Source organism: Vulpes lagopus, chromosome 9 (genome assembly GCF_018345385.1).
Source record: "Vulpes lagopus strain Blue_001 chromosome 9, ASM1834538v1, whole genome shotgun sequence".
NCBI lineage: Eukaryota > Metazoa > Chordata > Mammalia > Carnivora > Canidae > Vulpes > Vulpes lagopus.
Genome location: NC_054832.1, coordinates 29,449,107 through 29,521,195, shown reverse-complemented (window position 1 = coordinate 29,521,195; position 72,089 = coordinate 29,449,107). Strand labels below are relative to the sequence as shown.

At 34.8% G+C, this 72,089-nt stretch overlaps 1 protein-coding gene across 1 annotated transcript; it reads right to left on the bottom strand.

The window, feature by feature from the left end:
• Positions 1-15,892: 15,892 nt before the first annotated feature.
• Positions 15,893-69,223, bottom strand: EIF3E (eukaryotic translation initiation factor 3 subunit E). Its single transcript, XM_041769214.1, has 13 exons — positions 69,067-69,223; positions 63,651-63,765; positions 62,102-62,219; positions 60,023-60,065; positions 58,814-58,918; positions 54,201-54,326; positions 53,150-53,274; positions 35,088-35,214; positions 34,181-34,282; positions 32,516-32,625; positions 17,800-17,902; positions 17,361-17,495; positions 15,893-16,081 (listed from the first exon to the last, which is right to left on the bottom strand). The coding sequence occupies exons 1-13, from the start codon at positions 69,154-69,156 to the stop codon at positions 16,043-16,045; spliced, it is 1,338 nt and encodes a 445-aa protein (XP_041625148.1). The 5' UTR covers positions 69,157-69,223; the 3' UTR covers positions 15,893-16,042.
• Positions 69,224-72,089: the final 2,866 nt, after the last annotated feature.

The following is a 72,089-nucleotide window of genomic DNA, read 5'->3' as shown; positions in this document are numbered from 1 at the left end:
ATATCTGGAAGTGTGAAATTCTCCAAATATGAGAAAGGTGTTAGAAATTGCTAGTGACTGAATTGTGTTCTCCACAAAATTCATATGTTGAAGTCTGAACTCCCAGGACCTCAGAATGTGACTGTATGAAGAGATACAGTTTTTAAAGAGTTAATCAAGTTAAAATCAAGCCCTTAGTGTGGCCTTGAACCAATGTGATTCGTGTCCCTATAAGAAGAAATTTGGACACACAAAAGAGACACCAGGGGTGTGTCCCCATGGAAGTAAGGTCATGTTAAGACACAGAAGGCAGCCACCACAAGCCAAGGAGAGAAGGCTCTGAAGAAACTGAACCCATGCCTTGATTCCAGCCTCCAAAATGGTGAGAAAATAAATTTCTGTTGCTTAAGCCATCCATCTTTGGTATTTTGTTATGGCAGCCTTAGCAAACTAATACAATGGCCGAAAAGAACAAGTGTTTGCTGAGACTACTCCCAAGAGAAAGAAAGAGAAAAATTATTTTCAAGTCAAAATAGTGGTTGTTTTGGAGGGGTTTTCACTAGGATGTTGGAAATATTTATATTTTGATTTGGGTAGTAGATACAGAGCTGTGTATACGTGTGTCTTTATATGCATAAAATTTCACTGGGCCATACATTTTAGGTTTGTGTAGTTTACCATATGTATAATTTACTTCAAATAAAATATTACTTTTTTAAAAACTACCACAAAAATGCTTGGCACTGGTTTTACTGGTAAGGTCTTTCATAGTTTTTAAAACTATATATTTCTCAGGCTATATAAACTGAGAAATTTTTAAGTAAATTTGTCACAGAGTTTATGACAGAATTTGTGAGTAAAGCTATTGAATTAGTTTTGTGAAATTAGCATAATTGTAATGGAGGCCAACTAAAAACTGGACCAATTTTACTTAGAAATGGAGATTTTTAAAATAATAAATTATTAGCAGTACATTTCATCAGTACATTAAAAAGTAAATCTTTTACCAGGACAATGCAGAATGTATTCCAGGATTGAAGATGAGAAATCTTGAGAAATTTATTTATGAATTCTACCACATGTCAGTAAATGTCAAATTGCATTCAATGTAGATTCCGGATTTTAGAATGAATAAGCTACTAAAAATAAAAATAGTCATTTAAGATTAAAAATATATATGGTAAAATAAAAAAAATAATAAAAGGATACCTACCATCATTACTGTTGGTCAACATTGCATCAATAAGGGATTCCAGAACAATAAGAGAGCAAATAAAAATTGAGTTAGCAGGAGTCAATGCTATTGTTTGTAGATAATACAACTGTATGCTTAGAAAACTAGTGAAAATCAACTTTACAAAGTTCTAAAATGAGTAGGTTTTCAGCAAAGCAACAGCAAAGAAGATAAATATGCTAAAGTAGCTTCTTTTCCAATCAGCTAAAAAAAAAATAACTGAAAAGAATGATTCCATTTGCTAGAAACAAGAAACATAAAATAATTCTAATAGAAATTATGTAGGGCTCACATGACAAAACTATAGCACTTTCCTTATACAAAATCAGACTTAAATGTAGATTTAAATGTATGATCCTGAATAGACAGGCTAATTTTGCAAAGGTATCATTTCTTCCCAAGTCAACTTAAACTAGAAAAAATATTGGCATATGGTTGTTTCATAATGTGTCAACATTCCTTTCTATTTCTCACAGGAATGGGTAAGAGAGATTCTTTTGGGAGATTTGGAGAGTAGAAGTGAGGCAGCAGTCATTTTGTAGCTTGTACACATTTTCACTGATCACAGCTTCATCTCTGGGTGTGATACAGTGGCAGCAGGCAGTGTTCCATCTTCCCCTGTATCCTCCTTTCCGCCCCCCCCCCCCCCCCCCCGTATCCTCCTTCACCTGCTTCTGACTCCTGGGACAGATGTGTGTTTGGCCCCATGATCAAAGGCAGTCACCTACACCATACCACCAAGGGCAGAGGCAATATGAACAGGCACTGGTATCACTCTGTCCCCAAGAGGCTCAGCTTGTGATTATGGCCTCACCTTGTCCTTGATCTTCCCAATGTTTCCCCATATTGCCTTCCCAGGATCAGATGCAAAGGCAACAGCCTTGCAGACACTGCTTATCAGCGCCTACAATTGCATAAGATCTTAGCTATATGTGTGAACCTCCTAGTGTTTTTGCTTCATAAAAACTGAAAAGTATGATTACATACAAATTAAAACTTCTGAATATTAAAAACACATAAAAACATTTAAAGGCAAAACAAAAAACATGACAAAGTTTTAATGCCTTTAATACATGAAAAGTTCCCTCTGAATAAATTCTTAAAATACTATACAGCCAGAAAAGAGGAGAAAATAGGAATAGCTATGTTAAAGAAATACTGTAATTGGCCATTAGACATATAAAATCAATATAGAATATCAATTGTATTTAAAGAAATACAAATTAAAATAAAAATTGTTATAATCTACCAACTATAATTCACTAAACTGTTAAAAATGTAAGTCTAATCTCACTAATAATGAGAAAGTAAATTGATATAAGATTTTCAGAGATCAGTTTGGCCAGATCTATCTAGAAATTTGGGGAGATATTAATTCTCTTCTAGATCTCTAACTTAAGAACACAATTAGCATTTGAATAATAATACACAAAGATGTTCATTGCAGTGTTATTATACTAACAAACTACTACATACAAAGTTATTAGAAAATAATAGGAAATTGGTTAAATATATCGTGGGACATTCATAAGATTTTGTCATAAGTCTTCCTCAAAAACTATGTACTTGAATTATTAAAAAAATAATGTCCAAATACAGTGCAGTGCTATGTGAAAAGAATAGCCTATAAAACTTTGTTAAGTATAAGTTTTGTTACAAATCATAAATTAAATTAGATGTAAAAATAAAGGACTAGAAGAAAAATACACCAAAAATGAAAGTGATTATGTAGAAACTTATGGAATTTTTTAAACTTTTGTCCTTTGCTTTTCTTATATTTTTCTCTTTATACTTTGCTGTATTTAAAGCTTTTATAATCATAAAAGATAGATGCTGCTATTACATCAAATTATTGTCCCTAGATGATGGGATAAGGAGCAGCTTTCTGGTTTTATGGAATCCCATATTTTTATGTGTTAAGTTTATAATCTTTTTATAAAAATTATCCTTTTCACAATAACTCAGAGCCAAGTGAGCACAATTAAATAAAGGTCTCAGATACCAGTTTTTTTTTTTTGTTTTTTTTTTTTTCAGATACCAGTTTTTACAAAAAATGAGATACCTTTCTTTTCCTCGCGAGTATGAGATCTGAGCTAGAAGATGAATACAAATAGTTAAACTATGTTTGGTAAAGGTCTTGCCATTATTTTTCAGAATGTGATTTTTCATGGCACGACAGTTCTAATTGTTAGAAAGCACTCATCTCATAGAGTTCAACAAATGGTTCTAATTCTATCCTCTTGAGCCACACAGAGTATATCTAATCCTTCCTTCACATGCAAGCCCTTCAAATATTTGAAAAGTTTTCATTCCCCCTGGGTTTTCTCAAGGCTAAATATCTCCAGATTCTTCAACTATTTTTCGTAGGTCATGATTTTGTCTCTTCAACTCAGATGTCATCCTTCAGACACATTTCTTTTTCAGACAATTAACAAATGAGAAAACCTTACTGACTAGCCACACACACACACACAAAAAGACAAAAAGTCAATGGTAAGAATTTTTTCAGATTATTTTATTACTATTTATTAGAAAATAATTTCTTTTTCCTTTTAAAAGTTGAATTTCCAGAAACCGTTCTTCATTTTAACTCAGGTAGTCAAAGGATGCCTGGGTGGCTCAGCAGTTTAGTGCCTGCTTTAGCCAGGGCATGTTCCTGGAGTCCTGGGATCAAGTCCCACATCAGGTTCTCTGCGTGGAGCGTGCTTCTCCCTAGGCTGATGTCTCTGCTTCTCTCTGTGTCTCTATGAGTAAATAAATAAAATCTTAAAAAAAAAAGTCAGAAAATTCCAAGTTAAGAACACACTTCACTAAATTATTTAAATACTCCTCAAAGCAGGGGGGCTGACTAGACTAGTGTTTAGGAGCATAGGCTTTGGAATCAAACCATCTACGTTCAAATCCTTCTCTACTATTGATAGCTGTAAGACCTTGAGCATAATTCTCTGTCCTTGTCCTTGATGTTTATAATGGTAAACATCTCCTAGGTTACCGAGAATTAAATAGGATATTGTATGAAAGCACTTAAGTCAGTGTCTAGCACATAGTAAAGTCTTTTTAAGTAAAACAGTTTATAAATGTTCTCAAAGTAATTTTAAAATCTTCTAAATAAGTCTATATGAAGATAGCGCCTATAGGAAATATATATACGAAGAGAGAATATAAAAGCATAAGAGTTATTAACAGTGGTTTTTGCAAAATTTCTAATCCTAAATGCATAATTTCATTTAAAAACTATAGTTTTAAATGGGGTGATGGACATTAAGGAGGCACATGATGTAACAAGCACTGGGTGCTATATAAGACTGATGAATCACTGACCTCTGCCTGAAGCCAATAATACCTTATATATCAATTAATTGAATTTAAATTTTAAAAAAATTTTAAAAAGAACAATTGGTACATACATATCTTTTTATGCCAATAAATATTGGCATAAAATAAATAAATATTTTTAAAAATTTGTACTTTCACAAATCAAATCAAATCAAGGATACAGACCTTTACTGTGAAGGAGGTAGATAAATAGAGATAGATAAATAGTTAACTAAATTGAACTAAATTAACTAAATTCAGTTTTCCAGGGGAGAAATGATGAGTGCTTGATTCATAGACACAACAACAATGAAGACTATCATTTTGTTGAGTGCTTACCCTGTGCTAAGCACTCTACTCAAAGAGGAGGAAGAAAGACAGAGGGAGGTAAGGGAGCAGAAGAAAGGAAGATGGGGAGAGGGGGCAAGGGGAGGGTAAGAAAAGGAAGGGCCAAGAGTGAGTGGTAGCTAACATGCAATGAGTGCAGGCACTGCATTGTTTCACAGGAACTGTTTCATTTAATACCATAAACCTACAACACTGCTACTAGAAACCATCTTTAGAGAGGTTAAGTACCTGCCTGAGGCCGAACAAATTCATTAACTGGCAAAGGATTCAGACCTAGTTCTAACCACTAAATTAGTATCAAGGAGGGAACTAGATTAGGGCAGCAAAAGGACAAGGAAGAAAATACAAAAGTCTGGTGTCTAAATGACAGAATCGGTAGCAATAGGAAGTATGGATTTGAGTGAGGATGGGAGGTGGAATAAAAAGAGTAGACAGTAATTCTTTGGTTTTTGCATTTCTGAGGCAATATCCAAGACACTCAAAGCAAAGAAAATTGAAATAGTTCAATTATGCTAAATCAATTTTACATTGTGAAGGAATTGAACACTAAAGGTCAATAACATTTAAAAGACTAAGGAACATTCCTTTTACTTAAATCTGATTCAGGGAAAGTAAAAATAAAACATGGAAGATAAAAAATACTTTCCTTTTTTTTTCCCTCATCAAGGTGATTTTTTTTAAGTTTGGTAACTTTTAGAAAGGTCCATATTTGCCTCAGTTTGATAAAATAAAGTTTAGCAATGGGGAATGGCTATAACCAATATTTTCTTAAATTCATACACCAAAGGAAACCTTTCAGGACCAGCAGCGTGTTTTAATCATGCCATGTTCACTTTCAGAGGGATGTGGAGTCTGGCTGGTGATATTCCAATGCCGATGTTTTCTTCTTCTAGACACACACCTGATTAAAGGCTACAGGATCAAAGAGCAAACCACTTACAGCAAAGTGCTACAGATCCCAAAGCTCATCTGTGAATGGAATCATTTAAAACTATTTTAAAGGGTCATCACAAAGAGGGTGCTTATTTTTAGAAATAAGTTTTCTTTTGATACAAAGAAAAATGTTGGCCATTTCCCTTATGTTTATAACAACATTCCAATTTAATCTTCAGTTTAAAAATTCTTTAATTATTGCACAACAGTGTTTTGTTGATTGCATAACATTCACATCTCTATTTGATACTAAAATCTAGACTTTTCTACGTTTGTGTGTGTGCATGCGCATGCACATTCTTTTCCTTTATGGTAATGATATATGTTAAAGCTTTGGTTTATAAATTTGATTCTGCTCTCAGGGGAAAGCTATAAACATGAGTGATGGGAAAAAATATGTTATAAAAACATCATATTTTAAGTTACTTCATTATGACTTACCCAAATCTTTTTCTGGTAACAGCAGTGGAGCTGAAAAAGAGGATGGTATTGGAAAGCCTGGGTGGTTCAGTATTTGAGCATCTGCCTTCTTTTGGCTCAGGGCACGATCCAGGAATTCCGAGTCCCCTGTATGGAGTCTCAAATCGGGCTCTGCACAGGGAGCCTGCTTCTCTCTCCGCCTCTCTCTGTGTCTCTCATGAATGAATAAATAAAATCTTAAAAAAAAAAAAAAAGAGGATGGTATTGTGTAGGTATCTATTCCAAAAGTTTATTCCTCTGAATTCCACATTCCTATCTTCTACCACTTAAAGTCATTGACATATATATAGACATAAGGTCTTCAAGTAAAAGTAACCAATAGATTTGGAATTGTTTCTGGAGTGATGATTAGAATCTTGCACTGAAAAGGAACTTCTAATCTAAATTTCTTTTGTTAGTTATCATGACTATCACTGAAAAAGCTGGAAGAATATATGCCAAAACACACAACCACATGTTTTTTGTCCAGTCATACATAAGAAAGAATCCAGCATAATTATTCTTGAATTAAAATCAAAAGCAAGTTTGTAAGATCTATGTCGTTAGAAATACTGAGATTTCATCTAGTATACAGTTGATAACGATCATTATATTTACTCCACTTTTGTTTATAGTGAAATTAAAAGTTGAAAGACAGAAAAAGTCCCAGCAATTTAAATAAATTATATGAAAGAAAACACTGCATGCCACTGTATACCTTTATGAGCCTTTGGCATTTCTGTTCTGAGTAAATATATTGTTCTAATATAGTATAATTTTTTAATTTTCCTTGTCTTAAACTATTTTATAAAATTGGAGTGACCTTTTAAAAACAAACAAGCAAACAAACAAAAAACAAAAGAAGTTTGTCTGCTCCTAGAAGACAGAACCAAAAAAACATTGGGCAAATTTAAAAACACATACACACATTAGCTTTGCTTCTCTACAATTTAGTCATTATAGTAGAATATAAGTTTCAAACACACAAAACCTCGAGTCTCCTGGTGCATCTTGTGTTACCATCTCTTATTCCACTGGAATTCCTACGTTGGAGCAGAGTGTTCTTAGGATAATTTAGCTTAAAAAAAAAAAAAAAAAGCTACAGTTCTTCCTTGTTGTCTATTCAAATTATCCAGAGATGCTGTAGAGAGTTCTTTCCCTTGTTTTTCTCCTTAATTGTTCTAGAAGAGAGCAAACTAATTCAGTATTTTTTTTAACTTTGATGAGTGATGTTTCACCTAAATGTTCATTCTATTTTCTTGTAAGAGAATGCAGCATGTTATAAAAGTGGTAATTTTGTCAGTATGTGGTTATACTTTTTTTGCTGTTTCTATAATCAATCATTTTCCAGAGTTCCATAGGTCATTCATGTCAGATAAGTTTACCAGGTGATCAAATGGTAAACCTGAAAAATAATGTTTAACTCTCAAGGTTCTTTTGAAACTCACTTGAAATAATGTGCATGATTGTTAAGTAAAAGTGAAAACATGAAGCAATAAAAGAGGCATTTTTGATTGTTGGTGAAACCTCATTTCAATCCTACAAGTCTTCAAAAACAAGTTCCAACTCCCTCAACAAGGTTTATTACTAGATAACTAAGAATGTTGTCTATTCATGTCATCTATTAAAACAAGGCATAATGGTCATGTAGAGCTCTGGACGGTTTCTGAATCAATGAGACCACATTCTGCCCAATATTTACTATGACTAGTTATATTAACTTGTTAGCAGAAATTTAATTTTTAAAATTTTAATTTTTTTAAATTGATATAAAAAGTTGTAATACTTGTTTGTCACAGCTTCTTAAGTTTTGTCTCTATCATGCAGTGTTTATGCTAATAGCAGCACATATGGCAGCAATGTACTGACCTTTGAATATGCTGAGATAAAACTTGTGATCTACCATTATGGGATTCATGCTTTATGCTTTGTTTGTTTTGTTTTTAAAAGCTGTGATGATTTTAAGCTGATCTATCCGACTCTTTTCAGGTCTCCCTCACATCCAATGGCATGCACTTAGGAAACAGCTGGCAAAAGTTCAAGGTGCAATCTGTGGCTAAGAATGGAGAAACACTAACTGGCTTATGGACAGATGGACCAATAGCTCTGGCCTGATTAGCTAACTGAACGAAGATACAAAGCTAATCATGTGCTTCCTCTCTAGGCAGATCATTTGTTTTTAAAACCAAGTGAAAAGCTGCATATTCCCTGAGGATAGCAACCAATCAGAGACTCACAGCAATGCCCTCTCTACTTTAGTATTTCCAGACATCACCTGTGTACCTGAATGAATGAATGAGTAGTGAAAGAGTAAATCTCTGTGGTATCCATTATCATGCCTACTGTTTGGGGAGTACAAAGATGAACATATATCATGGTTATTGTGCTTAAAGGGCAATATAGAAGGCAGGAAAAAATGGCCACAAATAAATGTAATCTGATAGTATTTTATTCCCCTAGAAGAGCTGCCAGGTTTCAAGTCCTGATTAAATAGGAGTGTCTGTGATCTGATTTTTTCTCCATGCCACCACTCTGATTAAGCTCTGCCTCTGATTCCCCAATAGCTGGGGTCTACACTGATCAACATGGAATCTTAGATGTACACCTTTAAGCAATCAGACTTACTTGTATACACACTTAGCTTATCCATAGGGAGCTGTGCCTAAGTGCCCACACTGTTTCCCAGTTCAAAAAAGCAACTTCTCCTTACCCCTCAATTGTCCTCACAACACTTAAAAACAAATGAATCAATCTGGCATTGTTCTCCCAATCCCATCACACTAAATGGAAGTCAGCACAAAAGTCAGAGTTTCAGAACCAAAATAGGAGATGCCTTAGATTAATGTTATTTCTTGCAGATTCTAAGAGTCAAACAGTTTATTAAATACATGAGATGAAAAATTAACAAAGCCTAACAGTGTTTGTGCAACCTATCCACAAAGTTAACACTTTTCCAGAGGATGGCTTGATCTCTAAGAGAATTTAAAAGGCATGGGAGTAAATTATGCATGGAAAACACACAAAACAGTTTAAAAGCAGGCTGTTTTCTAAGAATCTAATTAAAGCCTCATTGAAAATTTTAAACATTTCACTCTAGCAGATAGTTTGCTCTGGCCTTGATTACTTTCCTACTGATGATCTTTACTGCTCAGTATTTTACTTCTGACCTTTTTACTACGGAGGTAAATCTGATTTGGGTTTTCAATTGCTCCTGTGTTAGCAATAATTGTACTAGAATCAGAAGGATTTACTTTCCAACTGAAGATACTTCAGGATACTTGAGGGTATTTGATGATACCTGTATCCCTGTATCCACACATCCACCATCTAGAAAACAGCAGTCATATGTGCCAATCAACAGTAGGGTGCAAACTTGAGTTCACAATATTATGAATTTGAAAGTCAGCAGTTTTGTATGCTGTCCAGCTATTTTCCTGACCACTGGGAAGTAGACAGGGAGGAAAACATCTGAGATTATTAGTATATCTGTCTCTCTTTTTACTTCCATCACTACCAAGAAAGAGCCAAGACCAAGAGAAAAAAAAGTTTTGAAACATTTTATAAATTATAGCTAATGACTGGGGATCCCTGGGTGGCTCAGCGGTTTGGTGCCAGCCTTTGGCCCAGGGTGTGATCCTGGAGTCCTGGGATCGAGTCCCACGTCAGGCTCCCTGCATGGAGACTGTTTCTCCCTCTGCCTGTGTCTCTGCCTTTCTTTCTCTCTCTGTCTCTCATGAATAAATAAATACAATCTTTAAAAAGTATATAGCTAATTATGATTTTTGCAAGTCTTCAATTGACCTTAACCATTAAAAAATATCTTAGAGCAATACTTCATAAGTCTTAAGTGTTTTCACATACAATATCACTTACCATATAATATTGTGTGGCTGTCTCAGACATCAATTGTATATTCATGAAAAAAAAGGGGGGGCGGAATATGGCAGTCCTTTTGTTTGTTTCTTATCTCCAGTAAGTAGGCATATAAAACAGCTAATATTGCCATTAGATTAGGAAACCAGAGAGTAAGAAGTACATGATTTTGTTCAATATCACCTGATAATAACAGAATGAAATTAGGGTTTTTGGATAGGTACATTTATATATTTTTCTTCAAGTCCGCTTTTTCCCCCATTATGCCATTCTTCTTTTAAAAAAGATTTTTTTAATCTCAAAATCTAGATCTTACTGTTTAGTAAGATGAAGTTCTCTAGATTGATTCAGTTCATCTAGATGTGAAAAATCTTAGACCTATACAAGAAAATATACAAGTTGTCTGACCCCTTATCCCCAAACACAAGGATAGGGCATTACAACATAGATAAGGATAACATTATAGACACTCTCCCCCCACTCCCCCCAAAAAGGGAGGGGGAATGGCGGTAGAGGGATGGGAATCACTGCTACCCAGAGAACTTGAGATCCAATAGAGAATGGGCTGGTAGTATGTTGATCAGGATTCAAGGCTTGGGAAAGCCTTGAATTCATTCAATAATTTATCATGGGCCTCATATGAGCCAGGCATTAGGGATTCAGTAATGAATGAGACATCATCCATAAATAAATGAAAATGACAGTCTAAGATATTAATCAACTAATTATAAAATTAATAATGTAGTAACAGTGAAATTACACACAGTAAATAAAACAAATAAGAGTATATATCTAGACTAGTATAGGGGGAAGAAAAATTTTCCCATAGGAGGAAATGTCAAGTTGTCCTTGATATTTGAGTTGCATTCTGGAGCATAAATAAAATACAAACTAGAAGCATAAGTATGCGTGTGCATGGGAAGTAGGGGGTTGGAGGGAGAGAAAATTCATTCCTGGGCAGAGGGAACAACATTGCAAAAATCAAAGCCTAGGAAGGATTATTGCTTTTTAGAGTATTTTGCAAATGTGGATACCAACTGGTGGATTACAAAATCAATTTATGGGACATAATAACTATTACATGGAATAATAAAAAATTAGAGATCATCACATTAACTAAGAGTAGGTATTGTTTTATAAAACTTCAATCAGTCAAATATGTATATTTTTTTTAGCAGTGGGTCATGATGTAAAGTATTTTTCTTACTCTGCAGCAGTCCAAATAGCTTGAAGCTACTGTTTTAAGGGATTGAGAAACGTCAGTGGGGCTTGAGGATATCTTAAAATGAAGCTGATACAGCAAGAAGATAGCAAATAATGATAGCCAAGTTAAGGTTTCAGTCTTTAGGCTAAGAACAATAGGTAGTCACTGAAGAATTTTAGCTGGGAGAGAAAAATGATCAGATTTAAACTTGAAAATATTACTCTGGCTCTATAATACAGAAAACAGGTAGGTATGGGGGTCAAGAATAGCTATAGAGAGAATAATTCAGAAAATATTGTATTCATTAAGTGATGGATGCTAGCCTGGGTAAGAATGGTGGCACAGAAGTAGGTGGATTCAAAACACAGAATATTAGTTTAAAGAATATAAGTTGGCATTGAAAAATGGTAAATGAATAATAAACTATCAAAGATGAAAAAATTGTTGAAATAAGAAATTCAATGGAGGCTTCAGAGCAAATTAGACACAGTTGGTAAGATCATTAACAAACAGGAAGAAAGAGCTGAAGAAATTATGCAAAATGCAATGCAGTGCAGGTGGCAGAGATAAAAAGTACGAAATGGAGGAAGGTTTTTTGGGGAACTCAAAAACACACCTGATGAACCAGGAAGAATTATCCAAAGAGATAACTTTCCAGAACTAATGCAAGACAAAAGCCATTTTCAGAATCAGAGGACCAATGAATCCCAACCTGTATAAATAAAATTCACACTTTAGGCATATCATAGTGAAACTTCACAACACTAATGAAAAGATCCTAAAAACAACCTGGGGAAAGTCTCATTACAAAAGGAATGCACAAGAAAAAAACGCATTATTGTATAAAATATCTAAACTTATGAAATTACAATAAAAAAACAAAATGGACGTAAGTAAGTAGGGAGGAAGATCACTGTAGTAAACACTTTCCTTGTATCATTAGGGAGAGTCAGAGATACTAATTTTAGGACATTGTTAAAAAAAACACGTATTAAAATTTCTAGAATGATCATTAAATAGAAATAAAACATTTAGTTGCCCAACTAGAAGGAAAAAAAATCTTAAGGTAAGAAATATGGAGTGGGGTAATAAAAGCCAAAGTGAGACAAGTAGAAAGCTTGTAATGAGATGGTAGAAATAAACCCATATAGGTTAGTAATCATAATGAAAGGAAATGGATTTAACTCAGCAGTTAATAGAAACAATTGTCAGACTGGTTCCAAAAACTCTAGATAAACGAGAATGTGAAAACATCGTGTTCATCAATACTTAGTTGAATTAAATATGGTATATCTCAACAATGGAATACCACAAAGCAGTGAAAAAGGATCAAATACAGCTGAATACACCAACATGAATATATTAACATGGATGAATCTCAGTGTTGAGTAAAGTAAGCAATAAGTTACTAAGCATGATTTTGATTAAATTCACGTCAAAAACATGCAAAAACATGTTAGGTATATGTGTGTGTCTGTAAAACCATACAGAAAAGCAAAGGAATTATTAACACAAAAGTCATGGTAATGGTTGCTTTTTAGGGGCAAAGAGGAAAATTAATGAGAGGCCCACAAGCTTGTCAAAGTTACTAGGACCATTCTATTCCTTAAGTTGAGTAGCAAGTAGGAGTATTGGGTAAATGAACACTGGTTTTTAACTTTTATGTATTTCATATTTTAAAAAGCATAAACGTATGCTTGTGAATGCATGGAAACTTTTAAAAAGTATACAAGAAACCGTTTACTGAATGTAAGCCTCATGGACTCTTGCTCTTTCATGTGTTTTCAGTGCCTGTAAAATTTGCTGGGATAGAAGAGGGCCTATTTATTGAGTGGAAACAAGAACACAAAAAAGAAAATTAATCACTACATAATTTGTGCCCAATGCCTTACTGGGATAGTTTACATATAATCAAAAGTTACAGTTAAATCCAGAACCAGGTAATTTGTTTTTATGCAAATGAACAAATTGTAGGTAATATGTAAAAATAGCCATTAGTTATAGTTGTTTTTTTTTTTCCCCTCTCTGATGGATACTAGTAATCTATAGTGGCATCATCTCTCAAGTTCAAAGGGCAATATGTGACAAGCAAAAAGTGGTAGGAAAAGTGAACATCAATTATTCATATAATGGATAACCTTGAAGGAGCAAACCATAAACAGAAGAAAAATCAAAGAGATGTTCATCAAAGTTTTGTCTGTTCCAAATAGATTTTTTTGGTGGGGTCACTGTATCCAATGATTATGCTGGTAGAAGAAAAATGAGAATCTTTTACGCACTTGAAAATAATGGTGCACAGAGACTTAAACTGTTTCGTGGATCAAGAGCCTCCTTTACAACCTACTAAATGTATACCACTTAACCCTTTGTAAATTTAAAGCAGTAACGATGTAAGAAGGGACAACGTGTTGTAACTGAAAAAGCCTGGGTTTCAATTCATTGCTTTAACATTTACTCGGTAGGATCTTGAGTAAACATGTTTCCCCATCAATAATATACAAATATTAATGCCAAAATCTCAGTGTTTCCAGGCAAAAGTGTGGCACTCAAATGTTAGCTTTCCTTCTTAAAATTCTCTAAATATATAAATGTGAAAATGCCTGACACATAATAATAAATGTTTAATATTAGCTTCCTCTTTCCTCCTTGGGTTTTCTTTCTGGTCCAGCAAAGCACATAGAGTTAACTGCTGGATTTGCTTTCAACTGCCATGGAATCACCTAGAAATCCTTGCCATTAATGTGGTTTGGTTGAACCATCATCTTAGATAAAAAGTCGTTCATTAGTGATGCCTCTAAGAACTTTTTGCCCTTGGGTCACTAGTGGAAAGGGAAACAGGCAGCTTAACATCCTTCCCATTTCTGTATAGCTGGAGTAACATATGTAATTCTATGTAGTTTTGTGTAACTATTTCTCATAGGTCTGTACTTCTGATTCATGGAATTAGCCCTTGCACACAAAGTAAAATGGGCCTGTATTGATCTAGTTACTGATATACCCCTTTTGGATACCTCTCTATGAACTTGACCATTTTGTACTACTGATGATCCTTTAAAATTGGCATTTTCACAACATGGGCTATAGAGAAATAAAAAATTAGCATTTGGCTTACCCTAGCCAGCAGCAATCCTCCTCTACTGTAGCACCTTTGGGCTACAGTTTGGAAGAACCAATACCACAAACCAGGGGCCTGAAATCATAGCACATGGGCCAAATCTGGCCCATAATCTCTAAACTTAACTGCAGGTTGAGGGTGATCTGACCAGATGCCAAATAAAAACCCTCTTTTATCCTTGTACCACTGAGTGCAGAAACAGAAATGTCTGTTGTCCAACTAGCTTTTTTAGTTCAACAACCAAAGTGAAAAATCAAAGCACTTCTGTGTAAAGGAGACCCAACCAGACTTTACATACTTAAAGACTTAAAGATCTTGGGTATCCAGTAAACTGTGTGTGTGTGCACACACATCTGTAATATTCAAGAAGTCATTTATAAAATTCAGCTTATACTCCTGTTTAGTCTCTGTAGCTGTCCAGTGAATGACAAGAAGCCACATTAAGAAATTAAGAAATAGTAGCTTTATTTATAATTAGCCTCAAACTAGAAACAACTCTGTCCTTAAAGGTACATGGTTAAGCAATGTGGTACATCAATACCATGGAGTAAGACTTAACAATAAAAGGGAAAAAACTACTGATATAGCAACTTCAATAGATCTCAAGGGCATTATGAGTAGAAAAAGTTAAATTCAAAAGGTCATGTTGTATAATCCCATTTCTAGAATATTCTCCTGATGACAAATTATAGAGATTGGACAGATTAGTGGTTGCCGGGAGTTAGAGCTGGTGGAGGTAGGTATGACCATGGAGGGAGCAGCACAAGGGAGAAGTTCAAAAAGTTTTTCTGAACAAAAGATCTCATATATTACTAAACCAACCTACTGGTACAGAGGCATAGTCACAGAAAAATCATTTCCCCAATAAAACATGTCTATTGTTCAGGTAGTAGTGATGCACACATAATGATAGGATACGAGCACGTGACCTTCATGCAGGATAAGCATGTGTGCCATCTCATATGTAATCCCTTAGAGACCTAGTCTGGTTCTCCTCCAATGCATCCTCTTGGAATTATACCTGGTTTTATTACCAGTTCTCATCTGAATCCAGTGGGGGAATGGGATAATTCTGCTTTTGTTTCTTGGCCAGGAATCACTTGATCCTGAAGTTTTGTGAGAAAACGTGGAAAGGAACAATCAACTCCACACACCATGAAGGCAAAGAATAGTTCCTTATCTTGACTGTACTAAAGGCTACACAAACCTACACTAGTGATAAAATGGCACAGAACTATTTGCACACATTGTCCCCATGTCTATATCCTGGTTGTAATAATGTATTACAGTAACATAGACGGAAAAACTGGGGTAAACTAGATTTAGGCTTCATGACACCTTTCTGTACTATTTTTACAACCTGCTGTGAATCTGAAATTATTCCAAAATGAAAAGTTAAAAAAAACTTAAACACACGAGGAAATTCACCAGATAAAATGAAACACAGCCAATTTTATTCAAATTCCCCCAAATTTATACTCAACATGTTAACTGTTTCTAAAATGTATGTCACTCTTTATACAGTGATTTTATTATTTCATCTTTATTTTATAGTTTTTTCATATTATCTTTATACAGTTCTTCAGTAGAAGCCAGAGTCCTGAGTTGCCCAGTTAGGAGCCTATAACACAGAAAGAGAAATTGACATGGTGAGAAGAAAGTACTTTTGGAAAAAGCTAACTTAGAAGAAAGTGAGGCTAGCATTTCCTTTTAGAATTCCTGCCCAAACCACTATGATTTTAACGACCTCCACCATTTCTAAATGTCAAATGTGCCACTTAGAACAAAAAACCACATCAAAATATCAGCTAAAACAGTTTTTGACCAATTATAAAGAGTAACAATGACAGGATCATCAATATTATTTTTTTCATTTTTTTCAATATTATTTTAAAAAGTCAATACAAATTGATCTTCAAGCAAACAGAAAAGAATATTATCTAAAAGTTGTTTTAGGTTGAGTTATTCTGGACTTGGTTGGAAGAGGCATAAACATAATTTCCCAATTCTTCCTCTCTTTTAAAATTGAAGAACTAGGGCAGCCCGGATGGCTCAGCGGTTTAGCGCTGCCTTCAGCCCAGGGCATGATCCTGGAGACCCAGGATCGAGTCCCACATCGGGCTCCCTGCATGGAGCCTGCTTCTCCCTCTGCCTGTGCTCTGCCTCTCTCTCTGTCTCAAATAAATAAATAAATAAATAAACAAACAAACAAACAAACAAACAAACAAAAATTAAACAAAAATTTTTAAAAAAATTTTTAAAAATTGAAGAACTATTTAAAGTATTTGATGAACTTCAATCATGAGGTCTCTGATTGTCCATCTGTTTTAGGAAGCAGCTATATGCTTCCTAAACTTCCTATACTCCAATTATACACAACCATAATGGCCAAAAAGCATTAAAGCTGGTTTGTGATTCTAAAATTACAAGGCCATTCAAGTTCCTTTAATACCTAATATGCATGCTCTCTACCAAAAGGGAGGAGGTATATTTTTTTGACACAGTTAAATACGAGTATCAGATAAAATCAGTTTTTAAAGATCAACACTATAAATAAGATCAATATTTTCATAGAAGTATTTCTTCAGATTTAAAAAGAATACAGATTTCAACCTCTTGAAAGAAGTCTACACATGTAAGTTATCATATGCCAGTATCAAAATGATATGTTGTAAACCCTCAGCAGAAGAGTAAATGAAGCCACACAGGCAGAATAAATGGGAAGAAAAACAGATATAATATAAACCAGGAACACAATTTTTTTCAGTTTAGTAACACATTTTTTTTTAAAATGTCCATATCCCTAATTAGAAATACAAAATCAGATATAACCAATATATTAGTATTTATGTTACGTTACTGCTAAATTCCAGACAAATCAGAAAATCTGTGGTTCTTACCTCTGACCTACTATTCTGATTAAGTTTCTTCTCAATATTCATGGCCAACATCTGGCTTCTAAATGAAAGGCTCTTGGTCTTTTCAATCACTTGCTGATATGGTGAGACTGCATTGTTACCCATAACCACATGACCCTAAAATGAGACAGAGGGAAATTGATTCTGTAATACTATATCTGAACTTTCCAGGTAGGTCATGAGCATGACATCACAACACTACATGACTGTTGCACACATTTTTATGCACTGGAGATGACAATAATCATCCAGCAACGACAAAAAAACGACAAAAAGAAAAAAAAAAAGGTGGCTGCTATTGCCTTAAAATGAAGCAAAAATTCTTAACAAAACAGAATAAAATATCCAAATGAAAAATTCCCAGAAAAGTTTTACAATAGTCAGCAATTTATAGATGTAGCATAACTAATTTAATACTCACTAATTTAGAATCAATCTTGGCATCCAGTCTAGCATTTCTAATCAAATTTACAATCCACCTTTCAGCTTCTTCTGGAGTCATGTTCAGTTTGTCTGCCAACATGCTAATGAAAAAAATAAAAATGATGTTAATGGAGTCTAGAAACTAAATTTCATGTACATAAGTCTTTGAACTCACTCTAGAGACTTTCAGGTATTTATGGATCACCTTCTTTTAAATATTATGATTCAGTACCTGCAGTGTTCATGTTTGTGCTATTATCTTGTACTATGCATGACCTATCCCATTTCACTAACCAGAGACTGTAAGATCCTTGAAGGGAGGAGACCACATTTCACATTTACAGAAATCCTTAATTAGTAACAATCTAAGGGAGAAAAAAGTTTTACGATGTATAATGATGACAGAAATTACATCTACTATAAGGAACATCAGTGATAAAAATATAATGAAATAACCTAGCTTAGGGCTAGTGTATATGTTTATGTTGTAAACTCTGAGGGCACTCAGGATTGCACTCTATAACCTAAACGGCCACTGAATTTCAGAGGAAAGAGAAAGACACAAAAGGAGAGAGGGAAAGGAGCAAGGGAGATAATCGTTTTTGAAAAAGAGGCTTAATTTATTGGTACCAACAAAAGCACCCTTTAGTAGTAGGTAAGTAGCTGATAGAAGAGGATGTATGTATAGTATTTAAGAGTATACGGTATACATCTATGCACATATGGGTGTTTGAACATTAACTGTTCTCTTTTCACCTCTCTTCATTGAAGACATTGTACAACTTGCCAGGCCCTCTCATGTTATCACTAGTTTGATGAAGAAAACTAGAAAACTAGTAATAAAATCTTTCCTTGGAATATTATAAACTAAAATTCCTAGCCTGATAGCCTTCCTGATTTTAAAATATGGTCAAGACATTGGCAATCACATAATTATGTAATTCCAGAGCTCCTAACCAACCCAAATAATCTAGTTAATAAAAATACCCTTATAAGAATAACAGAATTTATGCTAACCCTATTTTATACATTTATTGAAAAAGAGTTAATAGAATTTCATTCAAAATGTGAAAATTAAACTAGGTCATCAATAAAATAATTATAAACTAAATCTACAAAGATATAATCATTTAAAATTTATCCTTAAAATATGCTTAGAGTTAAGAACAATTTGATGATGAATATGAGCCAACTCAACCATAAAACTCCCTGGATTTATGTGTCAAAATTTTGTTCTCTGTGTTTCTGATCAATTTTCTTCTAAGTACACATTCTAAGCAAACATAAAGAACAAGTAATCCAAGAAAAATGAAATCCACTACTATTTCAATGTCATGGATAGTGGATTTCATTTTATATCACTGTTCTCTACTAACCCTCCTTTTATTTGTTACTAAAAATCAGGAATTGTGTCGATTTACTTAAACAAGAAGGCATTTTTTTTTTTTTTAAGAAGGCATTTTTTTGACTGGTAAAAATTCCTGCAGCTTGTGTGGTTTCCCATTAACTCCTGTGTTTTCTGCTGGTGCCTGACTTATTTTAGAAATGTGTAAATTTCATTGTCTCTGCATTGCTATAGTTAGCTAATATCTGATACTCTTACCTAAAGCTGAACTCTAAAGGTAAAAGATTTTCCACAACATACTCAGTATTTTATCACATTCGATAGCCATTTATCTTTTGTGTGTCTCCTGCATCCCCCAAAACACAACTCTTTAAAGTGAGGTCAAAAGCATTTTACTCTGAAAAATACAAAAGAAACTGTACTAAATATATTAATATTCCAATGTTTAAGATCACTATATTTTGTTTTAAAAGAGCAGAAAATTTATTCCCATTAAAGCTACAGATTATGTGGAGTTGGTATTACAAACATGTTTTTAAATGATAATATAAAAGCTATTTATGAAGGTGGTTTAAGTAGCTAAACATTTAATGACACTTTCAGTCTTGAAGTCTAGGTTATCTGTTGGATTCTTCCTCTTGCTGCCATATACAACTGAGAAGACCTAGAGTTCTCTTTAACCACTGCCTCTTATCTAACCATTCTATTACTATCATGAAAGACTCCTCTCCAGCCATACTAAATTTCTCCATTCATTAAACATGACCAGTTTTCAATCACTTCAGGGCCTTTGCATATACTGTGCCTCCTGCTTTAAAAAAGGCTCATCCATGTTCTTCTTCATTTAGCTAGCCGTTCTAAGGCTCTCAGCTGTATCAGTATCCTCATAAGCCTTCCAAGACTTCTCTGCAAGCTGTAACATATCTGTTTGATGCTTTCATAGCCCCTTTATTTTCTCTGGAGCAGTCATAACAGTTGCAGTTTTTTCTGCTGAAAAGTATATCATTCTTTTATGATATACTGCATAGATAACCAAAGATCACGCACCATAGCTTCTTTGTTCACTGCTTTCTATCCAGCAATTAGCAAAATGCCCAGTTTATAGGAGTCAATTAATAAATATTTACTGTCTGATTCCTAAGCTGGTCACTCCCCTAAGTCCAGGCTCATTACTATTTCCCCGTTTTTTAATGAATTTACTTCTCCAGTCTCTCTTTAATCTATTTTTACATAACTGTCAACTAACCAGTTTATGCCCAAATTCCTTTTAAAACTTTAACAGAGCCTTTCTACCAAAACAATAAAATCCAAACTTCTAAATTTCTCATTCATGGCTCACTACAATTTAGGTACAACCTCGCTTTCCAACCTCTCATTATTCTCCCCCATGAGTACCATATGCCAGCCAAACCAAACCAATTATCTTCCTTCCTTGCCTTTCATTCAACAAAATATGAACTGTTAAATGCTAATGACAAATACGTCTATTCCCCACTTTTATAAAGTTTACGCCAGGCGATGGGGAGTAGAGGACAATCACTTAATCCCCAAAATATATAAATTATTAAAGATGAAAAAGATAGAAAAAAAGATGAAAGAGTAGAAGGAGCTATGTGAGATGCAAAAAAGTTTACTAGTCTTAGTTTGGAGGCTTGGAGATATATTATTTAAGGAAATATTTAAGGTCAGATTTTAACATAAAAGAAAGAAAAGCCTACTCTGCATAATAACTTCATGTAGAATTAATTTTTTGTCCTTCCTTTCTTTGCATCCATATTCTGTCTCATATTCCAACATAGCTGGGCAATATGGCAACATACATCAAGACCCACAAGTACTGGGGGATCCCTAGGTGGCTCAGTGGTTTGGCATCTGCCTTCGGCTCAGGGCATGGTCCTGGAGTCCCTGGATCGAGTCCCACATCGGGCTCCCTGCTTGGGGCCTGCTTCTGCCTCTGCCTGTGTCTCTACTCCTCTCTCTGTGTCTCTCATGAATAAATAAATAAAATCTTAAAAAAAAAAAAAAAAGACCCACAAGTACTGCAAGCTGATCCATAATTCTACTCTGGGGATTTACTGCTTTGCATTATGCTTGTTGATCTTTTATGTATTAAAATCAGGTCAAAGCAAAACTTGAAATAAGGTCCATGAAGTATTAGTAAATTATTGATAGCATCTCAGGCTATCTAGGCTACCAATCACTCCGAGAGTGAATTACAGAATATGGCAATAGTCCAGTTCCTTTAAATAACAGGAAAATATATAGAATAAGAGAAATTAAATGACAGAAACCCTCAAAATTGACAATTCTTACAGTCTACCGATTTTATGCAAAAATAGTAAAGATTTAAAAATAAAAATATAAATTCTATTCAAGCTTAAAAACAAAAAGCTGGTTTAAGCTATCCTATACAATGCTTATCTTAAAGTAATTCAGCTCATCAATAAAATACAAAATATATCGAAATGCAGAACTTCTGCTGAGAAAAATATCTAATTTGGTCAAGATTTTAAGCACAAAAATAATTTTCTGATTATTCAGATTATATAGAAAAATCTCAATCTTGTCCAGACAGCTTAAAGCAGACCTTTAAATATTTTGTGTAAATATTCCTTAATAGATATCTTCAAGTTGACTAGCAGTTCTTTTCCTTTCTCAAGTGATGCAACAACATATTGAGTATGTTAAATAAGAAATACATATGGAACCACAAAAGATCCTAAACAATCAAATCAACCTTAAGCAAGAACAACAAAGGGAGAGGTATCACACATCCTGATCTCAAACTATATTACAAAGCTATACTAATCAAAACAGTATGGTACTGATACAAATAGACAAATGGAACAGAATAGAAAGCCCAGAAATAAACCCATGCATATATATGTGGAATTGATTTACAACAAAGGAGCCAAAAATATACAATGGGGAATTGTATATTCTTTGATTATATATTCTTCAATAAGTGGTGTTGGGGAAACTGGACAGCCATATGCAAAAGATTAAAACTGGACCACTATATTACACTATAAACAAAGTTAACTCAAAATGGATTAAAGACTGAAGACTTGACAGTAAGACTTGAAACCACAGACATCTATTAGATCGCACAGGTGTGGTAAGTTCCTTGACATAAGTCTTGGAGATGACTTTTTGGATCTGACACCAAAGTAAAGATGACAAAAGCAAAATTAACTAAGGGGACTATATCAAACTAAAAAGTCTGCACAGCAAAAGAACTCACCTACAAAATTAAAGGGCAAGCTACCAAATGGGAGAAGATATTACAAATGATAGAGCTAAGGAGTTAATATCCAAAATACATAAAGAACTCTACTACTGAATAGCAAATAAACCTAAATAATTCAACTAAAAAAATGGGCAGAGGATCTGAACAGACATTTTCCCAAAGAAGACCTATAGATAGCCAACAGGTACATGAAAAGATAGCCAACATCACTAATCATCAGGGAAATGCAAATCAAAACTATAGTGAGATATTGTCTCACACTTCTCAGAATGGCTATTATCAAAAAGATAAGAAATAACATGTTGGCAAGCATGTGGAGAAAAGAGAACATTTGTACGCTGTTGGTGAAAATGTAAACTGGTGCAGCCACTATGGAAAACAGCACAGAGGTTCCTCAAATAATTAAAAATAGAACTACCAAAACAAAAACACGAAACTCAAAAAGATACATGTATACCCATGTTCACTGCAGTTAATTTACAATAGCCAGACATGGAAACAATTTAAGTATCCCACTGATGGAGGAGTGGATAAAGAAAATGATAAGCATCTAGCTATTTATAGGCCATAAAAAAGAATAAAATCTTGCCATTTGCAATTCCATGTATGAACCTTGAGGTCATTATGCTAGGTGAAATAAGAGAGAGAAAGACAAATACCATGTGATCTCACTTATAGGTGGAATCTTCAAAACAAAACAAAACAAACAAAAAGCTCATAGATACAGAGAACAGATTGGTGGTTACTAGAGGTGGTGGGTGAAGGGACAGATAAATGGATGAAGAGGGTCAAATAGTACAAACTTCTAGTAATAAAATAAGTCATGGGATATAAAGTACTGCATGGTGACTATAGTTATTAATACTGTACTGCATATTTGAAATTTGTCAAGAAAGCAAATCTTAAAAGTTCTCACCACCCCCCTCCCAAAAAAATACTATGTGTGGCTATGGGTGGTAACTTAGACTTACTGTGGGGATCATTTCATAATATATACAAATATCGAATCATTACATTGTGTACCTGAAACGAACATGTCATATATTAGTTATAGCTCAATAAAAACCCTAGAACTATCAATATCCCTTGAAAAATGAAAAATCATTGATATTGTATCAATAATTGATACAATATCAATAATTATCAATAAAATAATTGTCAATAAAATAACTGAAAGATGTAACATCAGATTTTTTTTTAAGATTTTATTTATTTATTCATGAGAATACATAGAGAGGAGAGAGAGAAAGAGGCAGAAACACAGGCAGAGGGAGAAGCAGGTCCCATGCAAGGAGCCCTACGCAGGACTCGATCCTGGGTCTCCAGGATTATGCCCTGGGCCGAAGGCGGCGCTAAACCACTAAGCCACCTGGCTGCTCAGAGATTTGTTTTTAACCTACAGAAGATTTGGAAGATGATGCGAGAAAACCTCCCACAGTGTAGAACACAAAGATAAAGAGATGGGAAATTGGAGAAAAGATTAAAAAAAAAAAATTAGAAGTCTGGTTCAAGAGATTTAATATTTAACCAACAGCAGTTCCCCAAAGAATAAATAGTGAACATAAAAGAAAATAATTCACTTAAGAAATAATTCAAAATATTCCCCAGAACTAAAGATGAATTTCTAAATTAAAAGGGTCTATCTGGTATGAAGAATTAAAATAAACCTATACTAAGGAATATCACTGTGAAATTTCAGAGCAATGAGGATAAAGGGGGAAAAAATAAACCCTTCAAATTGCTAGAGAGGAAAATACATGATCAAGGATAAAAATGGCTTCTTACTTCTAGAGTAGAAAGCTAGAAAGTGATAGAACAATGTCTTTAAATTCTGGGATAAAGTAGTTTTCAACCTACTATAGTACCATGCTTAGCAATACCATTATTCAAATATGAGAGTAAAATGGACATTTTTAGATGTGAAAAATTTACATCTAAAGCAACCTTCCCTATAAAGCTACTGAAGCTTTACAATAGTAAACCAAGAAAAAGGAAGACAATGAAACTGCAGCTCTATCACAGGAGACAGACTAAGGTAATCTCCAGAACAAATGACAAAGGGAGACAGGTATTCCACGAAGGCACAGAGAACAAGTCCAGATTTTTTTCCCCAGGAGATATAACTGATAGAATAATCAATCTTGAGAAGAGATTTATAAATTGGCAAAAAGTATGAAGTATAATTAATAATGAAGACAGTAAGAAAAACAACGAAGCAAATGACAGTGGGTCACAATTATCAAGTCTAGGGAGTATAGCAAATACTAAAACATATCACAAATCTACCTTTTTCGAAACAATTTGGTCCTGACTCAGGAATCAAGACACAATCAGATTAAAGGGTTCAGAAAAAGTCCCACATACAAATGAGAATTTAAAATGTGATACGAGTGGCATTTCATATTAGTGGGGAAAAGGATAATCTTTCAACTGAACACAAGAATGATAAGAAGCCAACAGTCCTACTGCTGATAGGGAGAAATTTTCAGTGGTCTGGAAAAAAGATCAAAACAGGCATAACATTCCCTGAAGCTGAAACCTAACCCTAAACAAGGTCCTAACTCTTGTCAATTCTATGAAGGCTGAGAGAGGTTAAGAAAGCTACAGAAGAAAAGTCTAAAGCTAGTAGAGGTTAGTTCATGAAGCTTAAGGGAGTTACTTCTAGAACATAAAAGCACCCAAGGTGAAGTTGTATTAAGGTAGAAGCTGCAACAAGTTTTCCAGAAGATCTAGCCAAGATAATTAATGAAGGTGACCATACCAAACAGATTTTCTTTTAATTTTTTTTTAAATTTATTTATGATAGTCACAGATAGAGAGAGAGGGAGAGAGGCAGAGACATAGGCAGAGGGAGAAGCAGGCTCCATGCACCAGGAGCCCGACGTGGGATTCGATCCCGGGTCTCCAGGATCGTGCCCTGGGCCAAAGGCAGGCGCCAAACCGCTGCGCCACCCAGGGTTCCCCAAACAGATTTTCAAGTAGAGCCTTATATTGGAAGAAGATGCCATCTAGGACTTTTTTTTTTTTTTTAATTTATTTATGATAGTCACACAGAGAGAGAGAGAGAGAGAGAAAGAGAGAGAGAGAGAGAGAGAGAGGCAGAGACATAGGCAGAGGGAGAAGCAGGCTCCACGCACCGGGAGCCCGACGTGGGATTCGATCCCAGGTCTGCAGGTTCGCGCCCTGTGCCAAAGGCAGGCGCTAAACCACTGCGCCACCCAGGGATCCTGCCATCTAGGACTTTCATAGCTAAAAAGAAGTCAATGCCTGGATTTAAAGCCTCAAAGGACAGACTGACTCTCTCATAAGGGGCTAATGTAGCTGGTGACTTTAAGTTGAAATCAGTGTTCATTTATCATTCCAAAAATCGTAAGGCCCTTATGAATTATGTCAAATTTACTCTGTGCTCTACAAACAAATTATGTCAAATTTGCTCTATGCCTGGATGATAGTACATCTGTTTACAAAACGATTTACTGAGTATTTTAAACCCACTGTTGAGACCTAATGCTTAGGAAAAAAAGATTCCTTTCAAATATTACTGCTCATTGACAATACATCTGGTCACTCACGAGCTCTGATGGAGATGTACAATGACATTCATGTTGATTTTGTGCCTGCTAACACATCATCTGTCCTGCAGTCCATGGATCAAGGAGTAATTTCAAGTTTTATTAAGAAATAGCCTTTTCTAAGGCTATAGCTGCCATAGATAGGGATTCTTCTGATGAATCTGGGCAAAGTAAATTGAAAACTGTCTAGGAAGGATTTACTATTAAGATGTCATTAAGAACATTTGTGATTCATGGGAAGAGGTCAAAACAGAAATATTAACAGGAGTTTGGAAGAAGTTAATTCCAAGCCTTATCGATGACTTTAAAAGATTCAAGATGACAGTGGAGAAAGTAACTGTAGATGTGGTGGAAATAGCAAGAGAACTAAAATGAAAAGTGGAGTCTGAAGATGGGATTGAAATGCTGCAATCTCATGATAAAACTTAAACAGATGAGGAGGTGCTTCTTATGACTTTCTTGAGATGGAATCTACTCTTGGTGGAGATTATTGGAAATGACAACAAAAGATTTAGAGTATTACATAAACTTAAGTTGATAAAGCAGCAGCAGGATGTGAGAGAACTGACTCCCAATTTTGAAAGAAGTTCTGTAAGTAAAATGCTATCAAACAGTATCACATGCTACTGAGAAATCGTTTGTGAAAGGAAGAGCCAGCCAATAGATGTGGAAAACTTCACTGCTGTTCTAAGAAATCAAGGAAAGACCTTCCACCAGCAAAAGATTATGACGCACTGAAAGATCAGATAATGGTTAGTGTTTTTTAGTAATAAAATATTTTTAAACTAAGGTATATACATTGTTTTTTAAAGACATAATGCTATAATGCACACTTAACAGACTATAGTACGGTGTAAACACAACTTTTATATGCACTAGGAAACCAAAAAATTCTTCTGACTAGTTTTATTATGATATTCATTTTATTGCAATTGCCTGGAACCAAACCCACATCTCTGAGGTAGGTCATATATTACTTTTGGTTAACACAGAAATGCAAAAAGGCTTTTAAAACTATTTCATCTTCATCTGGAAGTGTACCCTTCTATATTTCTCCTTAATATCAGGAAGTATAATTATGAATATAAACTGCCATGTAATAAGAACTTTAAGAAAAATATTAAGATTTAAAATGCTACTTAATAAAATCAAGTAGAATGACTTCATAACTTAAAGAAATGCAAGCGTAGTTGGCAAATACCTTCTTTTGTGAAAAGTCAAACTAACTTTCTTAAAAAAATTACACAAGTGTACACTCCAACATGTTTATCACACACATTCAAAATATTACTTCCATACTTTGTTTTTATCTACAATTGAAAACTGGTCCAAGAATTATTCTAGAACAGCTTTTAAATTTCAGACACACATCATATCTGATAAATTATTCAGCTATACAAAATTAAATCCCACCATAGTAATCTTTTTTGACAGATGCTGCATACTTTATGGTAAACAGATTGGTTATTTATCCTACAAATCTATAAGACTGTATATAAACTGATAAAAACATTCTTAATATGCATTTTTATAAAGATATAACTATCACATGTGCTCAGTCATTAGTCAAGAAACCTATCAACTAAGAATGTTCCAAATCACAAATAGAAAGAATCGTTTAATAAACAACCTTGGTTTTATACTATGTACTATTCTCTTCAGCATTTAAAATGTGTCGACTATTAGACAGTAAGGAGGACAGAGACAAATCCTTCCTTCTCTGCCCCCACAGAAGATAGAGTATCAAATAATTTTAATTAGAGGCAAAGATAGGTCAGCACAAGCTAGTGAATGGAATAATTTGTCATGATTAGTATATAGTGGAAGATAATTTACTTTGCAGCTTAAGATATTCCATTTTGGGGCACCTGGGTGGCACCTGCCTGTAGCTCAGGTGATGATCCCAGAATCCTGGGATCAAGTATTGTGTCAGGCTCCCTGCTCAGCGGGGAATCTGCCTCTCCCTCTGCTCATACTCTCTCGCACTCTAATAAATAGATAAAATATTTTTTAAAATTCCATTTAGTGAGTTACCAGGGTTCATTAAAGCCTCTGATTTTCCAACATACTAATTATGCCCATGTCATTTTAATTATATTTTTCTTCAAACACCTATCATAATTTATAATTTTATCTTCATTTAGTATGTTTCTTCTTCTGGACTTAAAGCTCTGAGGATGTGCTCTCTTCCTTCTACCAGTGTGTGCCCAGAAGAGGCACTCATTCACATTTGTAACATTTCCTTCTCTGAACACCTGTACTAGTTACACTGCTATTACTAATTACATCATAATCATGACACATAGTGTATTTATCCTCTTGGGAAAGTTGAACATTACCTTTTAAAAAAGTTTTTGCATATTCTTAAATGACAGAATTGTAGAAATGGTTAACAGATGGGAAGGTATCAATATCAGTATGCTGGCTGTAATATTTTACTACAGTTTGTGAGATGTTATTCCAAGATGTTATATTGGAAATGTCAATTGTGTAAATGGGAAACTGTATGAAGAACAAAGAGGATCTCTTTATTATTTCTTACAACTGCATGTGAATCCAGAACTATCTTAAAATAAAAGGTGTAATTAAGAGGTCTTACAGAAGAATTACTTACAGGAGCTTAAAAAAAATATAGATGCCAAGATCTCCTCCCCAGAGATTGTTTCAGTTTTTTAGGGGTTGGACCCTTCCTTTCCTTCCTCCCTTCCTCTCTTCCTCCCTTCCTCCCTCCCTCCCTCCCTCCCTCCCTCCCTTCCTTCCTTCCTTCCTTCCTTCCTTCCTTCCTTCCTTCCTCTCTCCCATTCATTCATTCATTCATTCTAAAAGATTTATGTATTTGAGAAAGAGTGCATAGGAGCACAGTGGGGTGGAAGGGGACAGAAAGGGAAGGAAAGAAAATCTGAAGTAGACTCTTAGCACAGAGCCTGACCCAGGGTTCAATCCCATGACCCCAAGTCAGTTAAGATGCTTAACTGACTGAACTGAGCCATTCAGGTGCCCCTCAGTCACCCCTTATTTTTCTTTTAAAAGCTTCCCACTTGGAAAAAAAAATTCCCACTTGATTCTACTGTGCTGTGAATACTATAAGTCATTACTTTAGAGCAATGCTTCTACCCAAGGCTGACTATACTTGGGAAGCTTTAAACTCATATTCTTAAACCCTGATGCTAGAGATTCTGATTCAGAAGATCTGTGGAGACTCCAGAAAATTTATTTATTTTAAATTGCTGTTATTTTAAGTTCTGTACAGCTAGGTTAAAAACCTGGGTTACAGAACAATGATTTTTTTCTATGTACTGTTTAAAGGTAAGCATTAAGCTTGGTAGATTATTATCATGGATTTCAAATCCTTGGGAGTCTGAATTAAGATGATTTCTGAATTTATAAAAGGCCAACTTAAATGCCTAACTATTTTAAACCATATTCCTAACCCATTAAAACAGTTTTAAAAAAGGAAAACCTGGGGTGCCTGAGTAGCACAGTAGGCTAGGTGTCCAACTCATGGTTTTGACTCAGGTCATGATATCCAGTCCCATGTTGGGCTCTGTGCTCAGCACAGAGCCTGCTTAATGCTTAAGATTGCAGGTATGTATCTCTCTCCATCTGCCCCTCCCCTAACTATTTGCATGTGCATGCTTACTCTCTCTCTCAAAAAAAAAAAAAAAAAAAAAAAAAAAGCCTAATCCCTGGACTAAGTCCTACTGGATACACACCTTAGAGATCTCATTGTTGCTCTAAGTCGAGTATTTCTTTTTTCACCTGAAGCTATATATTCTGCTCTGCCCCTATCTTCTTAATTCTTCATATGCTAAAAATATCAAGTCACTGACTTTTCTTTCCATTATGTTAACAGGCTGTGAATGTGCGCCTAAAAAACTGGCAACCTGATGCAAGTTCTTAATCTTGGATGTGCTTTCGAATAACCACTCTGAAGGTATAGTACAGTAGCTCTGTTATACAACATAGCAGAGCATACTCAGAAAATTTGACCCAAAAAGTTTGAGATGGTTTCAGGGAATGTGTATTTGTAAAACAAAATGAACTTATTAATAATTCTAAGACACAAAATTAAACAATGATTTATGGTTTCCATCTTTATCCTCTTTTAGTGAAAAGACTAAAGACAAATTAAAAAAAAAAAAAGACTAAAGACAAATTAGTCTAAATCTGATATTTCTAAAAATATCATTAGTGCACAATGAAAAAGAAAAAATTGATTTTCTAAAAAGATGTTTTATTTATTTGACAGAGAGAGTATGAGAGAGCGTAAGCAGAGGGAGTAGCAGAGGGAGTAGCAGACTCAGACTCGCAGGACCCTGGGATCACTACCTAAACTGAATGCAGATGCTTAACACTGAGCCACCCAGGTACCCCAAAAAAGAATTTATAGTGAGGCACAATACAATGAATGCCAGAGACCTATTAGAGTCCAGGCTCTCCATTAAATAAGACCTAAGCAGCTTAATGTCTCTGAGCCTTAAGTTTTCCAGCTATAAATAAGGAATCATCTCTTTTTCTGGTATAAACAGTGTTTCCAGAAATCTTATGGCTGTACAGAAGTAATTCAGCAGTCAAGAGGAAAGCTGAATAGCAGTACAGGCTAAACAGCATGAAGGGGCTCTGACTGGACTTATACACACACACACTAATATATATATACATACTGCTCATCTGAAAACAAGCATAATACACACACACACACACACACATACACACACACACACACACACGCACGATTTAAAAACCATGGTTGTAGAACTTGAAACTTGAGCCACATTTAAAGCGCTCAAAAACTACCAAAGTACTACTGGCAAATATACTGAACAATGTAGTTATAAAAGATTTCCATCACTGCAGAAAAAAGTCCTATTATTGATGATTCAGCAACTATGCACTGCTGGATCAGAAACTCTTAAGATTTTTTCCAACTCAAATTCTTCCTTAATATTTGAAGAAAATGCATTAATATAAATCACTAAATTAGAAAACATTCCACAGGTAGCCAAAAACATTTAAACAACTAAAATAAAAAGGAAACACTATCATTGGAAAAGAGAAAAGATTTCTGGACTTTAGACAGCCACTAGTACTTTAACCTGAAAATGCTTTATTTAGACTTTGTTCAAAACTATAAAAAAACTACAGGAATCAAAAACATAAAAACTACACTGATATCAACTTTACAAAGAAAAAAAATTTATTCATTCGACAAATATTTATTAAACACCTATACTGTACTAGACTAGTATACTGTGTGTACTAGACTAGTATACTCTGGATACTACGTGCTAAAGATATAAAAAGGAGAATTTGTTTTCAAGAGAGTCATAACAGAGATAATTTAGTTCTAGATAAAACAAAACACCCAAATGATCATATTCTAAAGAGAAATAGGGGAAAAGTCCACAAGGAAAACCGAAGTATTGGAATCCTTCTATCACAAGGCTGAAATTATAAATCTTTGGGAAAAAAAAAAAAGGCAGCACAAGAATTCAGTTATCTATTGTCCACTAGCATTTCACATATGATTCATCTCTTTATTTAACAACCAATGACATATTAGGAATTGAATGTATTATTTAAGAGAATCAAATTTTTTTAATTATATGTCTGCTAGCTTTAGTAAAGTACTAATAAAACTGGTCAAGGCTTTAATTCCCATAGGAAAAGCCTCATGACTACATGATACTTCTACTCTGAAAAACCACTTCAATAACAACCCAGTAATAATAGGCAAACAAGTACGGATGTCTCAGCAAAACAAATGGCACTAAAGAAAAACTTTGGTCTACACACAATTCCAAAGAGACAAACATTAAAGTAATTTTTTAAGCATTTATGGAGCATATTTAGTTTTGACTTCTTCTGTGGCCAAAAGGGCGCTAGTTATTTTTCAAATTCTAATATGTAAAATTAGTTTCTAATAGGTTATATAAGTTTCACAATTTTTCCGCCAATAATTTTCTCACACAACAAAGAAAATTTCAACTGAAATTCACCATACTTTCCATGTTTCAACATTTTAGGATGTCATAGGAGTTTACTATATGAGAATTCAAATATAAATTAAATGAAACAAACTCAATTAACTGAAATGATTACCAAATGTGGTCTTTCAACAGTATTTCCGATTCACTAAGGGCTAACTTCTTCCTTATTTGAACTTCTGTTGAAACCATTCTAAAACTGGCTATTTTTTATTTTTCTTTTCTCTTTTCATAAGGCATAACAGTATTCTTTAAAAAGGTAACTGACAATCATCATGATACTGCCTTGAAGTTACTCCATTTCCAAAAATCTTGCTATGCCACACACGTAGAAGCTAAAGAAAGTATTTCTGAGTCTGTAGTATTAGCATCCCGAATAAAAACAAAAGTTAGGATTTTAAATAAATCACTATCAGATTGTTTTCTTTTTCTTCTAAAACAAAGGGAAATAAAATAAAAATCCAATTAACTGGAATTCTATGAAGTGTCATTTTACAGTAAATGGAAATTTCCAGGAATTTAAAAGTAGAAAAATACAAATCAAATCAGGGTGTTCTTACTTAATGCTGATACACTGGTGGATGCGACAAAAAGTCTCAAATATGAAGAGACGAGCATTTTCAATGAAATCCTCAAGACAAGCCACCAAGAAGAAGTCATTCACAAGTACCTATGTATGAAAATTTAACAAAAAATAATGAATAGCACTGACAAGCAATTTTCAAAAATGTGACTCAAAATACTTCCTGTGCTTTACTCATTGTTCCAGTTTACTACAGTTCTCTCACCTAATATCACAAGTTCTATATACCACAGCACCTTATATATTTATATTTTTTAATACATATATTTTTTGTGACAAACCACAGCACCTTCTAGAACAGTATGTTCAAGCCTCTAACAATTTAAAGAGATAAATGAATGCTACAAGAAAAAACCTTAGGCACTGCCATGTTTTCTTGTTCTATTGATGACTTGAGCAACCTTGTGACAAAGTAGTTTTGTCCTGTTCATTATCCTACATTAATGCTTTGTAGATAACATATCTTTTCTAGGTTCTTAACATAGTTATGAACAGACTAAAAATATGCATATTTATATGTAAAGTAAGTAGACTTGAAAATAAAGGAAAAAAATTCAAGGCTTTGGCTCCTATCATAATTAAAAGAGAATATTTTAACTTCATTAGTGTCTATTTAACAAATGTACACCAATACATAATAACACTGCATATAACTACATGAACACAAAATATCACATTGTAGTCTATTTTATATTTTGTCCAATGTGTGAAAATCACCTCTGAAGTTATATTACATGATAATTTTCTTTTCCTTAGAGAAGATCATAGTTCTTGAACTAATTCTTTATATTTTGTGTTAATATTTGGGTTTGAAAATGAAACTGACAACTAATAACTTTGGATTTGGTAAATGTATTTAAAAGGTAAGTTCCTGGGTAGCCCCGGTGACTCAGTGGTTTCGTGCTGCCTTCAGCCCAGGGCCTGATCCTGGAGACCCAGGATCAAGTCCCATGTCGGGCTCCCTGCATGGAGCCTGCTTATTCCTCTGCCTGTGTCTTTGCCACCCCCTCCCCCCATGTCTCCCATGAATAAATAAATAAAATCTTTAAAAAATAAAAATAAAAAGTTCTTCATTTTTTTCTTTTTTTAATTTCTTAAAATTCTGCAAACTAACATAAAAAAAAACCCAGAAATCTGACTCACTCAGTTGCTCCGAGGTGCTTTAGTTTCTATCAATTAACAATAGACATTATTGTTAAAAAAAATACACATCCTTATACCTTAACTGGTTTATAGCAAATGTGAAGTACAATCATGTGAAAAATTCTAAAGATAGGCCCACTTATGAAACAAACTGAGAATCAGACTTAGCATGTGCAATTTTATACAATCTTACACATACCTATGAAGTACTTCATATATTTACTCATATAAGACATGGAATTACCGGTATATGTATTAATTTATAATGTCACCAATGTTTTAACAAACTACTAACAAAAGGGATACAATATGGCAACATAAAAAATGTCAAAAAAAAAACCCCATAAAAAATGTCTTTACCCCAGCACATTTCTAAACAAGTATTTTAAGATTAATGTTTCTGATTTAATTACTAAAAAACTGCAAGTTAACTCTTACAATATCCAATATCCAAACATTAAATAATGTTATTAATGTATAAGTAAAAACTCATACTTACTGATTCGCATTCCCTCAGCTTTTTCTGAGCCCCATCAAAATCAAAGTTAACATATAAGCATTCAACAAATTCTGTAATTGGGTCTTTATATGTGTAAGACTCCTGTAAAATTAAGTCAAAGGTAAGTTGGATCAGATTTTACACTGTTTGGTAGACTGCCTCTAGAATATTCTAATCTTCATGTTTTCTCCTCCCTTACCATTAATTTCTAGCAAATACCTAGTGTCATCTTCTTGAAACAATTGCTCATATCCTGATTCTAGGCCACTCCTTAAGCTTATAATGCCTTCCAGACTGAGTTCTGTAAATTATCATCCTACAACCATTCCACCAAAGGCTTTCACATTCCTCTATTGGCAAAAGTCTCCCTTAGTCAATAAACAGTGATGAACCATCCCCAAGTATGTAAGGGTATTCTTATTTAATTTATTCTTAGGTCAAATAAGTAAGCTCTTTTTCCAACCCATAGTTATTGCTGAGAAACTCGCTAAAATCAACCAGTAGGGCCACAGCTTTTGTACAATTAGAGACTATTAATATTGTATCCTATGTAAAGATCACTACTCTGGAATTATGTAGGTAAGCCATCTCCCAAAAGACAGTGCCAAGCTCCAAATCTCCTTCACTCTTTGCAATAAATGCAACACTAATATAGAAGACACATTTATCCATCTAGCAGAGAGCACTATTTATTCATATCACATCTAACATAAGTATATCTTGGAATTAAAGAGAGTAAATTCCCAGTTGAGTATCCTGGGCTCCGTTCTCAATATATATACTGCATATATACTTTTTCCTATTTTTAAAACATTTTTACCTTAAGAACTAAGAGTCTTACTCTAGAAACATATGTTAGATCTAGTTTAGACACATTTTAAAACTTAATAAAGATTTTAGTTTTTACCTGTTGAATAACTTTAACAAGATCTTTTAGCACCTGTCGGCGTTTCCGAACATCTTTGTTTGTTATGACGGCTGTAGTCAAATATCGCAGAATATGTGGACACATTGTCTGAATTGCATTAAGGTACCTATAGTAAAAATTTAAATAACTTTAGTATTTTTAAATTTAATAACCCAGTTTCTCTAAATCTATAATCAACCACATGTGATTTAAAGAAACACTTGAATGACCAATTAATTACATTGTGCTGTTTCAGTAACGGAAGACTGAGAATACTTAAGAATAATTATAAGGACCATCTCCTCCAAGGAAATGAAAAAAACAAAAGTTTGAGGAGAATGCCAGCTTTTATGAAGACTCACTTCAGAGGTAAATAATCCTATTATTATTGTAACAGGATTTGGGAAGGTCCCTCTACATGCTGTCAGTCTGTTCCAAAAGATTGCTAAGCTATGGCTTTCAGTCATTCACCTTCTGGAAAAATGTGTGAAAACTTTCTATGTGCAAATCAGTCATCATAATCAGAAAATGAGGCACTTAAAGTTTCAGAGAATGAAAGACTGGAAACTACAGGGAGAAAGAAACTGTTACAGTATTATAAGGCTCTGGTTAAACTGGTAGCACCGGGAATTAGAAAGGAAGGATTAGATGTCAGACAAATGTCAACAGGGGCTCAGCTAATATTTGACAAATCCTGCGATTCTGATGCAGCTGGCCACCCTCTGTCACTTGGTGTTTATCCTGTATTCCTCCTGCTCAATTTCCTTAAATAGCTCCATAATTTTTATCCAAGAAGTACCTTGAAGTGTCAGGCACTATGCCAACCTTGGAAATATATGTCAATACAGTCCATTACTCTGGGCTGAATATATAAACCCCAAAGTACCATCCAGCTTCATCTCCCACCAGACCATCACTGACTGCTTCCTGTTTTTCTACTTCTTAAAGCTCACTCCACATATTCTCCCAAACACATCCCTCTGGAAGCCTAAACTCTAGCCATCCTTCAAGATCCAGCTCAGGTACCTTATCTTCCAAATTCTTCCAGACCATGATATTAATAAATCTTTGTATTTCATCATGTAGTAGATTACCAATAAAATGTTGTTCAAACTCTTTAGAGGACCCTAGACACTGTTAATAATCTAACAATTAATAATAATATTTAGTCCCTCCTTAAATTTCCTCTAAACAAGGCAGGGAATAAAAAGAATCAACACTCACTCAAGAATAAACCACTTTCTAGAGAAAAATAACTAAATAAGTTGGCTAAAAGTTTCATCATCTGAAAAATTATGCCTGAGTTTCAGGTAGAAATTTTTAAATTGCCGTCTTCATTCAGAATAATTTTGTCTCAATACTCTCTTGCCAGAGATCTCATGCACAAACACAGGAAAGGATGACTGTTTTTCTCAATATTAATTTTCAAGTAAGTAATTTTAAATAGGCATTCCTGGAACTAATAAACTTATCCATATAGTTTAAAAAACTAAGTTTATGGTATGAAATGTTAAACATATTTACTTATCCTAGCTTTCTATTACTGCACCACATATATCCTCATTGTTTTTAATATAGGAGAACTTCTTGGGAAATCAAATCCCACTCTTGGAGAGTATATGGCAGGGGTTAGAAAAAACTTTTCTAAAAGGCAGATAATAAATATTTTAGGTTTTGCAAGCCAGGAGGCACAACTGAGAATATTGTATAGGTACTTATATGTAAGAAACAAAAAAGAAAGCAAGTTTCCTAGGGGAACTCCAGGATCAGGTCATGATCCCGGGGTCCTGGGATGACCCCTTGCCCCTGCCCCACCACTGGGTTCCCTGCAGGGGGCCTGCTTCTCCCTTGGCCTATGTCTCTGCTGCGTATTTCACAATAAATAAATAAATAAACAAACAAATAAATAAATAATCTTTAAAAAAGAGAAGAATTTCCAAAATATTTTATTGATAAAACTCAAAGTATTAGTAGTGGAGTATGATCTTTTAAATAACTTATTTACTAATGAGAAGAACAGCATTTATCTATTGGGGATAATTTTGCTTTATCTATTGGGGATAATTTTGCTTAATTGCATTCAAAGTTAAAGATCCTAACATTAAAACTTACTGCAAATGTTTATCTGTTAATGCTGTTCTTAATTTTACATACTCCGTCTTTGTAAATGTGTTTCATGAACCTAGCTCAAAAACTTATCAATTGACAGAAATGTGATCTTAATTTAGCATATTTATCAGCTGGGAGGCATTAGAGAACTCTGTTAAATTATTTTGATATTGTCCCTTATGATATTACATTATAGATAAATCACTTCCAATTCAATAGCACAGTTAAGTGAATTTGAAATATGGAAATTTCCTCTGTACCTAACAATGAGGTCTAAAACATTCTGGAACTGTGATTTGAGTTTGAAAAATGGATCTGCTATAAATCTGTGTGGGAATGAAGGTCTCCTTTTTTGTTTTATCATGTGAAAGAATGGAAAACAAAGCAGCTGGACATTACTTTTTATTCATTCTATGTTAGTTGTCATCAGAGTGACTGCTAAAATATAGTTTTCTTTTCTTTTCTTTTTTCCTTTCTTTCTTTCTTTCTTTCTTTCTTTCTTTCTTTCTTTCTTTCTTTCTTTCTTTCTTATAGTCACAGAGAGAGAGAGAGAGGCAGAGACACAGGCAGAGCGAGAAGCAGGCTCCATGCACTGGGAGCCCGACGTGGGATTCGATCCCAGGTCTCCAGGATCGCGCCCTGGGCCAAAGGCAGGCGCTAAACTGCTGCGCCACCCAGGGATCCCTAAAATATAGTTTTCCATATAAATACTATTTTACTTTCAAATTTTAGGGTGAATTAAGACACAGTAACACGTTATAGCAAAGTTAATTTCCAGAGCCATCCAAGGCTTAATAATTATTTTTGAGGGCAATTTTTCTCAGTCAGAAAAAATTCAATCTTGCCCTGAGCTCAAAAAAGTCACACTAAACCTTTGCCCTTGCTAAGCCATCCAACTGTTGTTAAGTAGGGAAAATCAGGATATTCTATTTCTGACAAAAATTCATGGACAACGGTTAAGTCCACAGGAGCAAATGAAGTTCACTGTTGACAAAAATGGTTCAAAACTATACCACATGAGGTGCCTGGGTGGTTCAGTCAGTTAAGCGTCCAACTCTTGATTTCCGCTCAGGTCAAGACCTCAGAGTGGTGAGATCAAAACATGCATTGGGTTCCATGCTGGGCATGGGGCCTGCTTAAGTTTCTCTCTCTTCCTCTCCCTCTGCCCCTCACCCTTGTTCATTCTCTCTCTTTGAAGGAAGGAAAGCCAACAGGCAGGCAGGCAGAGAACACACAGATTCAAGTATTTGCCACACAGTATCTGGTGTCAATAGGTTTTGAACTTTTTTTTCTTCCACATGTATTTGCCACAAAGTTTTATATCTTAGCAGATTCCACTTCAGGTTGCATTAAATTAGTGTTTTGTCCACTTTGAAAGTATTTTCACCTATACCTGTTCCACATAGACTATTCATAAAGGTATATTCTTTAGTCATTTCAAATCCAACACTGATTCCTCAAATCAACAACTAAGCCATTTGGTAACATCTGTTGACTCCTCAAGACCCAAGGAAAATCACTAAAAATCACGTGCCTTGTTTTTTAATTGATTATTGACATTGTTCCAGATAACTTCAACTCTCAGTAACTGTTCTCAACCAAAAAGCTAATATTTTTAAACAAGTTTATTTTTTCTGAACATTATTTCTTCAGCTACTTCAACTGAACATGATTTAGAATCATCATTGGTAAAATGGCTTTCCCTACTTGGTGAAACAAGAGCCACTCAGAAACTTATCTGCTTGAAGTCTTATTTTCACTAATTTTTGTGAGGAAATTCTGCTATAATGACATTTTAAATTTCCTAATTCTTCTGATGCTTTGCTGTCAGTTGCAATATTATAATGAGTGCTTACAGTCTTGCAATATAAATTAAATTGTACTCTTTTAGCATACCTATAGTGTCAGTTCAATGCTTTGCTTTCTAATTCAGAACAAAATAATCCCCACTCCATTGTGCCTTAAAAGCACATTTGAAGTCCACTTTTCTTGTTTTGACATGATGAGTATGCACTGGTAATAAAAGTGGTGAAGTATTGCAGTATGGCAATATAAATAGGGCCCTTGAAAGATTGGCCAGGTGTATGTGCAGCATTGTTGGTTTCATAATGCACTGAGTAGCAGTGTGAGGCAACAAGAGTACAACAGTGTATGATCCCTGTCACAACAACTCTGTCCTTATAGTTCAAAAGCAGCCAAAGACACTATACAGATCAATGAACATGGCTGTGTTCCAATAAATTTATGGACATGAAAACTATAGTCTCAATGTAATTTTTACATGTCACAAAATATTTTTCTTTCAATTTTTTTTAACCATTTAAAATGTAAAAGCCATTCTTCGATCATAGGCCATAAGAAAAAAAAAAAAAAAAAGGCAATGGCCCACAGTCCAGACCCTTAGTATACAGTATTACCATGGCTCTAGACTTCCAAACTATAGCAGGAACTCCCTACCTTCTAGAACAGAAGTGATCCTTCCTATGTATGTATATCTACATAAATCAATACATAAAGAAGGGGAGTGGGGGATAAAGTGACTCTTAAGTTATCTTAGTTCACAATCTTGCAGGATCAGTGATGATACGTTTTATTTTTATTTTTTTTTTTTGATACGTTTTATTTTAATTAAAATACAAGCAAAATCACAGATGTGGTTTAACAGTCTACACATGTCTGCTGTACTATTTTATTCTTTTTTTTTTTTTGTACTATTTTATTCTATTTCTTTCTTGTTGTCTCTTTTTCTGTCAACTGAAATCAGGATCAATGCTCATCTTTACTGGACTCTTCTAACTTTTCCAGATCTTACTGATCTGGAAGGAAACTGTTAAACCTACTGTATTTATAATGCACAATACATCAGTACTTAGTTAAATATGTTTTTAAGCTACTTCTTGTATTATTTGTTTGGATAATAAACTATTTAAGGATAGAGGGTGTAACTCCTCTATTTTTGAAATCTAATTTTATTATTTTTCCTTTCTTTTTTTAAAGTAGGCCCCACACCCAATGTGGAGCCCAACTTGTGGCTTGAACTCACAACCCTGAGATCAAGAGTCAGACCTTAACAAGTGAGCCACCCAAGTACCCCTATTATTTTTTCTTTTAAATAGGAACATCAATATTTATTGTATTTAAGTATAATTTCATGATAGGTAATTAAAAATGTTTTAGTATATTTTTTCTCTAGTAAACTCTGATCCAATTGTACAGTTTTATGGAAGTTTTTTGCAGTGTTTTCTAATTGCAAGTCAGATCATTTAGTAATCAAAAGACAAAATATCCCAAAATAAAAAAAATATATAAGTAGCTAATGTGCCAGATGCTATCATAACACAGAGAATAAAAATTCTGTCCTCATACATCTTACTCTAGAAGGAAAAATAAAGCAAGTATAAGTTATTTATTTTAAAGGCATTAAGTAATTAAATATCAAATATAAAGTAGACACAATATATAGACAGGACTTCATGAAAGTTGAAATAAGCCTGAGCTGGATCTTCAAAAACAGGCAGGCTGAGGGCAGCCCCAGTGGCGCAGCGGTTTAGCGTCGCCTGCAGCCCAGGGCGTGATCCTGGAGACCCAGGATCAAGTCCCACGTCAGGCTCTCTGCGTGGAGCCTGCTTCTCCCTCTGCCTGTGTCTCTGCCTCTCTTTCTCTCCCTGCATCTCTATGAATAAATAAATTTTAAAAATCTTAAAAGAAAAAACAAACAGGCAGGCTGAGATAGGTCTAAAAAAAGAAGAGAAGGGCATTTCTGGAAAGACAGTCTGAAAAAACAAAAACAAAAAACAAGGCAAGTCACTTAGGAGAACTTCAGAGGATAAACTTTAACTTAAAAAAAATTTTTTTTTAGATGGAAACCTTAAATGTCATCATCTTGTGCTAGATTAGCTAAAATATCTGCATGAGAAAGAGTTTTATCAGGAACAGTCCAAAAACAGGAAAAATAGAGACGGAAAGGTCAGTCAGGACAATTTCTGAATACCACACAGTTGACTATTAACAGTAAAACTTGAAATTTCTTAGGGGGGGAACCCCGGGTGGCGCAGCGGTTTAGCGCCTGCCTTTGGCCCAGGGCGCGATCCTGGAGACCCAGGATCGAATCCCAATTCGGGCTCCCGGTGCATGGAGCCTGCTTCTCCCTCTGCCTATGTCTCTGCCTCTCTCTCTCTCTCTCTGTGTGACTATCATAATTAAATAAAAATTAAAAAAAAAAAAAAAAGAAATTTCTTAGGGTGTTTATGTTTTTAGTTAGAAAACACTCAAGGCAGTGTTTGACTCCAACTGAACTTTAAATCTTTTTACAATTGGAGAGTAAGTAACTAGGGCATTGTATCACAAATGCATTCTTTTCTCTAATAGCCTATGAACATTTCTTTGTCTTATATTTGATACCTTATCTTATACATGTTACATTTAAAAGTTCAACATTTTTCAAATGTGCAAATCATTTCCATTTTAGATTCAGAATAAATTATGTCAGAAATGGTAATATCTATGATGTAAAACATTACTTAACCTGCACTGGCACCTAAACTTTCACTTCAAGGACAAAAGTATAAATTCTCAACTAAGAACTTTTCTGTTTTACAAAAAAAAATTATGTCCAAAATCTATATTAACTATCAATTTGATGTAGTTTTATCGATTAATATACTCAACGAACCACATTTAATTGTATTATTGTGCTATTAGAAATTGAAAACAGGGGTGCCTGAGTGGCTCAGTTGGTTAAGCATCTGCCTTTGGCTCAGGTCATGATCCCACAGCAGTTCTGGGATGATCCCTGCATCTGACTCCCTGCTTGGCCAGAGACCTGCTTCTCCCTCTCCCTCTGCCTGCAACTCACCCTGCTGTGTTCCCTGTCACATAAGTAAATAAAATCTTTAAAAAAATTAAAAAAATTAAAAAACCCTGAAAACAGGAAGAGTAACTTCTCCACTAATTTCTAGTATTAATCAAAGACAACTGAAAAGCACATAATGATTGTAGACCTACAAATGCAAATGACCCTACTTACTGGTAGGTATTCCACAAGCTAGAAAAAATGGCTAACACAATGATATGCCAAGCCAACTGGTTATATTTTTGTATGAAAAAGATTAGAATCAAGCAAAACTCAAAAAGAGCCATGAAGACATTACCAATGTGGAAGAAAAAACAATGGTAACCTGACCTTATGGTAAGTGAAGAATAAGCACAGTATTTTAGTGAAAAGTGAAAGCTATAATCCTGCAGGAGTAGTTATTTTCCACTTGTGCTAATACACTGTTTGTTTAAAAAAAAAAAAACAAAAAATAAAACAAAACAAAAAAAAAAAAACATACACACAAAAACACAATTCCACAGCCATGAAGGTTCCTTATTGAGCAGTTGAAAATGTCCAAAAACTGATTTATGGTGATGGTTGCAATATCTGGTAAAGTTACTAAAATTCAATGAATTGTAAACAAATAAATGAAAATTTGAGTATCTTAGCACAAATTGGGATAGTGGCATCATTCTATTCTAGCACTGTTTTTTTCCCCCACTACCATACTTGCAGTCAAAAAAAAAAAAAAAAAAAAAAAGCCAGTGCACCTGGGTGGCTCAGTGGTTGAGCATCTGCCTTTCACTCAGGTTGTGTTCCTGAGATCAAATCCTGCATCAGGTTCCCCACAGGGAGCCTACTTCTCACTCAGTCTCTATCTCTGCCTCTCTGCCTCTCTCTCAGTGTCTCATGAATAAATAAGTAAAATCTTAAAAAAAAAAAAAAAAAAAGCCTGTTTAAACTACGTCCTTGATTAGGCAGTACAAATTATTGATTAAAAATAAAATTCAACCCCTCTATACTAATCTTTTTAATATTCTGCATGACTTAGTGGGAAGTATGTATAATGCTCTTCTGCAATATACTTCAGTGTCTCAGTTATTTTAAGGAAAAGCACTTGTAAGAATGAGTTTTGTAAGCTTACTTGTTTCTCTCACAGAACACTACTTTTACTTAAAACAATGGATGACAGATAAACCAAAGCTATTCAGAATTGGGTATTTGGCAGATATTTTCTAGAAAATTAAAGTGAGCCTAAACTTTAAGAAAAACATATGATAAAATTAGAATTTTCCCAGAAAAAGCAGAATTTTTGAAAATATCTGTCAACCAAGAGCTTGACTACTTTCCAGTACTTTAAGCCTTTTCTAATAGGTTTAGTGGTGATAGTAATGAGTGATTTTTTTTGGTATTGCATGTGAACATAATTTGGAATATCTGCATAACTCATGGTTCCAAGATTTCCCAACCAATGTATGATGTTATATAGATGAGTACAAAATCCATCAAGTGCAAGACTGACCACTATAGTTTAGGATTCAAAAAACCAAATAAAGTTTCAGATTCCACTTATAATAACCTTTAAAGTACCACTACTTGAGTTTTTTTGGATTACCAAAAAAGAATATTCATATCTGAAAAGGCTTTATTAAAACAGCTTTTCTTTTTCTTTTTTTTTTTTTTTTAAGATTTTCTTTATTTATGAGAGAAAGAAAAAGGCAGAGACACAGGCAGAAGGAGAAGCAGGCTCCACGCAGGGAGCCCGATGTAGGACTCGATCCCAGGACTCCAAGATCACGCCCTGGGTTGAAGGCAGGGGCTAAACCGTTGAGCCACCCAGGGATACCCAAAACAGCTCTTTTCTAACTACAAGTATGTGTGAGACTAAGTTTTCTTCATATCCTTCAGAAAAAAATAACATCAGGTATGAAAGTAGGTATAAAAAATCTAGTTTATGCCAGAAATGGAAAAGTCTGCAAAAATGTAAATGCCAACACTCTCACTAAATTTTCAAGTAATTTTTAAAAAATGAGTCAACTATAATCAATTTACTACTTGTCAATTACCAAATATGTCAACTTTCTTTTTTAATAAATATCCAATAGCTCCCCTGTATCTATGTTAATTTAGGTCCTGCAGGGAGTGCAAAGCTCCCATTGGATATTCCAATAGAGTTCTATTTGCCTTATAAAGATAAATGAAGGCTATCTATCTATATAAAACATACTTTTTTCTAATGCACCAAAATGACCAATGAATCCATCACGTCCTTTTAGTGGAATCACTGAAAAACAAAATCATCTCAAATTTCTTTCCTCATTAACTGATCTGATAAAGTAACACTTGTGTCACTTAGGGCATTTCAGGTTTTGGAGAAAATCGTACAAGTATATAACAGTATTCCTTGTCATTTTTATTATTATATCACTTCCCATAAAAAGCCATTTCATTTCTAATTCTTTTTTCATTCTTGAAATGAAATTATCAGGTTTAATATTAGTAATTTCTTTTTTTTTTTTAATATTAGTAATTTCAACATTGATAATTTTCATTGCCTTTGTTGTGTTTTTCTGTACTTTCAATCAAGGTTTTAAAAGCTGAATAAGCACTCAAAAATATGAATTAATCTGAGTGTTGCTTTGACAAAATTTTGTGTTTTATAAACATTTACTCTCTTCTTTGATTCTGTTCTTTATAAGACTCTAAATAATTTCTAGGGCTAATGTACTCTGTTCAGAAACTACAACCTATAAAATTTATATATTTTTTAACTTATTAGATTTTAAATGGCAAAAGGTACTGTCTTTTTGTATATGAACCATGGAAGTACAAATGAAGAGAAGAATTAAACCTATTAATCTAAAATAGCTTCATAATTATCTTAATTCTGAGTGTCATTTTAATTTTATTTCTATGGCTATGAGTCTCTATCTTACCTTAAAATTTTTTTAAAAATCTACTTTTTAGGAGGAGTTCTGGGAGACAGCAGAGTAGAAAGATCCCAAACTCAACCTCATCCTATGGATACAACTAATAACCCTGTAACAGTGTAAATAATCCACAAAACAGTCTGAGGACTGGCAGAACAGACTCTCTACAGCTCAGTGCAAAAAAAGAGGCTGCATCAAAGTGGGTAGAAAGAGCAGAGATATGGGTAGAGACTTTCCTAAAGAGACCTAAGGGATCGTTCAGAAAACAGAGGGATGCCTTCGGCTTGAAGTGGGGAGAGAAAGGAAACCTCATGCCAAACACCCCAGGCACAAGAATAGCACACAGGGAAAACAAATCCCGTAACACCTGACTTTGAAAACCAGAAGCATGTAATTTCACAAGTTGTTACATCAGTGCTTAATACCTGGAACTTTAAAATCAGTAGGTGTGACTCTGGGAGCCAGCAGGGAGGGGACACTGAGTCCTCACCCTTAAAGAGCACAACAAATAGCCTTTAAGAGACACAGCATAAAAGCAGCAGTTTGAAAAAATATCTGGGGTATGCAGGAGGGAGATCTGTTTACTAATCTCAGAGCCTATGCTGGACAGGTAGGGATTGTTGGAAGACTTCTCCAAGAACAAAAGAGGTAGCAGGTGCCATTTCCCCCCTCTGCCTCTCAGATACCTGGGTCCCTGCAAGGAATCAGTGCGGACAACACTCTCCACCTAGCTTCCTAACAAAGCACCACACCCCCACATTCTCCAGTGGACACACCTTCTCCAGCCAGGAGTTGGGTTCCACATCTCCTCCCAATTCACAAACCTTCCTAACACTACCCATCCTCACCAGCTACCCCTGCCCTTCTGATAACCCTACCAGCTTCCCTCCCAAGAGGCTACACATTTCCTACAGCAGACCAGCTAGGACCTAGCTGGCATGAAACACCCAACCCCTCTAACCCCTGCAGCAGGAATTTTCTAAAGTGGAGCAAGGCTCCATAACAAGAGACCCACACAAACCTTACCAACTATCAACACTGAAACTGAATCAGTAATCAAAAGACTCCCAGCAAATAAAAGTCCAGGAGTAGACAGCTGCACAGGTGAATTCTACCAACGTTTACTATTTTTCTCAAGCTTTTCATAAAAAATACAAAAGGAAAGCATCCAAATATATCCTCTGATACCAAAATCAGATAAAGGCACTACTTAAAAAAAAAAAAAAAAAAAGATAAAGGCACTACTAAAAAAGAGAACTACAGGCCAACCTCTCTGATGAACATAGATATAAAAATCCTCAACAAAATATTAAAAAACCAAAGCCAACAATACAAAAAAATCATTCACCACAATCAAGTGGGATTGATTCCTGGGATGCAAGGGTTCAACATTTACAAATCAATCAACACGATATATCACACCAATATGAGAAAGGATAAAAACCATATGATCACTTAAATAGAAGCCAGAAAAGCATTTTACAAAGTACAACATCCATTCATGTTAAAAACCCTCAACAAAATAGGTCTAGAGGAAACATACTTCAACCTAATAAAGACCATATATGGAAAACCTCACACTCAGTTGTGAAAAACTTAGAGCTCTCCTGCTAAGGTCAGGAACAAGACAAAGATGTTGACTCTTAACACTTTTATTCAACATTGTCCTGAAGTCCTAGACAGAGCAATCAGACAAGAAAGAGAAATAAAAGGCATCCAAACCGGTAAGGAAGAGGTAAAACTTTGACTATTTGCAAATGACATGACACTATATATAGAAAGCCCGAAAGATTCCACCTAAAAACTACTAGAAGTGATAAATGAATTCAGTAAGGTCTCAGGACACAAAAGCAATTTACAGAAATTGACTGCATTTCTATACACCATTAATAAACTAGTAGAAATAGAAATTAAGAAAATACCAGGTATGACTACACCAAAAATAGCAAAATACCTAGGATTAAACTTAACCAAAGAAGCAAAAGATTTGTACTTTGTAAACTACAAAACACTAATGAAAGAAAGTGAAGACAACACAAATGAAAGCTATTCCATGCTCATGGATTGGAAGAACAAATAGTGTTAAAATGTGCTTACTATCCAAAGCAATCTTCAGATTTAACACAATCCCTATCAAAATACCAACAGCCTTTTCACAGAACTGAACAAATAATCCTAAAATTTGTGTAGAACTACAAAAGCCCCCAAACAGCCAAAGCAATTTTGAAAAAGAAGACGTAACTGGAGTATCACAACCCCAGGTATCACGATACATTACAAAGCTGTAATAATCAAAACAGTATGGTACTGGGACAAAAAGAGACACAGAGATCAATGGAACAGAACAGAGAGCCCAGAAATAAACGCACAATTATATGGTCAATGAATCTTTGACTAAGGAGGGAAGGATATGCAATGGGAAAAAGATAGTTTCTTCAACAAATGGTATTGGGAAAGCTGGACAGCCACACGTAGAAGAAAAACTGAATCACTTTCTTATACTCTACATCCATACAAACTCAAAATGGATTAAAGACCTAAATATGAGACCTGAAACCATAAAAATCCTACAAGAGAACACAGGCAGTAATTTCTCTAGTATCATCTATAGCAAAATCTAGCTATGTCTCCTGAAGCAAGGAAACAAAAGTGAAAGTAAGCTACCAGTACTATATAAAAATAAAAAGCTTCTGCACAGCAAAAAAAAGCAATCAGCAAAACTAGAAGATAACCTACTGAATGGGAGAAGATATTTGCAAACGACATATCTGATAAAGGATTAGTATCCAAAATATATAAAAAATTTATACAATTCAACACCAAAATAAAATAAAATAAAACAAATAATATAAAGTGGGCAAAAGACATGAACAGACATTTCTCCAAAGACATACAAAGACATGAAATGCTCAACATCATGCATCAGAGAAATGCAAGTCACAATCAACATGAGATATACCTCATACCTATCAGAATGGCTAAAACACAAGAAAAAAACTGTTGGCAAAGATGTGGTGAAAAAAGAGCCCTCGTGTGCTGTGGGTAGGAATATATATACAAACTGGTGTAGCCATTCTGAAAAAGTTTAATGGTTCCTCAAAAAATTAGAAATAGAATTATCATATGATCCAGTAATTCCACTACCATTTATCCAAAGAATATGAAAAACCTAATTTGAAAAGATATACTCCTTGTTTATAACAGTATTATTAACAATACCCAAATGATGGAAGGAGTCCAACTGTCCACTGATAGATTAATGAATAAAGAAAATATATATATTTAAAATATTCATACATAATGGAACTCAGCCATAAAGAATGACATCTTACCATTTGCAATAACATAGAAGGATCTAGAGAGTACAATGCTAAGTGAAGTCATTCAGAGAAAGACAAATTCCATACAATTTCACTCGTATGTGGAATTTAAGAAACAAAACAAGGAAAAAAGAGATAAACCAAAAACAGTCTTAACTACAGAGAACAAACTGATGGGTTACCAGAGGAGAGGGGAGTGGGGAAATGGGTGAAATAGGTGAATGGGATTAAGAGTACTTATTGTGATGGGCACTGAGAAATGCACAGAATTGCTGAATAAATATATTGTACGCCTGAAACTAACATAACCCTGTGTGTTAATTATACTGGAATTGAATTTTTAAAATGATCTATTTTTTTTGCATTATTTACTTTTTGCAAAATTTTGATTTGTATCTTTTTTAAAAGATTTTATATCAAAGAGAAAGAGCAAGAACATGAGTGGGGGGAGAGGCAGAGGAAGAGGGAGAAGCAGACTCCCCACTGAGCAAAAAGTCAGACAAGGACTGAATCCCAAGGCCCTGGGATCATGACCTAAGCAGAAGGCAGCCACTTAACCCACTGAGCCACCCAGTTGCCCCAGTATGATTTTTATCTTGACACTTTCTGCAATCTCAACTGAACTACCTTTGTATTTCTAGTATCCATAACAAATGGTTCTACTAATTAATTAAACATATTCTATATACCTTTTAAAATTCTCATAAGCCATAAGGTTGTCAGGAATTGATTCATATTGCTTCCCCTACTTGTATTACAGAAATTTCAAAGTGAGTTTGAATACTTTTATTTTTGTTGTTTGCATGCTTTTTTATTACTTGAAAATAATCAAAGAGACTGTTAAATTTAATGTTCCTTTCTAAATATATATGTAACTGCAAAAAACACAGAAGAGTAGATCTACTAGTAAGTAGTACTATGGAAAGCCAATTCCTAATGATTCCACGGCTTATTTCATTCAGGAAGAGCTGTCCTTATCCTTAACCCATCCCCTACGTGTCAGGTTACAGGCCAATGACTGGGTCAAATCTGCTAAATCAGAGTAAGATCATCTTCCCACACTGATTTTAGGAATATCAATCAACTCTTAAGATAACCGTACAGGTTTTATTAAACAGGACAGAGACAAAATACTAAGTGTTATTTTTAATCTCTTTTCATTTGAATGCATATTTGGCTAATTTCCATAAATACTGAGAAATATATCCTTAATTCTTATTTAAAATACTGAGAAATATATCCGTAATTCTTATTTAAAATTCTCAGAAAACATCTCTTTTATAAGATGCATAGATAATTGGGCAGCCTGGGTGACTCAGCGGTTTAGCGCTGCCTTCAGCCCAGAGCATGATCCTGGAGACCCAGGATGGAGTCCAATGTCGGGCTCCCCACATGGAGCCTGCTTCTCCCTCTGCCTATGTCTCTGCCTCTCTGCCTCTCTCTCTCTGTCTCTCATGAATAAATAAATAAAATCTTTTAAAAATGCATAATTTAACATTAAAGACAGGTAGGTAGCTATTTTACTAACCAACATTCCCAAATTTCCTGCAATAATCAGTCATTTTTCTGGATACTCCAGATTCATCCAATATTGATGTGTCTCAACTACTGCATGAGATTAACTTTAATTGTCAGTATCACAAATAAAAAAGCCTTTTCTAAAATGTAATGGTTGAAAAGTACTTCTCAAAAGGGTACCTCTCAAGAATCACTGCTCTGAAAGGATTAAATAAGCAATGTACCATAGCCAAAAGAGATTAATCAATTTATTTATTTTTTTATTTTTTTATTTTTTTTTTGAGATTAATCAATTTAATCTCTCATAGAGAAAGCTACCAGATCAGGAAGACTTGAGAAGAACCTGATAAAAGACATTAATATATTTAAATCAGAATGGGGGATGGAGGTAAGAACACAGTGAGAAATATTGATCTGAAATGAAATCATGAAAAAAGTAAAAAAGCAAATCTTAGAAATGCCCATCTAAACGTTTTGGGTGACACACATATCAAAAATGTTCATTATCTGGTACTATAGCAAGAATAGTCCTACTATGAAGATAGATACATTAGGCCAGCTTAATCTGATGGTCCATTAACAGTCCAGTCACAAATTAACTTTCCATTCTGATTCCAAGTACTCTTAAAGCAACATTCTCTTTATTACATGGCTTCCTAGGTGTTAAACTTACAGGGTCAGAACTCTTACCACTTATCCTTCTCATTATGAATTACTGAAGGCATTCTGGTTTTATACATCAGTCTTTCTGAAGCTGGTTCAGCTTTGTTCTTCATAAATCTACCTTTAAGATACTGCTAAATAATATTGCTGAGCTTACTATGGTAAAGCCCACCACCAAGTATTACACCCTTGTAGGATCTTAATGTACAGTTGTTTTTGTTTTTTTTAATTTTTCCCACTAGCCTTTTTTTTTTTTTTTTTTTTAAATTTTTATTTATTTATGATAGTCACACAGAGAGAGAGAGAGAGAGAGGCAGACACAGGCAGAGGGAGAAGCAGGCTCCATGCACCGGGAGCCTGACGTGGGATTCGATCCCGGGTCTCCAGGATCGCGCCCTGGGCCAAAGGCAGGCGCCAAACCGCTGCGCCACCCAGGGATCCCAACTAGCCTTTTTTCTTAATTCAACAGACTGATTTATATATCTTTTAGATTATAAACAATTTATTATGGCATTCAGCAAATAGCAAAATATATAATAAATAAAATTTAAAAACTGCATATATGTAATTTTAATAGTGAATTTCCCATAAACAGGATTTAAGGAATAATAACTCAGAATTAGGCTAGTATGTACACAGTGAATAATGTGAATCTTGAGGGCATACTTAAATATATCTCTAATAAAGGAAGAAATACAATGCTATGTAAATTGTAAAATTTCACCTCTTGCCATTTATATTTAAAATGGGGTGCAGGGCAGCCCCAGTGGCTTAGCATTTTAGCGCCACCTTCAGCCCAGGGTGTGATCCTAGAGACCCGGGGTTGAGTCCCACATCGGGCTCCATGCATGGAGCCTGCTTCTCCCTCTGCCCATCTGTCTCTCTCTCTCTCTCTCTCTCTCTCTCTCTGTTTCTCTCTCTCTCTGTGTGTCTCTAATAAACAAAAAAATAAAATAAAATAAATAAAATAAAATAAAATAAAATGGGGTGCAAAATCATATACTGTCTTTTATCTTAACTAATGCCATGTAGTTCTTCTTTTTATCTTTTTTTCAAGGAAAGAAAAACACAATTTCTTGTTACAAAAACTCCTCTGCCCATGTTTGGTTTTAACATACTGGGTCACCAGGTCATTAAAATACTGACTAAATATACTAATACTGAGCTTACATTACAATGTTAATATGAAAAATAAAACAGGCCTATTTCTGTTAAGACTGCTTCTTTTTACCAGATTCAGGGGAACAGTTAGCATTTAATGCAGAGAACAGAATGTATACCATTTAAAAATGGTTCCCTTGATTCTCCATAAAAAAAAAATTACTAAAAAAAAAAAAAAAAAAAAAAATTACTGACATTTCTAGGTTGGCTGGATACTTTTCATCTGTATTACCACTAATAACTTCTCTTACATTCAAAGTGCTATTATGTTAAAAACTTCACTGAAGAGGTCAAATATTTTAGTCTTAAAAATCTTACTAAAACAAACATTTAAAGTACATTTACTAACTAAAAGTCACATTTCTTAATGTGACTCAGTTTAGAATCTCATCAACTTATCCAAAAATATTGCTATAGATATTATTTTCAAGACTTTGAAAATTACAAAACATCTTAAAAACAGGTAACTCAATCTTCACTGATGTTTTAATTCAGAAGGGTATTACACCATCTATTTCCAAGCTATACCTTTATAAATTAAATATGCATTTTAGAGAAAAACATTAAAGTAATAATTTGACAGACATGAAAACAAGTGAAATATAACAACTATATCTTCATTTTGGTAACATATAACAAAGAGATGGCTCAAAAGTTACAGAGTTTAGCCAACAATATAGTCAATATAAGCCATACCATGAAGCAAATGCCAATCCATTATTGCAATCTTGAACTATGTCTATATAAGCACATATACAGGTCAAGAAGTTAATATTGCCCCTGTAATCTATAAAACAACCCTAGAATTCTGAAGATCTGTATTTTAAGAGGATTGTGGATAAACTGGCAGCTACCTACGGAAGACAACCAACATACTAAAGAGTCTGAAAAATTACACACTTGATAAAACCATAGATATTTAGCCTGAAGGAAGAGATAAGGAAAAATTATCTTCAAACATCTGAAGTGTTCCCACAAAGTGGTTTTGTCTTCTGTTCTTCTAACCAATAAGAAATAATGAGAAGATTCAAAAGGCACTTAGCTCAATTGGAAAAATAAATTTCCAAAACTGATTTGCAGCTAACAATAGAATGGTCTAGTTCATAAAGCAGTGAATTTCTTAGCACCAAAAGTTATATAATTGAGCAATGATGATATAAAGAACTCTGGGATATATATATTTATTCCATGCTTTGGCCTGGAGTCCTAATTCTGAATATATTAATTATCTGGGATCTTGTTAAGATTCCGATTCTGATTTAGTTCCTCACGGGTAAGGCCTGAGATTCTACATGATGTCTATGCTGCTGACATAGGAAGCACACTAAAGAAGCACTTCAGCAAGTTCAAAGTACACTGTTTTCAAATAATTTACTTGAGTTACATGTAAGCTTTTTTAATTAACAAGCAAATTTACCATTTGCAGAGGGGGAAAAAAGGTTGACAACAAACTGAAATGTTAGTGAGAAGTACATTTTTAAGTTAAAAAAAAATCCATGTAATTTCACATAACGAAAGTCAGAATTATACTGTGAAATAACTTACTGCGGCTGGTAAAGGAAGAGATCAATTATGTTATCACGCCCTTTGGGGTGGTTGAAGAAAACGAACAGAGACCAGTGGATGAGCCATGTTCGCTGCTGAAGAGACTGAAGTGGAGAACTCACAGACTACAGGATTAAAAAATTCACATATAGGCAATATTAATATATGAAAAAGAGGCAAGAGAATAAACATTGCTGATCTGAGAATTTTTATTAAAAATGAGAACCTTCTGAGGCATGCTCTAAGGCCATTATGATCAAAGTCCCAACCCCTAGACCCTCAACATTAGAAATTACCTCTCTGCTCTGAGAAATAGATTCCATAATGTCCCATATGCCATTTTTACAGAAGATGTAAACTATACATCTTCTGAAAACATTTTACACATTTCAGAAAACATTTTAAACGCAAGGACTGACCTAATTACTCATAGTTGTTTTATTAGGCAGATTGTAAGTGAAAACTATCATCTTCTGCATAGGACTTTTTGAGGACCTGTCACTGAGGTGGCACTAATAGTATTATGACATTTTCACTGTACAAATAAAAAAGGTGCAGTAGTTTAAATCTTTTTTTTTTTTAATTTTTATTTATTTATGATAGTCACACAGAGAGAGAGAGAGAGAGAGAGAGAGAGAGAGGCAGAGACATAGAGGGAGAAGCAGGCTCCATGCACCGGGAGCCCGACGTGGGATTCGATCCCGGGTCTCCAGGATCGCGCCCTGGGCCAAAGGCAGGCGCCAAACCGCTGCGCCACCCAGGGATCCCGAGGTGCAGTAGTTTAGAAGAAATGAAAACTTGAGTTCATTTCTCTAAGGGCCAAAAAGTTTGACAGTTTCAAGGAGATTCAGTGAAACTAGTCAACTCCTAACCAGCTGTAACTTTTACGTCAAGTTAACAAAAGCTAATCTGACCATTTTTATTCCCCCCCCATCCTTCCACTCCTCCCTCCCCTACTCTTTTTTCTTTTAATGTACAGTGTTCTCCTTATCAGAAAGTATTAAAGATACACAGAAATTTCATAGAATCACCCTGGAAAAATGTAACTCACATTATTATCTATGGTCTCTTTTAACCGTGTAAGGTCTTCCATAGCTGCATCCCAATTCTGCATTAAGATTTCAGACGCCAGTTTTCCCCAGAGTGAACTCAAAGCATTTCTATCTGTTGCTGGAACCTGTTTAAGCAATCATAATGAATTATATTCTGAATATTCTAGGAAAAAAATATACTGTGTATTTTATACCTTACATATATCCACCTAGCCTACTAAAAGACTTATAGCTTTCCACCCCAAACAGTAATTATCTAAGTTCTTATTGGATCACATTGGTTAAACTGATTTAAACAGCTTCCATTTAACTTAATTTACTAAAAATACTCCCCCTCTTTGATATTCAGTCTAACTCAGAAAGAGTAACTTAAAAGTAGGGTACAGGACCAGCGTTAAAAGTATTATTTTCAGAACAAAAAAAATATCCAAATTACAACACAAATGAAAGGAGTTAGAGAAAAAAAGCAAATCTACTGGTTAATAATAACAATAATTATCAAAGGAATATATACTGTGCAATAACATGTTTATTTTCACATAATCCTAATAGAAACACTAAAAAGGTAATTTTTTTAATCTCCATTTTTATTAAAGAGGGGAAACTGATGCATGGAGAGTGTAATTTGCTCAAAATTACACTTCTTTAAATTTTAAAAGCTACAGATTTTTTTTAAAGATTTATTTATTTTTAGAGAGCGAGAGGTAGGGGAGAGGCAGAGGGAAAGGGAAAGAATCTTTTAAGCAGACTACCAGTAAGTGTAGAGCCTGATGGGGGTAGGGGTAGCACTTGATCCCATGACCTATGAGATCATGACCTGAGTGGAAACCAAGAGTCTGATGCTTAACAACTGAGCCACCCAGGCGCCCCCAAAGCTACAAAATTTATACCACAATCTAAACCACAAAAGAGGAAGACTAAGGGCACCTACTCTTTCTGCCACTGATGGAAAACGGTAACAAACCCAAAATACCTATTAAAGACTTTGATGGCAGTAATTAACTATAATGTACTGAATAACATTTAGCAAACACATTATTTGTAATAGACAAAAAAATGGAAGTTCAATTTTTTTTTCCAAAACCACAACCAATTCAGGATACATCCCAGTTTGATATTAAAATGTGATAAGCTATGCATCTGAAAATCAGTAAGTAACAGACATCTATCTTTTACAGCAACATTATCAAATAGAACACATCAGCCCTGAAACTTCAGCCAAGACCCAAAGCTTCCAACATTACTTAAGCTTTCTTGATTCAAGGAAAATACCTTTAAGTCAAATGGAATGTACTTACAGGAGATAAATTTTATTTTATTCTTTTTAAAGATTTTATTTATTTATTTATTCATGATAGACACAGAGAGAGAGGCAAAGACATAGGCAGAGAGAGAAAGAGGCTCCCTGTGGGGAGCCTGATGTGGGACTTGATTCCAGGACCCCATGGATCATGTCCTGAGCCAAAGGCAGATGCTCAACCACTGAGCCACTGAGGCGTCCCAAAGAAAGAAATTTTAAATTCTGAATAAAAACAATAACAAAACCCATGCTACTAAAATATGATCACCAATAGTTCTAGCATCTTAAAATCACTTTTATTTTAATAACTGCTGGATAAGGGGAGAGGTTATATTTTCATGCCAGATTAAAGGCACAGAGAAGGCAGATTTTTTTTTTAAGATTTTATTTACTTATTTGACACACAGGGAGAGAGAAAGAGAATAAACACAAGCAGGGGGAGTGGCAGAGGGAGAGCAGACTCCCCGTTGAGCAGGGAGCTGGATGCTGGACTTGCTCCCAGGACCCTGGGATCATGACTCAAGCCCAAGCCAAATGCAGAGACTTAACTGACTGAGCCACCCAGGCGCCCAGAGAAGGCAGATTTTTAACAATATAATTAAAATACAGTGTTAATCCCTTTTATTTTTTAGTAACTTTTAAAACAAAAAATGTTCAAAAAATTCCTACCAACTCTGCTCTACCTTTTCATTCCAAGTTAATGCATTTCTTAGACCACAACCAAATAGGGTGCATGTAAATATTCTTTCGATGTATTCTAAAAGCCATCACATTTTTAAAAAATAAAGGTAGATTCTGGGGTCACACAGCTTTAATTTACACAACACTGACCTACAATAGGTCACCTGGAGAGTCAAATTCTAATCACAGATCATAGTTACAATGGTTCTTTCATAGCTTATGTTTCCCTAACTATAGATTTAAGAGAATAACCAACCACCAGACAAGAATTTAGACATGAAAAAAGGCTATTACAAAAAAATAAAAGTAAGTAACTAATAAGTAAAACACTGATATTATTCATCCCAAATCCAATTCAGGATTTTTAATGTTTGCTATTAACAAGATTTTGAACAAATACATAGATTTTATAGTAGTGCCTATCTAAACAAAAGAAAAAGAAAAGTAAAATTATCCACTGTTTTAAACTTAGCTTGGTTAGCTCCCATCAATAAGCCAATTTCCACCTACTCAAATGCTTTGTCACACAGATAGGACATAAATTTAAAATAACTTTCACATAATTTCTAAGCACTATCCTATCACTATATTTTGACTGCTCTTAATGTAGAACATTGATTTTTGTGCTCAAATCATGGTAATCAATCACCTAACCAAATGTCATTTGAATTCCAACACAAGATCTGTTAGGTAATACAAAAGCTTTAAAACAGAATTTTTTTAAATTAGGGAACTAAGATCTTATTTAAACAAAAGGAAACATAAAAACTTCACAAACCTTTAAGTATATATACCTATCCTTTGTATAAATTTTCAGACTAATTGTAAAACCACACTACATAAATGTAATATACTGTTAAAACTAGAATATATTTATTAGGATAAAAGCTTTTTGTAGCAGGATAGCAAGTTTTTAATCCCCTAAAGGTTCATGCGTACTACTCTGGCTCAAGTCCATGTCATTACAGTTGGCTCTTCATACCAACCTGCTTTCAAGGGTGGATATGCTAGAAGAGTTTCAATATCTGGATTTCCAGCAGTTACCTTAAGTTTCCACGTCTTAGCAAAATGGCACATTCACTCACTGACCAGCAACAATAAATTTACTGTGCTAGAACTCTAACATGACACTAAATCTTCATTCTCAAAATTCACTCCCAGCATTAACAAATGATATGAATAACCAACTCTTTTCATGTACCTGTAATCATATCAGGCTTCTGATTTTACAATCCTGGTTTAAGCTGTTTACATTTCCAAAGTAATCAACTTTTGCTCTCCTAAATCCTTCATAATATTCAAAGTAAAACTGATGGAATTTTCTGATAAGCCACTACATTTTAGCATCACTGATTACCTTCAATGCACTTGCAAGCTAACCATAGCTAATCTGTAAATTAAGAATATTCGTAAATGGGAGCAAGAGAAAAATACTTTTTTTCAAATCAAATTTTGAAATACACTGAAAATATTTTCTTTAGAAGCAAGGATAGTAGTTCTAAAAAATGAAGTTCCCGAAGTACTTTTTAAGTGTAGCAATTAGCTGACTTAATAAAACAATCTCTTCTTCTCTGCTCCCCCAAAAGGAAAATTTAATTTCCTAGAAAACAACGAAAGAAAGCAGCTATAAGTCTTTTCTTTGTGGTAAGCATATGGGGCTAAAAGAATAAAGGCAACAGAAAATAGAGAAAGAAGAAACAGACTCTTCCAAGGTTAGAAAACAATAAGTCCCTGTCTTAAGAAGTTATTTCCCAACATCTAGGATTAACTAGAGAAATCAGAGACTCAGGTACTTGCTTACTAACCCAAAGTGAGTAACAAATTATAATTTCTCAAGTGAAAAGCTAGTTAAAACAAGGGCATTTTGATAACTCTAGAAAGCATGAATACAATTACCTACAACGAAGGCAGAATGAGAAAAACACATCTTTTCATTTGAAAGCCTTTTTTCTTTGGCTTCATGCAATTCTCCTTCCCAAACAAAAGCACTGAATCTAGCAATTTGTCAAATAGGCAAATGAAAATAACAAAGAGGGTTCTTTACTATTAGAAATTTGCTCTAATAGTACCATTTAACCTCACCCTCCTCCTCATTATTAAAAAAAATCATTGAGTTTTATTTTCTAATAGCTAAGGGTAGAAATAAATAAAAAAAAGTTACTATTAAAAGCCATAATTTTTTTTCAAATGTTATTAGAGTTCTACAGTTGTTTAAAAGAAACTCAAGGGATGTATACAGCATAAAATACTGAATTAAATTTAGGAATAACGGATTTATTCAACGAATATTTATTAAACATCCACGATGTGCTATTCACTGTGCTATACAGTAATATTAACAAATTGATTACATGATAGAATTTTGATAATGCTCATCATACAATTATACATAAAATAAGAAATTAGTGGCCTCTACTTTTGGGTTTCAAGAACAAGATAAATTTTCCTCCAAATTTATAGGTCTGATACAAGCTTTCCTATTTTTATTTGTTCTTTGTTGGGGAAAGCAAATTTTTTTCTCCTTTCAAGGATTCTTGAAAACTTATGTACAGACTCAAATCTATGACGTTTTGACAACCCAAGGGAAACTGACAGCCATATGAAATCTGAGAAGAAAAAAAATTTACTTACCAACACTCTAAAGAAGTAAAGATACTCAGCTGCTCCAGAATAATTCCCACATTCATATTGGAATTTTGCATACCTATAGAGTGTATCTAAATATTCCTGCCTAAACTAAAAAAAGAAAAACAAACAAACAAAAAATTCAGTTCTATTTTTGAGTTTTAAAATTCAAGCCATTTACTTCTTTAAATGTCTCCAGAATTAATTCTCTCAGTGCATCCTAGGTGTCACCAAAAAAAAAAAAAAAAAACCAAAATAAAACAAAATCATGATCAGAAGTACATGATTCTTAAAACATACATTAGCAACTGGTGGACTTATCATTCATAATTCTGGTCTCAAAAGAATTATGAGCTGTAACAATACCTAATTTGTTGCAATGAAAATCTGAATTGCAGTAGAAGGTCTAAGTTGTGAGTCTCTCAGTCAGTGACTGAACTTAGACAACTAACACGTGCATGCATCCCTAGAAGGTTTTGTGATTCTATGCAAGTAACATGTACAGTAAATTTCAGTTCTGTAAAAACTGGAAGTTTCACCAACTTATGAAGTTAGCAATGAAAGCAAAGTGAAAGTAAAGAAATATAAGAAGGGCTCTGAACTAGAACATTATCAAACACACCAAACATTCTCTATAGAAACCAGGAAGAATAATTTGCACAGTGGTCAGCATACCTCTTGTTATAGTAATTGTTAAATAAAAGATAAAACCGAATGCAAGTGAAGAATTAATTACATGCAAGTCCTCAAACTTTAACACAAGGGAAAGGAGCCTGGGAGATGACTAGGAAAGTCTACAATAAAATTCCTTTATTGGGGATTTATGAAGATCTTAATAATGTCAAGAACTACTATTTTCCAGAAACCAGCCAGCGTATTAATTCTATTGCTCAAAGCATTTCTAACTCAAATTTAGTTCTATCTTTATTTGTAATGCACCAGAAATAAAAAAATGGTATCCATTACTTGATTATTCTAGAAAAAATAAAAAGTTTTGAAAATTAATAGGGCCTAAAGGTAAGTATAAGCATCTCATTTTCTCATCAGCATCAATCTTTAAAAACTGAAGTTTTGAAAACATACCAGGTATTATATTAATAAGTTAATCTGGAATTTATACTCATGTCAAGCCTCAAACCTATATATGCAGCACTATTCTTTAATTAGCCTTATTAAAACTGGACAACAATAGAAAATTTTTTAAATATCACTTACACCATGCTTGTCTGCCAGGTAGTCAAACAGCATCCGGCCATCTCTTAATTAGAAACAAAGATTGTATTTAATAGGCCATAGAAAACAAAATATGCATATCCAATGCTTATCCCATTACCCACATAAAGCCATTTAAATATCTTAATACTTAAACACTAGAAATAAGACTTCTAGAAAAAAATAAAAATATTACAAGATTCATCAGTTATGCTTGTTACATATTTTAGGGTGTATGCTATACACATACATTAGGGTGTATGCTATACACCCTAAATAATTATTATCCATATCAGTGTCAATTCAACTGACCTTTTCTTAAATTAGCTTTGCATAACTATGATGTTGACAGGCTGGTAAAAGACAAAATGATGACAAAGACACCAAGGAACGAGTGACAGATGGGCACAGTGGCCCACTTACTGGGCATTTTCAAAAAAGAAAACATTTTCTTACACTTATCACAGAGCAAATGCTATGATGTTTTTCCAGAGCATAATTTTACTTGAAGATTTAATGGGAGAGGGAATATATCATCACCAAAATTAACATGGGTATATTATAATACTGAATATGAAACATGCATGAAATTTTAACATAAGATTTCAAAAAAAACTTAACACTTGTGGATCACAGTGAATAACTGTATTACATTCCTTGTATCCATAATCACTGTGGCAGTATTTTCAGAAAAGTATGATAAGTACAATATATGTTCAATGAAATTTAAAAACGAATTGGTTGGAAGAGATTATCACTTTGAAAATAAGTAGTTTACACGTTTTTAAAACAATTCCATCCTTCCATTTATCTCAATGCCAATGCCTATTAAACTACAAGGAGTTCTCACTTTCTAATAACTCTATATTCATCTTGATTTATATCCTAATCTCATTAGTTTCTAGTACTTAAGTGACTAAATTTGGAATTTAAATTCTAAATTTTCTGCTGAACCCTAACAGCTGGGTTATTCCAGCTGTTCCTTTGTGGACACTTATATGTGACCTGAAGGTCTGTCATTATATTCTATTCTAAGTGTACATAAGTAGCATAACACAGGCACACACACATAGCTTATACATGTCTGCTTTGTTAAGACATAGCTATGTGTACATGTATAGGTCTGTGTATTATGTGTTATACATAGTGTAACGTGGCGAACATTAGTAACGTAGCAGGTTACATTATAATATGGTTATATTGCTGTTTTGCTTATAATTATCTGGTAACACTTCCCCAAAACACAAATGAAAACAGAGCTAATCTCTCTAAAAATTTGGTTTGGTCACATATCATATGAACTAAAGATACAACATAGCAAAATCTTCAGCAATTCCTCTAGTAAATACATTGGCAGCTGAGATTTACCACAATGGCAATATTCAATTTTAGTAGATTTTATTTTAAAGAATTTCTAATAACCCAAAGGGTTTCCATTAATGATATACATTAAGCCAGAGTGAGGCAATATGCTTTCTTTGGAAACCAAGCAATAAATTTATTTCTGGTTAAGAGGAAGTTAAGAATAAAATAACCTTATCAGCTCTACACTATTCTTCGTCCTTGGGCTGAGCAATGAGGTTGGAAGGATACAAGAGAATGCAGCCAAGTGATAAAATGAGCTCAGGTTTCCCTCTTGGCACTGCCCAGGCACAGGTATGTCAACCTCAGTACTACTGACACTTTGGAGGTGGATAAGTCTTTGTTGGGGGTAGGGTACTGATCATTGTAAGATGTTTGGCAGCAACCCTGACCTCTTCTTGCTAGGTCCTAATAGCAACCTTTTAATTATGACAACTAAAAATGTCACCATACACTGCTAAATATCCTCTGGAAAGAGAGGAGGAAGGCAAAACTATTCCAGCTTAATCAGATTTGGGTAACTGGTAAAGAAGTTAAAAATAAAACTAGTATTAATATTTTAAGGAATTTCTGGGCCCTACACATTAAGGATAAATTAAAATAAATAAAGTAATCAATTACTCCATGAACTTTTATGATGGGATAGTAGACAAAATTTGAATGAACATTTGTATTAATCCAGAAAAGAGAATTTGCAGAATACAAATTAAGGGAAGATACCTGGTTGACTGCATCTGCCTTGTAGTTTCTGGATCTTCAAACATCTTCACAATTGGTTCCGTTTCTGCCTGAAGCTGTTTCAGTTGTGCAACAACTGTGGTTCTTTTTTCTCTCAAAGCTAATTAAAAATGCAAAGGAGTACTCTAATGTTAAACTATACTGCTCACCATGAAGATGTCTCTGGAAATTTTTCAGTTTACTTAAATTGTGCATAAATTTTTTACCAACATATTCATGTCTAGGAATCATCAACTCAGTAAGTCTCCCAGATCCATTTTTTTTTCTTTCTAGCAGTGCAAAAGCACATAAAGAGGGAATCTTCTTATTCTTAAAGAAAACTGAGGAATATACTGATACAGCCTGGGAGGGGGTGGCTGCTATGAAACAAATTATCTGATTCTACATTTCAGAGACTTCAATCCTGGTGTTTTTGTATTTGTTCTCACTGAATTTTCTTAGGTGAATATTATCCCAGAGTTTCTGAATAGACTCAGAGGCGTTTACGTATTACTATAGATCTTCAATTAGGTTGAATGGAATTTAAATCCAGTCAGTAATCTCTCTATAAATCTAACTCTGTAATCTCTCATCCCAATTCTAGTTTCTACTGCATGATGAAGAGTCAGAGAAAACATGCACATAACCTACCCTGCAGGCATGTTTTAAACTTTCAATAAGAAATAGTTAACTTTTTCATCACAAACTAAAATTTAAAGAGCTATTGTCATTTACTGTAAGTAAAAAATGTGATTATGTTTAGTGTAATAATTTGTTACACATTAAAAAAGTATTACTGGAACAGTGTTTCTCAAACATAAAAGGGTACCTTGATCAAATTTTAGAAAATGTCAATTTAAACAATGTAAACTCTATTTCTCTATTGAAAGCGTTCATAGAATTTTTTAATACCATGTTCATAAGCGTAATAATACAGCATTTTTCAAACTTAATGGGAAAACTTTCTTTTTTTAAGGGAACATCTATTATCACAGAAAACAAGAATGTGGAAAACATCATGCCACGGTAGTGCTCCAATTTAAGTGCTGGGCCTCCACCAGCAGTTTCTGATTAAGTATATCTGGGGTATGACTCCAAAATTTGCATTTCTGACATATTCTCCCAGGTGAACTGATAATGTACTGGGGACAATACTTTTGAGAATCCTGGATATACCCAGATACTTCAAGATGAAAAGAAATCTCTTAGAAACACAGATGCTAAATGAAAATGTTAGCAGACCAAAAACAGCAGCATTCTCAGATTATTCTAAAAAGACAATCTGATACATAAGCACAATTTTGATAATACACCCTATGAACTGAACATATTTGAAAATCATGTTTCAAAGTAGTTTCACACTATTTGGGGTGAGAAAATAATATACTTTAGATGACACATAACCTTCACATTACCTTTCATCCAGAGAACTTTTAAAACATTCGAATAATTGATTAAAGACTTTTGGCTAAAGCTCTTAAAAATCACAAAACTTTAACACACACATCCTCGGTTCGTGAGGCAAGCTGCAGTTCCAAATGACAAAACTTACCATGTGGAATATCATCAGAATAAAGGTTTTTGTATACATCCATAGCAAAGTCTACCATGTTGGTATCACTAAGAAGATCCAATTTCCCTTGTAATAATTCTTTTTCATTATATATCTGCAAGACAAAATTACTTTCTAGTGAGTATGCTGAAGTACCTCCAAATAGAAAGATAAACAGCCGCACCAACTCAACTGATAAGCACATATAGGTGCTTCCTTGCCACACCAGATAATTGGGCATCAACTCAAATTTTTTACCTTCTTAGTATCTCACATCCACATGATGCCTACCCATCTCTCCTTGAGGTGGCCTCTTGTCTACCCCCATATATTTTTTCACTAAATCATTTGAATCCTTTATAATCCTTCCCCAATTGACACCACTAAAACAGAACCAGCACCCATTCTCTAAGTCAACTTTGTCTTATCAGGTTTTTACTTTGCTAGGACTTCAAGAAACAATTTAACCCCAAAGTACAAGGACCAAAGAGATACAAAAGCAAACTTACATAAATGTGAAATTTAGTGCAATGAGCAACATGGAAGGATTCTATACAATAGTATTCAAGGAGATAGTAACCAAAATTAAAAAAAAAAACTTAAATAAGCAGTTTTCAAGATAAAACTTAAGCAAAAGAAAAGATTTGCATACTACATTTAATTTTGTCATGGAAAAAAAATGCAGGAAGATTCCACATTACAGTTTGTGAAAAGATGGTGATCAAATGGTACAGCTAGGAGATCAAAACAATCTTCGAAGCTATGTAAAGAACTCCTACAAAATAGTAAGGAGAGAGAATTCAATTGAAAATGGCTAAAAAATTTTAACAGCTGCTTTATAAGAGTATAACCAAATGGTCAAGAAACTCCAAAAAGGTTCTCAACTTCACTAATCATACAGAAAATGCAATTAAAGCCACATTAAAACAACAACAAAAACGCCTGTCAATACCAGTGTTGGTGTAGATGTAGAGTAATTGAACACTTACTCTTCTGGCAGAAGTATAATCACTTTGGAAAACTGTTTTTATTTCCTAAAATCAAACATACTTTTTGACCTAGTAATTCTGGTCTTTGATACCCAAGAGAAATGGGTGCATATATTCAAAGGACATATCCAAGAATGTTCATAGCAGATAGACCAGTCTATCAATATTAGAATGAATAAACTATAATATACCTATATAACTGATTAACATTCAGCAATGGAATCAAAGAACTAGTTATCCTACCAACTTGGATGACTCTCACAATGTAGAATGAATTAAGTCACACAAAGCAGTACAATGCTTAGTTTCATGTATGTAAAATCCAAACCAGGCAAAAAACTATTCTAGATCAGATGAGTCCTTACCTTTGGGAGATGTGAGTAGATTAAGAGGAGTCAAGAGGAAAGTTTTTAGGATATTTGTCATGTTTTATTTATTGATCTGGATGGTGGTCACACAAGTGGGTTCACTTTGAAAAAGGTGCTTATATTTAGCACTTTTCTGTATGAATGTAATATTTGATAAAATTTTTCTTTAAAAAATTGAGGCTTCCTTTCAGTGTACCCTATAGAAACTTAATTTTAAGTGAAAACATCTTTCTCTAGCATACGAACCTCTTGTCACCCACTTACAGATTTTAATTTACACGGTCTCTATTGTAGATTAAAAGCATTGCTCCTCTGCCATCAGACCTTACTGGCCTCTTAAATCTATCTCTGCTTATATCACCTTCCCTAAATTCTGCCTTATACCCACACTTACTGTGTAAAGGGCAGACAGTAAATAACTTAGGCTTTTGAGCCAAGAGGCAAAATCTAGGAAACTAGGGGTACCAAGGTGGTGCAGTCAGTTGAGTACCTGACTCAAGGTTTCAGCTCAGGTCGTTATCCCAGGGTCCTGGGATAGAGTCCTGCATCTGGGCTCTGCTCTCAGCGGGGAGTCTGCTTGAGATTTTCTCTCCCCCTGCTTCTGCCCCTTTCCTCAACTCATGCGTGTGCATGTCCACACACATGCTCTGTCTCTCAAATAAATAAATCTTTAAAAAAAATCTAGGATATTATATATAAGTCCTGTAAGAGTTTCCACAATTTCTTTTCTTTCTAAAGTAAACAGTAATAGAGTAAAATTTTTTTATAAAAGAGATCTACTAACAAGAAGAATGAAATTTTGGGAGGGTGGGAACTAATTCATTCAACTGAGGTACAGAGTTAGTGTTTTATAATTGAAAATGTTTGCACATTTTCATCTATTAAAAATTATTTTTAGGTTACAGACCATACAAAATAGGCAGAGAGTGCTTGCTGTATTTGCTTCACGGACTATAGTTTTGCCAATCCCTGCCTGGTCTATCAATCTCTTGAAAACAGCTCCTACTTTTTAACAAATTGAAAATATTCTTTTGACATCTCTTCCTGCTGTCATCCTCCACAAATCCAACATCCATACTGATGATTAAGAAACTCAAGCCTTAAAATTTCCCACATCTTTCCTTAACTTTCACTTAGTACCTCATCTCTAACACTTCAATTTAAATTCATCATCTTTTTCACTATTACCATTAAAACACTTCATCATGCCCACTATACCCCACTGTCCTTTGAAACTTTTATATCACCCTTTTTGGTTGTCACTTACCACATTAGTTAAGATACCATTTTTAACTATTCCAAAGATTTTCTCATTAGTAGTATCATTGATTCCATCCATTTTCTCCAGCCACATACAATTCAATGTCAATCTCTACTTCTGGAAAAAAGTCCTCCGCCTTCTATGTTCTGGCTAAGGATAACTATAAAATGTTTCAAAAGCAAGCAATAATGCTATTCTTATTCATATCTGTGCTTTTCTCTGATCTGTAATCCATCTCTGACATATATCTACAAGCCTACCTCCAAACATTTCTACACTATTTCAATAACCTTCCACTGCTCCTCTCCCTCTGACAGTGACTGTCATAGGCCCTTATAAATAAATATATGATTTTCAATCTCAGTTGGGCCATCCATACCCACCAATTCTTATACTTTGGTCAGTTTTCTCAGTCTCGATTTCTATTCCTTTTTTTTTTTTTCGATTTCTATTCCTTATCTCACTCCACAAAACCCCAACTGGCTGCCTCCTCTTTCACACAGGATGGCCTACCCTCCCAAAAGAAAATATTCAAGAATATTCACTTTGTCCCAGAAGGCTAAGAGATAATGCTTTAAATACATTACCTCCATGCAATTTTTCTAACAACCCCATAAGGTTGGTGGCAGTATCAACACTTCATGCAGGAGACAGGCTTAATTAAGATGAGAAAGTAACTGCTCTGAGATATTAAATAATTATTAAAAGCATGTATGCCAGACTATATTTTACATGCTAAGGACACAGCAGAGAACAAAAGTAGAGCACACATTCTCCAACATATTACAAATATATCAAATTGTTACTCTCAGGAATAATGAGCACAGCCTTTATCCTAACTATCTAAAACTCAACTTAAAACCTATCCTCAAGGGATGCCTGGGTGGCTCAGTGATTGAGTGCCTGCCTTCAGCTCAGGGCATGGCCCCAGAGTCCTGAGATCAAGTCCCACCCTGGGTTCCCCTTGAGGAGCCTGCTTCTCCCTCTGCCTATGTCTCTGCCTCTCTCATGAAAAAAATCTTTAAAAACCTATCCTCAACAAAACAAAAACCTATCTTCAAAGTCCTTTTTGCCCACAGAATAGAATCTTTTCAATTCTAACAGCACTCTGCCAGTACTTCTCTACCTTTGTCCCTTTTTGCATTGTATGTAATTATAGACCTTTATCTCCTCTAAAGGATAGGTAAGTTTCTCAGTGGTGAGATGTCTGAGTTTTATCCTAGATTTAACACAATTCCACAACAGACCTATACTTAGTAACTGCTAAGTAAATACTCCAGTATCTTTCTTCCTCTGAGTGTATTCCAGCCATCTCACCAACATTCTCTACAAAATGGCAGGTACTGAACAGTTATTTTCCAATGACTCTCAGCTGCCATTCATAGTTTTGGTCTTACCCTATGAAAAACTAATTTACCTTCACATATTCCTCCCTTTTATCTACCTGCCTTGTAAAACAAAAACATAAAGACCACATCACAAGAATATGAACTTTGGCTAGTTTAGGAGCATTTCTGCAAGTAGCTGATAAAGGATTTCTAATATGGCATTTTTCTATTCTTTCATTTTCAGCGAATTATCCTCACACATCCAGAAAAGGAAACAAGGCTGAAGAAGCGGTTTTATTCAAGCTCTAAAAATACAGGTGTAACTACATCCTAAGTAAAGAAAAATCAAAAGAACTCTGCTGTTCCCTAACATCATAACTTTAGAGTCATGCTATGTGTTTGGAAAAGGAACAGATAATTTTGCGGACTATACCTAATGAACAATTACTACCAAGATCTGAAAAGTTATCAGAACAATTTAATGTTGATTTGCAGAGCTCTTCTGTTTTACTGTCGTTGAGCCACACAAATATACTTCCCAAGTCTAGAGTTCCCTAAGTAGACTTACGTTGTAACCTGCTTTCAGATACAGGATTCATTTACTTTTCTAGCCAATAATCGAATCCCTTCATCATAGAAACACTGCTTTATCATGATTATTATGTATCAATTTCCCAACAAACTCAAGGTATAACTAACACCAACATTTCACAACTTTCAGGATTGAGACGTTTTGAAATGAGGACTCAGAACCACATAATTCAAGGTACCTAGAGTAGCTAAATGAAGGTTAACTTTCAAATTACTCTTAGTCTGTATACACCGGAAAACCACTTTTAAGCAAAAAAAAAACAAACAAAATTGTCCAGTTTTTTTTTTTTGAGGGGTCGGGGAGAAGGACGCCCCATCAGACAAAATATGCCACGCTCTAAGAACTGGCTGTACTTATCGAAAGACCGGGAAGCCTCTATGCGAAGGACTCGCAACTTCATGGAAGTTCAAGTAGTACTTGGTTTTTAAGTGTATGAAAATTATTCCAAAGATCTGGCAAACAAAAACACAAAGCCAAGCACACCCTTCCCCATAGTCCCCGAAAGAAAACCCAAAATCTCCCTACACAACAATTTGCTTTCGGAAGCAAGCGCTACTACTTGGACGCTGGCGAATGGTCCACTTCCGAGAGGAACTGACGCGGAAGTCCCTCTGGCACTGTCACCTCCAGAAGTGAAGCAGAGACCTCTTCAACCTAAGCTGTGCACCGTCACCCTCAATTCTTGTCACACCCGAGTCCTGCCGTGCTAACCAACTGGGACGGCGCTAAATTACCAGCAGATCCTCCTGCCTCACGCAGGACCAAACTCGCGGCCGCCTCACACGTGTGTCAGGCCTGGGGCTGTCGCCACCGCCTCTCGGCCTCGCCCGGCGTCTTACGCGCTCCCGCGGCTTCTTCGCGGTCAAAGCCCCCCTCACCTCTTTTACGGAGAGAAACTCCAGCAACGGAAAGACTAGATGCCGATCCAAAAAGTGCGCGATGCGAGTAGTCAAGTCGTACTCCGCCATCTTGCCAAGAAAAAAGAAAGTCTGTACTCACTAAAACTTTATTGATAGCGTCGACGAACAAACGGACAAGGCCCGGGCTGCGCGTGCGCAGTGGTTAACCACGCCCGGGGCCGGGGGCGGTGTTCAGCCCCAAGCGCTCAGAGAACAATGGCGCATGCGTGCGGGTCCTCCCTTCCTTTAGGCAACCGTGAGGCTGGGCGGAGCCGCGGGCGCGGTTTCTTCCGTTTGCGAGTCTCCCGGCGTGCCGCCCTCCGTTCCGCTAGTAAATACCGAGAAGGGATTGTCGGTTTCTTTGGGAAGTGGCCGAGGGCCAGATAATGAGGCCCCTGCTTTCCGGGAAGTTGCATGGAAGAAAGAAAGAATACCTGAGGCTTCGTTGGGCGTATAGCGTTTGTTTTGTAGTCGTGGGTTACATTAAGGTGGGCGGGTTTCTAGGCAGCAAACTAGTGAAGTAATTTTTGATGATAATTAAGATCCGTGATCTGTCGGGCGTGGTCGGCCGGACCTAGTCTTTTAGGAAGGTCAGAGAAAGCACAGGGTAGCAGTTTAATGGAGGCTCGTAGTGGCAGAAGGAGGCGACAAAATTGGAGCCAGGGTAAACCGTGCGTGGTGGATGGCTTAGCGATCGGAAAGGCCACGACACAGGGGAGGACTTGGTATATTCCAAAAGCTGTATATCCTGTGTGACTAGACAGTGAGGTAAAGACGATGTGAAGGGCCAGGTCATGCTTAAGGTAAGAAGGTGGATTTTATTCCAGGTGCTCTGAAGTCTCCTCTGCCAGTCCTCTTTCATCTTTCAGGCCTCTTCTGGAGGGCCTCAGGGTCTTGGACCTCTTCTCTAAGTCAATACCCTAGTTGATATCATTCAACCTAATGGCTTTAAATGCAGTCTGTACATTGACAACTCCTAAATTATAGCCCCAACACAGACTTTTAGTTAACTGCAGACTCACATGTATGTAGCTGGCTACACAGCATCTCAACGTCGACATGTCCAAAGCTAGACTCCCACATGTAGCTCATCAAAACCTGCTCTTTTTGCCCTCTTCTCCGTCTGGTGAATGCTAGTTCCATCTGCCCACTTGCTCAGACCCAAAACCTTGGAGTCATCTTTGGCTTTTCTCTTTCTGTTACATTTTGCACTGAATGCACCAACAAACCCTTTGTTTTTTAGCATCTGAAGCATATCTGGATCCAGTCAGTTCACACCACCTCCAAAGTCACATCCCTAGTCCAAACCACCATCATGTCTTGCTTTGGTTTGTACAGTATCTTCTTCACTAATTACTTTGCTTCCCTTCTTTTCCACCTGTGATTTATTCCCACAGAAGCCAGGGTGACTCTTAAAATAAATATGCTTAAAGCTATCAAAGCCTTGTTATCTCTTGCACTAACCTCATCTTCTTCATATCCTCTTCTTCTTCACTCTACCCCAGCCCTATTTTCTGTCTGTATAGATTTCCCTACTCAGGGCTTTTATGTGAATGGACACATATAATACGTGGCCTTTTGTGTCTGACACTTTCAATTTGCATAATATTTCCAAAATTCACCCTAGTTTTAGCATGACCAGTACTTCATTTCTTTTCATGGCCAAATTATATTCTATTATATGGCTATACCACAAAAAAATTATGGACATTTGGGTGGTTTCTACCTTTTGGCTACTATGAATAATGCTGCTATAAATATTTGTGTACAAATTTTTGTGTAGACATAAATTTTCAGTTTTCTTGGTTCTATACCCAGAGATGGAACTGGTGGGATACATGGTAACTATGTTTAATCACTTGAGGAACTGCCACACTGTACTATAATTTTGCAAGATATTAACACTGGGGGAAAACTGAGTAAAGGATCTTGCAAGTGTTTGTGAATCTACTATCTCAGAATAAAGTTTCAATTTGAAAAAAAAAATGATTTCTAGACTTTGGGCATAGGAAACTGGGTTCCCACTGGTGAGTAGTAGATGGGGGGAGAATAGTAGAGGAATAGGTATGGGTGCTAAAATCAGGAATTCTGTTTTAGAAGAATAAGATCCTTATTATAGATCCACATATTGATGTGTAGTATGCAAATTGACATACTATTCTGGATCAGTTGATATAGTTGTTACCACTTACCATGTATGTCACCTCGTAAAATAGACCCTCGTTATCCATAGCAGGTACATTCCAAGACCCCCAGTGGATGCCAGAAACCATGTACAGTAACAAACCCTATACATATACTATGCTTTGCCCAATACATACATACCTATGATAAAATTTATAAGTTAGGTATAAAGTTTCCCAGAAGCCCAGAAACTAAAGTTGTAAGAGAATATAGACAGGAAAAGAGGAAGTTAAAGAAGTAGCAGCCAAAGCTTCCAGCATAAGTGACCTAGGGCAGAGGAAGAAAGCAAGCAGGTAACAGTATGGAAACTTGTCAAAAAAGGAAGAGTGGGCATTTTTGAGAAGCAGAGAGAAATAAGATGCAATTCAATTTGATTAACATTTTGAGCTTTTACCATATGCAAGGTATTAAGCTAGGTATTAATGGAAGTATATAATCCGTAAAGGCTATATAGGAGCTTTCAGTCTTAATAGGTGGCAATTGTTTATTCATTCATTCTGTGTTAAATCAAATAGTTACATGGTCCTAAGCACCGTTTTAGGTCCTGAGAATATAAAAACGGACTACCTTCTCTGAAGAAGATTATATTCAAGGGGAAGGAGATGAATGAAAACAGATAAATATATACTTCATTCAGTGGTGATGAATGCTTTGAAGAACAGTATGCAAGGTAGAAGTTAGAGAATGGTGGGGAAGGTCTTCAGTGTATGTAATGTGGTCAGGGAAGGCCTCTCTGGTAAAGTAGAATGTGAAAAGGGACCTGAAGGAAGTAGGGAGCCTATGGCTCTCTAGAGCAAGAAAATTTCAGGTAAAGGAAC

Excerpts from the sequence above, each read along its gene's own strand:
- EIF3E (XM_041769214.1), bottom strand. The coding sequence starts at position 69,156 with ATGGCGGAGTACGACTTGACTACTCGCATCGCGCACTTTTTGGATCGG. Across the intron at positions 34,283-35,087 it reads TTGTTAAAGTTATTCAACAG|GAGTCTTACACATATAAAGA; the intron begins GTAAAAACTAAA and ends TTAATTTTACAG. Across the intron at positions 32,626-34,180 it reads AGCTGAGGGAATGCGAATCA|GTACTTGTGAATGACTTCTT; the intron begins GTAAGTATGAGT and ends TTTCATACATAG.